This window comes from Salvia hispanica, chromosome 5 (assembly GCF_023119035.1).
Source record: "Salvia hispanica cultivar TCC Black 2014 chromosome 5, UniMelb_Shisp_WGS_1.0, whole genome shotgun sequence".
Lineage (NCBI taxonomy): Eukaryota > Viridiplantae > Streptophyta > Magnoliopsida > Lamiales > Lamiaceae > Salvia > Salvia hispanica.
The window spans coordinates 1526708-1598393 of NC_062969.1; the positions used below are offsets into that span (position 1 = coordinate 1526708).

Sequence of the window (71686 nt, forward strand, 5' to 3'; positions counted from 1 at the left end):
ACTAATAATTTCTTTGTCCCACTAAAAATGAAACGTTCTCCTTTTTGGGTTGTCCCATTAAAAATGAAACGTTTCTTAAAATATAAATAACTTTATCTCTATTTTTCTCTTTCTCTTATGTTACTCTCTCTTCTTTAACTCACAAAACAACACTACATAAAATCCTATGCTGAAAAGCAAACGTTTTCATATTTATTGGGACGGAGGGAGTATATACAAGTGGGACGGACCCCTATTGCACTAACTTTCTTCTATCCACTTTTCTTAACATTTCTTAAAATCCGTGCCGAACAGAAATGAGACTATTATTCGTGGACGGGGGGAGTATAAGTCTATCACACACATCTATTTTCTGGATACATAGATGTTTTGATTTAAAGGTTTGAATTAATACTACTAATATAATTTTTTGTATCTAATTTTTGTACTTTTTTATTTCAGTTAATATAATTCCTTGAATTTAAAGTTGATCAGTTTTATCATTCATTTTAGTTTTTAGACATTTTTAGTTGTGATTGAAAATGTGATTCGTGGATTTAAGATGTTGTGACCGAAATGAAAATTTTTAATATAACAGTTGAAAAATAGATTTTGTAGCTGAAATTAGAAATATTGACATCATAATTGAACACAGTCGTGATCTAGTTGAAGAATTCTTTACACTTCAATTGTCTCCCAAATCAAAGTGTGCCCCTCAACTTTTAAACTTACTAACTTGCCATAAATCTACATTCAATAGAGATCAATTTAGCCGACACCATCGTGATCTAGTTGAAGAATTCTTAACACTTCAATTGTCTCTTTTGCCTTCTTGAAAGCAATAACTCCGTCTAAAGATCGACGAAACCCGTTGGGGGCTTCTAGCCAGTGTACGGACCGGTGGGAGTACTTTCTTTTCAATATGATGGGTCCGGTCCATTGTTTACTCTCCGCTCTATTCCCAAGGGTGGTCGAGAAGCAAGCAGAAGGCTTTCGGCCGCGAGAGGGGAAAGGGAGGCGGGCCCCCTCACAGCTAATCGATCTATCACTCGATCATAGGCCATCCTGTCATTGTCTGATTTTTTGGAACACCGAGCAAATATGAAGCGCATGAATACAAGTTATGCCTTCGAACGAAAGACAATTCCAAATCTGTTTTGTCTAGGAACAATGAAGCTATAAGAGACAATTCCAAATCTGTTTTGTTTACGGGTTAGATATTTTTTAATCGAAATTATTTAGTTTAAGTGATTAAAAGATATCACTATTTTTTAAATTTAAACGTAATTAACATAATTGAATACATAGAGAAAAAATAACTTTGAATTGAAAATGATTATATAAAAAAAAATGCTCTATACAATACGCAAGTATAAACGTCTAGTTGATCGATAAGCACTAGTCAAGATTAAGGTGCCAAAAAATATAAAAACATGACCATTTTTATACACATCAATACTTTGGAATTTAATAGTTTCAAACTTCCAAGTTTTCCATCTCACTTTTTTTTCATTAGGTATTTCTGTTCAATATCTCACTATTCTTTTTTATTCAATAGTTTATTGCTATTACTTCTGAAACGGGGATTTTCGTGTTTGACCATTTGTCTGTTTGGAACAAGCTACATTTAACATTTTAAAACATAAATCATACAAATATTTCCTTGCTAGTTAACATTTACTGTTCATAAAATTATTTTATTCAAACAATAGCTAGTTTAATAACTAAACATGATTAACTTTTAATCAGTTTAATAGCATTTGAAATTCAAATATTAAATCACGAATTTCATTTTTCTCATTTATGCTGCTTGTGAGGAAATCAACCCATTATTTTGAACGTAAACAAAATAAATCAATTAGTGTAAAGATGAGAATTAAAATTGTAATTTAATATCCCAATTATACAATGTACATAAATCATTTTGAATGTAATTTAATAATTAAATTATGTGTAAAATAACCAATTAGTTGTTGTGCATTCACCACTAGTCAATTAAATTTGTAAACGTACGTAAATCCATTAACCAGATTTTAAAAGTCGAAAGGGGATCTTTTAAATTGAGGCAAAATTGACTGCAACTGATTGAAATATTCTACAATAGCAAGAAAATTACTATTAGTAGTAATTAATTCTACTAATACTAATATAGTATATAAATTAAAATACGGTAAATCCGTGGAAGTGTAAAAATAGCAAAATCGATGAATCAGAAACAATATCTTTTCTCATACGCAGCATTGTCAGTCTGCGTCAGAAGGTGTCCTAAGATTATTCATGTCTCATCATCTTCTCATCAAATTATCACATAAATTCAAAATTAAAATCAATGAAAAATTAAACAAAAAAAAAAGAAGAAGAATAAATGAAAGGACGAATCAGAAAGAACGTAGCGAAGTGAGAAACATTAAATTGATCAAGTGGAATTCACCATCACAAATCAATTCTACTCATCATCTTCATCCAAATCAAAATACACATAAAAAAAATGAGATAGACAGAGAAATTGATTGAGAGAGATAGAGGTGGAGAGGTGAGAATCTGAGATGAGTGAAGAAGAATGAAGCACATGTATTTATATAGGATTATTGAAGCCCTAATTTGAAGCCCAGTGGGCCGTCTGGGCCAGGTCACTTAGGTCACTTGTTTGGGCCTTTCGTTTAAAAGCCCAACACGAACTCCACAACCTTATTTGCTCATTTTGATTGGTAATTTTATTGAATTATTGTTTAGCCTTATTGCGTTTGTGTATTTATTATATGGATGTAATTTTGTGCCAAATTTGATAATATGACCATATTTGTAATATTTTATCATTTACTTTAATTTTATTCTTTCAGTATTATTTACTCCATCCGTCCACGATTAAGAGTCTCATTTCTAAATGGCGCGGGTTTTAAGAAATGTTAAGAAAAGTGGGTGGAAGAAAGTTAGTGGAATAGAGGTCTCACTTGTATATATTAGTTTTAAATGATATGTGAGTGGAATGAGTTAGTGGAGTGTGGGGTCTCTTTACCATTTATGGTAATTATGAACCGATTCGTGGACAGACAAAAATGGAAAAACGAGACTCTTATTCGTGGATGGAGGGAGTATTTCATTTCTTAGGGTATCAACAGCGCATCAGAAAATATCGGCTCGTCCTGTGGTGATGGGACTCTCTGGTGACGAGGTGCGGTTGTTGGCGAGGAGCTCACAAAACGAGCATCTTGTTGTGAAGGGAAAAGTGACAAGATGCTTGTTTATGTGTATTTATTTTGTTTTTTTTATTTTTTCAATTTATTTTAATATAAATTAATGAGTTGAAATACTGCAAAAATTAGCAACTTAATGGTTAGAGATTCATTTGTAGGAATAGACACAATAATAAGATGTAACGAGAGGGAATAAGGTGAATAAGAAATGTGAAAAAAATGTCTATGTGTATATTTATTTTTTATTTTTTATTTTTTTTATAATAATGTCAAAGTTATCTAAATTTTATGTAAATTATTATGTTAAAACTTCTATCAATAATTTAAAGTAACTAAATATATACTTTTTTAATAGAATTTTGAACACTGTCTTAACTAATCTTTTTTTCTATATCTCCCCTGCTAAAAGATGTAACCATTATTGATGCCTTACTCACAGTGGCATCTTAGTAGCAATTGTGCCGTGTTTATCATGTCATTTTATTATTTAATTTCATTATCGTTGACTAATTCATCTATATATGCTAGCATCTAGAACTTTTCTAGTGAAATTTTCTCGTACTATTCGGGAACATTATAATCGCTATCCTATTTTATACTATATTAATTACTCTTTTAAATAAATATTTGTCATTTAAAGCTATGTTATATAGAATCATTCGTGAGCATTATGCTTGTTTAAAGCAGCGTTGTTTATTTTTTGCTTTAAATGTTTAGCTTGAATCTAGTATATTAAAAATTATTATTCATATTTTTAGTTTTACAAAATTAATAATAATCAAAGCTTAGATTTGTTCCATTTTTCTATGACAACAAATCAATGAATAAAACGACAAATAGAGCTTTGATTTTTATCAAAATTGTAAAATAAAATATGTGAATAACAATTTTTAATGTATTAGAATCAAACTGATTGTATAAAACAACACAAATAACGCTAAAAATATGTTCAACGAGCGTAGTGCTCATGGATAACATTCACATGAGATATGTAGCATATCATTTCCCTATATGTCGATAAATACTCCATTATAATAGAGAATTTAATAGAAATAATGTCAAAAAAATCTGGTTGCCATTCTGTTGACATGTTTTTGACGTTATTTGTCATTTGTTGACATCAAATCTTAAAATTTAATGGTCCAGATTTTAATTTGTACTCCCTCCATCCCATTCAAGATGACCACTTTTCCTTTTTTATTTGTCTCAATTAAGATGACCACTTTCTAATTTTGAAAATAACTTTTTCTCTCTCCCTTAAAATATTCAACTACTTTTTTTCTCTCTACTTTATTCCATCTAATAACACATCCTAAAAAATCTCATGCCACTCGAGAATGTGGTCATCTTGAATGGGGCGGAGGGAGTAATTTGTAAAATAGATGTAGTGTACTGTGTACATATCAGTATATTGTTATGTTAAGTTTGAAATATAAAATTATCCTAAGTCGTAGATATTATAATGTATAGATGTCGATTAATTCAATATTTATAGGGGTTATTTAATGCAATGTTGGGGGTTTGGCCAAGCTATTATACTTTATACTCTTTCTTATTTTGGCTTAAGTTATAAATATGCACTCTATATTTTATGTTAAATCGATGTATTATTGTAGGGGCTGGACTTCAATATATTTCTATGATGAAGTGTAAATCCATTCTAAATAATAAACATGTAAATATATGTGGGTGAATTAGTTCAATGACTATTTTAATCTGTCAAATAAAAAAATTATGGCAGCTAGGTGCATTGAGCTAATCAACGCTATTTAAAATACACCCTATCCTTTGTCCTTTAAAAATAAGAATTTTAAAAATGAATATTTTAATATAAAAGAATAAGTAAAAAGTAGTTGAAGTAGTGTTTATAGATAGTGAAATTCACTTTATTAGTAATGTAATTTATGATGAAAAAATTCAAAGACTAGTAGAAAATAGGCTAATTTATAGGATGTACTATTAAAGTAAATACAATATGAGAAGTCAAATGGAATTATACAAGTTGAATATAGGGTTAGTATCCAAAATATCTTGTCACATTATAAATATGGAATCAATCACATGTACGAGGCCATAAATTGGATGCGCCAACCTAAAAAGTTTATGCATTCATGGATCTAAGCTTTTTCATTGGTGCAGGAGCATTAATCACAGTCTTGCCTCTGTTTCTTTATTTCTTCTACACAAACTCCACCAATCATAACGCGAGTGGAATCCACGCGCCACCAAAAGCCGGCGGAGCGTGGCCCTTCACGGGCCACCTCCATGTCATGAGCAGTGGCAATCTTCCGCACATTGCCTTAGGGGCCATGGCGGATAAGTATGGTCCGGTCTTCCAAATCGGGCTCGGGGTCCGCCAAGCCCTAGTGGTGAGTGACGGAAAACTGGCTAAGGAATTGTTCACCACGTGCGATTTGGCGGTCTCGTCCCGTCCTAAAATGGCCTCTTCTAGAAATTTGGGTTACGAAATGGCCATGTTCGGGTTCGCCCCGTACGGGCAATATTGGCGGGAAGTGCGGAAAGTGGTCTCTACGGAGCTGCTTTCGGCACGTAGACTTGAGTTACAAAAACATGTGTTGGTGTCAGAGACTGATTTGTCTGTAAACGAACTTTTTGGTGTTTGGAGTCAAAAGGCTGACGTGTCGGGACGCGTATTGGTGGAGATGAAACAGTGGTTTGGGGATTTGAATCTGAATGCGGTGTTGAGGATGGTGGTCGGGAAGAGATGCTTTGGATCCGGCAATGGGGACATTGACGAGGCGAGGCGGTGCCAACGTGTGATGAGGGATTTCTTCGACTTGGCCGGGGTGTTTGTGGCGGGAGACGCCATGCCCTATCTTAGGTGGTTGGATGTAGGTGGATATGAGAAGAAAATGAGGGAAACTTCAAAGGAGTTGGATTCGTTAGTTGGACAATGGTTGGAGGAACATAGAGAAAGTGGAATTTCAGACAAGGGTGAAGATTTTATGGACGTGATGCTTTGTGTTGTACGAGGTACCAAGCTTCAAAATCAACATGACTCGGACATCATAATCAAATCCACTTGTTCGGTATGTCTTTTACTCCCTCCGTCCCACATAATTTTACACAGTTTGACTTGGCACGGGTTTTAAGAAATGTAATAGAAAGTGAGTTGAAAAAGTTGGTGGGATGTGGGTCCTACTTTTAAAGTACTCCCTCCGTCCCAAGGAAGATGACCCATTTCTTGGGCGGCACGGGATTTTATGCAACTTTATTTTGTGTGTTAAATGGAGAGAGTAAAGTAAGAGAGATGAGATAAAGGGGTTTCCATTTTAAGTAATGGGTCATCTTGGTTGAGACAAACCAAAAAGGAAAGTGGGTCATCTTTAATGGGACGGAGGGAGTATTAGTTTTATAATAAAATGTGAGTAGGAATGAGTTAGTGGAATATGGGGTCCACTATCAAAAATGGTAAAAATGAAATGGATAAAATTATGTGGGACGACCCAAAATGGAATACTGGGTAAAATTATGTGGGACGGAGGGAGTATGTTTTAAATTTTTTGTGGGATCAAATACTCATGTAAATGCTAAAAATATGAGACTGAAATGCGATATTGTTTCGCAGAATTTGATATCAGGTGCTAGTGACACAACTTCAATCATGTTAGTGTGGGCACTAGCCTTGCTACTCAACAACAACTATGCCTTAAGAAAAGTCCAGCAAGAACTTGATGACCAAGTAGGGAGAGACAAAAGAGTGAACGATTCAGATATTGACAAACTATTATACCTTCAAGCCGTTGTTAAAGAGACTCTAAGGTTGTACCCGGCAGCACCCTTGAGTGGTCCCCGAGAATTCACGCAGGACTGTGTTTTAGGGACTTATAACGTCCCTAAAGGCACAATTTTATTCGTCAACATATGGAAGTTGCATCGAGACCCCAAAGTATGGTCTGAGGACCCCTTGGAGTTCAGACCGGAGAGATTTCTAACGACTCATAGACAAGTTGATGTTAAAAGTCCGAATTTCGATTACATCCCGTTTGGAGGCGGCCGGAGAATATGCCCCGGGATAAATTATGGTATGCGGATGTTGCACTTGGTGCTAGCTAGTTTACTACAAGCATTTGACATTTCAACTCCGAATGGTGAAGTGGTAGACATGAGTGAGAGTGGTGGGTTGACAAATGGCAAAGCCACCCCACTAGATGTTCTTGTTTCCCCAAGGCTATGCCCTAGTCTTTATTAGTTAAAGTTTACGACCACGTGCTAAAATAATGAACTATGACTTATCTCATACTCCCCCGTTCCATAGTAATAGAGTCATTTTGCTATTTTGGTACATTCCATAGTAATAGAGTCATTTTCTTTTTTAGTAAAAGTCAACATATTTTTTCACACCTACTTTACTCTCTCTTACTTTTTTCTCTCTTCATCTCTCTACCTTTTTCATTTTTCACTTTATTCTCCTTTTACTAAACTCACCTAATACAATTTTTCTTAATCTCCGTGCCGAAAAGAAATGCCTTCATTACTCTGGAACGGAGGGAGTATCAAATTAAAAGTTGTCATGGTGGTGGGTTGACAAATGGCAATGCCACTCTACTAGATGTTCTTGTTGCCTCAAGGCTATGCCATAGTCTTTAATAGAAGTAGTTAAAGGTTATCATCGCCGTACTGAAATAATAAACTATGACTAAATTTTGATATCTCATGTCAAATAAAAAGTGGTCAAAAACTCATGAGCTTTCACCTTGCCACTATAGTTTTAGTTTTGTTGTCTGATTTTTTATTTTCCTACTTAGATTTTGAATTCTCACGCCAGTTTCAATTTTTAGAAAATCCTTATGAAATTGACAATAGGGAGTAAAGGTTAATTAATTTTTGACAATTTTTAAGTTTGTGGAAATACCATAAATCGGTGATAGTTCTTAATTTTCAATTTGTAGAAAATCCTCAAATGTATGAAATTGACAAAAGGTTAAAGGTTAATTAATTTTTAAAAAATTTTAAGTTCGTGGAAATACCATAAATCGGCCATAGTTCGTAATTCGGTGATCAATCGGCCCAATGGTAGTGTTTCAAAACATATACATTAATTACTAAGGCCCATAATTGATAATATAACATATGTATGTATATATTTGCACACACGCTAGTCTATTTGGGCCATCACATTTCAGGCAAATATAAATATCGAACCATTTCAGGCAAAAAAAAAGAGAGGCCAATAAATCCCCACCCTAAATCTTTTTTTATTTCTTTATTCTTTTCTTCCATATTTAAATCTCACATAAAAATTACTACAAAAAAAAAATACTAGGACCAATAGTTGGTAACATGGGGTAAAATCAAAGGAGAAAAATAACACAAAATCATATATTTCCCTTACCATTACCCAATTTTCCAATATACTATAAAATATAAACTATAATACATTACATATATGTATATATGTGTGTCTATGTATGTATAGATCAGTGTGTGTAGCACACACAGTAGTCTAAACTTCAAGAGCAGCTTTGTAGATGACCTCAAAGGCGTATTCAATACATGACTTCATTTTATTTTGGTCAATAAATCCTTTCTCTGCTGTCACTGCAATCCTCAATTTTCCCACATAACTTATCATTGTTACAGATAGGCTCTACAATCAAATAAATCAATAAACATATCAATAACTTGTACTCTTTTTGTCCATCGCCAATAGACTTGGTAGTGGACGACAAACATTTTAATACAAATTCGATAAAGTAGAAGAGAGATGGAAAGAAATAAAATGATTGTAGTATTTTTTACTAATGAATGCAATCCAACTCAATAATTCAAAATAAAGACTTACCAAAAATAGAAAGAGTCTAATATTTGTGGAGAGGAAAAAATGAAATTACCTGAGGTGGGCCCGCAACTGCAAAGTAGAGTCCTTTACAGGGTTGATTGGCCAAAGCCATTTGTTCAACAGGTCCAATCAAATTCGAAATTGCCATGCTAGTGTTTTTCAATGTTGCGTGGATGTGTCGAGCTGTTGCCTGTTACATAACATTGGACATATTTTACTATGAAAACATATAATATTCCGAATGGTTATGTTAGTAATCGCAAGTTACTTGTATGCGTTAGCACCCGGTGCACGAACATGGGCTTGGGGAATTTACTCTACCATGAAAAGATAGAGACACTTGAACAAATAATCATCTTTCAGCCTACCATTTTATTGTTTGGACCTTGATTATCTATGAGAAACTTAACGCTACATACATTATGTGAGATCATCCATAAATATCATTCACGCTAACATTATTTATTTTGATCATGATACCTACAAAATATTTATAGATATCACTATTCACTATTTCAAATTCAAGAATAAAACCCAATAATCACGAAGTTGTAAACAAAGCAAATCACATCAAATGAAGATGTATATATTCGATGTGTTTAAATCATACCTCGTGACCTCTGACTATTGTGATAAAACTAAGAAGCTGGCCAGTTAGGTAAACTGCGCCAGAATTCTTATATCTCTTGATCATCCGATGAGCTTTCTTAACAAAATCGAGCGGATTTAGAAGCTCCGATTGAGTCAATTTAGGCAAAGGAACATGCAAGAACGCGAACCGGTTGCCCCATGGCACGTCGGAATTAGGTTTGATCATCTCATCGACTGATTTGTACCCTCCAATAGCCCTAGTGTTGAGCAAAACTAGGGCGGTTGTCTTTGATTTGCATGACTCTTCATCTGCTTTTTGCATGTATATTCGAGTTCCCAATGTTATTATACCGGTTATGACGTCATTAATAGTCTGCCCATGTTCACAAAAATTAAGATATGTACATTAGGTTCATGACTAAATTAATGAAAGTATGTATGTGAGTATTGATTTCTAAAGTTAAGTTGAAATATGGTTGAAGTTGAGATGTGCTTGATTATTTAATTAGAAAACAATTGACATGTGAGAGTGTTTTAAAGATAGGTGGGGAAGTAGATATTTAGTGTATAGGAAGGAATTTAGAGACATGGTGGTTGGACGATGAAGCATTGATAAGACATTTCTCTTTTAAATAAATTGAGGTCATGAGTCACTATGGCCACATAATAACTATGGAGCCATTACTATTTATCTTATTCTAATTTTAAATAGAGGCATGACATGGGTTTTAATAAAAAATAGTTAGTGTATTGTGAACGAATAAAATCATATTTTAAAAATAGTGTAAGTAATAATGGAAACTATATTTGGAGGACACAAAATGGTAGAAATGATAAATATGATTAACTTTTGTATAATAAATAAATATGATTAACTTTTTATGTAATTAACCTATCAAATGACAAAATAAATCCTCAAGGAAAAAAAAGGCTATTTAATAGCATTCACGTATACTTGCATATAGACACACACGTAATTCATTTATGTAGCATCATAGCATGGGAAGAGTATATATATAGAATTTTTTTTTTTTTCAAATGGAAACATACTAATTAGCTAGTTATTTCCCAAAATAATGTTGGGGGTCTTGCTTCTCTTTTTTTTTTTTTTTTTTTTTAAGAATAGTGGAGTATTTGAAAATGTCGAGCTAGGTATTTAGTATTAACGTAATGAATTGGACAAGACATAAATTGACACAATTAAATGATAAGTTGGGACACTAATTAAGTCAATAAATCCAAAATAAAGAAAGGGATGTTTATATATGGTTATAAAGATTATTACCACATTGAGCTTGGTCTTGATTTGCCCGAGCTGATCAAGAGAAAACGTCGTTGTCGTCGTCGCGATCGGCCGAAATTCCACACCTTCGATGCCCGATCTAATTGGCGAAATATCGTCCTTCATCAAGGTGCTCTTGAAGAGGCTCCACCCGAAGTCATAAGTCGTGTGAGCAAGGCCGGTGAAAAACCTAGGAATCCGTCGCAACCAGACCTTGCGACGAATTCCAGGACCCGTCCTGGGCTGCCGGGACGGAAACGTCAGTGGGACTGATGGGTTGTCGACGCGTTGAAGGCACGAGAGGAGGGCTCCCATCAAGGAGTAGCCATCACCTAATGAGTGGTGAAGCTTGAAGATGACATTGCCAGCTGCATTCTTGGTAGGGTATCTTAGTATGTGAATTTCCCACAACGGTCGATGTTGTGGTAGTTGTTCCATTGATATTTGGGACAAGTAGTCGTTGAAACATTCATCGTAGTAGTCCACCGACATGTCACTAGGGAAAGTGGGGCCAATGACATGGTCTTCGAGGTTCACCTCTACCTTTTTCCATTTCCTCACCCCTTTCTTGTCGGTAACCTAATCAAGCCATGAAAATGACAAGTAAATTAAAACAATTGGAAAATAAAAAAAATTAATGTACACATAGAGTAGCAATATAGATACAACCTTTCTTGTTAGTACCTAATTGTGCCACGAAAACGACAAGCAAAGTAGCAGTACAGAAACAGTTCAGAACAGAATCATCAGACAACAACAAAACTAGCGTACAGAAACAGCCTTCCTAATCGATTATCATAGTTTTGTGTTAACTAATGAAGTCGATGTGGTATAAATGCTTGAGCCATCGAAATAGCGAGTAGAGTAGCCATACCGAAACAACAACAAAATTAACGTACATGCAAAAAACAAATATATTGTCGAAAATCACTAGAGAAGAAAAGAAGCAAACGAACAATAGAAATTTACAAAAAGGAAATTAGCGTTATCCACCAACCTCAACCATATGTAGAGTGTTAAGATAACATACCATGATCGAGGAGAAACGATGATTTATAGGCAAGAAAAGATCTTTGAGAAGAGACATAGCCATGGAATCATCTATATTTATATGATCTTCAGTTTCCAAAACTCCAAAGATTGTGAGTGATAAGGCTGAGCTTCTCAAGTATTGTGCACTTGGACTCATAGGCTCCAAAACTTCTTCTTCACCCTCCATATTCTTCTACTCTATTTCACACACACACACTAAAGATTATTAATGTATGTTATATAATCTAAGTATGGTTTGATACATGTAGCACTTGAATTGAATGTCTGAGATGATGATATATATAGAGAGAATACTAGTCATTGATAAATATGGGCAAAAATCTATGCTACATTAATGAATTAGTTGCTAATTTTAAGCGGTTGTACAACACGTTGCATCAAATGATGTCATTTGTGTGCATGTGGCTTCGTTTACGCCTTATGAATCATAAGTTATGGTCTATGTATTCTTCATCTTGACGTTGTAGATATATATTGGTGATGATGATATAATGATGTTAGAGTAGATTTAGGTCACTTCAGTGGTATATTAGTCATGATATTTTTTTGTTAACTATTTCAGTTAAAGAAAATTGAAAATAAAGACTAAAATGAGTATTAGTTTTTCAAAATAATATTGATTCTCATATATATTGTCCAAATTCTATTTTGGTTAACCTAAGTTAAAATGGTGCACATTAGGTTAACCCCCTTTCAAATTCAAACCAATTTTTTTGTTTCTTGTGCGAAAATGGTGGAGTTTAAAGTTTGCCTAGATATGCTAAATATCTTCAAACATTATTTATCCATATACTAGGTTTTTCCTTGTATTTAATTCAAAAATAGATAAATTGATATACCAATCGAAGGACTAATCGAGATATTTTATGTAGGGTTGGTGCTATGATATTTGACTTTTCATGCCGTCCCCATATCTTGAATTATTGCAAGATGAAGTATAGAGGAAACTTTAAATTTATAGTACTATATGAGTTAGCGTGAAAAATGTTATATAGTCTCAACAGTAGAGTAGTTGATAAAAAAGGAATATACTTTCAACGTCTCTACAATATATGACTATAAAATGTTAAATTATAAATTTAATATCAATTATCTCATATGGATACAAAACAACATTATTTAATTAAGATAAAAAAGGAAAAGAAAGTAATAAAAGTAGAAATATATTTATTTAATTGAAGCAATGCTTTTTTGAGCAATAACCAACAAAAGACATTATATTATACACGAAGCAATTGAGAAAATTAAAACTCTGTGATTTAATGTCAACTAATAAGAAAAATTTAAAAGAAGGAGAAGAAAATGAAATTGCTTTGTGTTTCTGAAATATTCACTATTTTAAAAATATTTTTTTCATTTCGCCATTAATAGTTGGAATTGGTGATAGGTGCAACTAATTTTGTTGAATTTTCACACATACCGATGAATCGCACGAAGTCTATATCATTATCTACAGGGTGATAGTCAATTCGGATATAAATATGTATGCAAAAAGGCTAGCTATTATACTTGGAATTGGACACTTATATACAAATGAAAAGCGAATATATGCGGCCATTAATTGGCTTGCAAAACACCCAATCAATTGGAATGAGGGATTCACGAGTCACATTATTTAATTTATCGAGTTAGAGAAACAATTATTAATCAATCAATTGGAATTGTTGAAATGTGAAACAATTATGTACATACATTTAGCGATGATAATTTAGACAAGATACGTCATGAACATTACGATTTTATAAATCAGGGTCAATTTTTATTGGATTTGTGTTTTATTGAGTTGGCCCATCAAGATTTTGAGTTGGGATTGAATAACCTATTAAAAAGTAAGATTATTATTTAAATTATTTTTATTCTTCTATTTTAGTTTCATTCTCTAAATGTCTGTAAATTAATTTTAATTTGTGTGAAATAGGTTATCAAGTCGGTAATGAATACGTGTCATTGTGTCATGTACGAGTTTAAATGTAGTAGATTGGGCTCGTGTTCAGGTTAAAAATATCTTAACATATCAAATTTATATTAAATTTTACTCTCTCCTTCTCAGTAAGATATGACTCTTTTCTTCTTTGAATGTGTTTTGGGAAAATGATAATAAATAAATAAAGTAAAGAGAAAGTAAAGTAAGAGAAAGAATAATATAGAGGAAAGTCTCTTCTATATTATTCTCTATTTTACTTTAATTTCTCTCTACTTTAGCTATTTATTACTCCCCCGTCTACGAAAAATAGGGCACTTTGTGAATAACACGAGTTTTAATGTAGAATTGATAAGTAAGAGAGAAGAGAAAAAAAGTAAAAGAGAAGTAGTGTTAGTGAAATGTGGGGTCCATATTATTAGTAATAGAGAGAAGAAAAAAAAAGTAAGAGAGAAATTGTTGAAAATTTCCTTTTTTTGAATGTGTCCTATTTTTCATGGACAATAAAAAAATGACAAATGTACCCTATTTTTGTGGACGAATAGAGTATTATTTTTATCAAGCGAAAAAAAAAAATTATCTTAACAGATAGAAGGAGTATTAGATACAATATCATTATCAGACTGATCCAATAAAGACTCAAACTGCACAATTTGTCACCCCTTTAATTTATTAACGAATCAATATTGGTAAATGGCGACAAATTGCCGAATATTAGCGTGAAATCTAAGCGCCAAAATCGTTGTCAACGTTATCGAAGGAATCTTGAGCCATAATTAAACGCCTAGTTAATGGCGATGTTGAAGACATAAATTTGCATTGCAAAACTATTGTTAGTAGTCATAATAAACTTATTATATAAATAACGGCGTTTCAAAACATTCATTCGAATGCTGGTCACTTTGTCCCTGAATACTACCAACATTTGGTTCAGCACGAGTTTTAATTTATGACTGGAATAGTAAGAGAGAGATAGAAATAAAAATTTAAAATATTATTAGTGGAGAATGAGTTCTACCTCGTTAGAGATAAATTAGAAAGTTCATATATACTTTTCAGACACGGATGAAGTAACTAATTTTTTTCTTTTATAAGTGTAGATTTTCATGAATCTGTATGTAGATATTATTATCATATAGTATATACATAGTTGGAGAGGAATGATATGCTACATTACTTATGTAGCCTCCTTATGTGAGCACCACTCTTGTTTGACACAAATTTAGCATTGTTCGTTTTGATTAATCTATTTAGTTTGATTCTATACATTAAAAAATGGTATTACAATTTTTAATTTCACAAAATTCATAAAAATCAAAGCTTGATTTAATATTTTATTCATTTATTTGAAATCATAGAGTAAACGAGCAAATCGATCTTTGATTTTTATGAATTTTGTGAAATTAAAGATTGTAATAACATTTTTTAATGTATTAGAGTCAAACTAAATAGATGAATCAAAACTAACAACGTTATATGTGTGTTAAACGAGAGTGATGCTCACGTAAGGAGCCTACATAAGGTATGTACTTCGTAGCATATAATTCCTCCATAGTTTGATTAATGTATATATGAATATAGTACTCCCTTTGTCCGCGAAAAAATATCTCATGTTGGCCATTCGAGGTGTCCGCAATTTAAAATATTATTTACCTTTTTTCATTCTTAGTAAGTGGACTCATCTAAAATCATCGCACTCATTTCACCGTGTAAAAGTTGAGTTTATATTCCACTAACTCATTTCCCTTTTTTTTTCAACAAAATCAAACAATTTTTAAAATTTTGTGTCGAGTTAAAATAAGACTATAAATGGCGGACGGAGTACCTATTGAAACTTTAAACGTGCATATACATTTATATAAATCATTAGATTAATATATACTACTATATGAATATTGAATAGTGACAAAAACTATAACTAAATTCTAATTATAATTAAAGACTAAAACTCAATTATTAAATCAAAAATGAAAGCATGAGATTAGAAATAAGATCATTTTTGGCTATCAATTAAGTTATTTTAAAACCGTTCATACAAAGTGTACATGAACCAAATTAGTATAAATATTATTACCAATTTTTTCAAAAAAAACCTCATATTCAAACATTCATAATTGGGCCCTTACACCTTTATGATATTTAAAAATATGGGACCATTTCAGGCTAAGAAAACAGAGCCAATAAATTAGCATCTTTTATTTATTTCTTTATTCATTACGCCCATACATCTCACCAAATTACAAACAAATACTAGGACCAATAATTGGATAAAAAAAGGTAACATAAAACCTTAAATATCCCTTTCTTTTACCCAACTTTCCCATGCACTCCCATATTAACTACACACACAAATAGTACTCCCATATAAACTATACACACACACACAAATAGTACTCCCATATAAACTATACACACAAATAACACTAGTATATATCTAAACTTCAAGAGCAGCATTGTAGATGACCTCAAAGGCATGTTCAATACATGACTTCATTTTATTTTGGTCAATAAATCCCTTCTCCGTAGTCACTATAATCCTCAATTTCCCCACATAACTTATCACTGTTATAGTTACGCTCTGCAATCAATTAAATAAACACATTATTATAATCGTAAATTACAAATACTTCTACATATTTACTACTTCTATACCTTGTAAATGAGACAATTCTTTTCGGTAATTTTTAATTAATTAAATAAAGAAAAAAATGAAGTAGAGTATGAGAAATAATAAAACAAGAGAGACTAAAAGTACTATTTTTACAAAAAGAAATTACTCATTTATCTTGGTATGTTCCGAAAAAAATCACTAAACAAGGAACAGAAGATGAATAGTGAGGTGATCACCTGAGGTGAGCCCGTGAATATGAAGTAGAGTCCTTTGCAAGGCTGATTGGCAAAAGAAATCTGTTCGACAGGTCCAATCATATTTGAGATTGCCAAGCTTGTGTTTTTTAATGTTGCATGGATGTGTCGACCGGCTGCCTGTTGCGCGAATACGAAATGGTTATTTTAGCATTAATTAATTAGTTACTACTCCACCCAAAAAGGATAGGAGCATTTTACATGTTCACTCGAGAAATAAAGTGAACCACTCTTAATTATCAATTAGCAACTGAATTATAAATAGCTACTCCCTCAGTCCACGATTAGTAGTCTCGTTTATGAGCGGCACGAATTTTAAGAAATATTAATAAAAGTGAGTGGAAAAAAGTTAGGGGAATAGTAGTCCCACTTGTATATATTACTCCCTCCGTCCCACTTTAGGAGTCCCGGTTGAGTTCGACACGGGTTTGAAGAAATGTAAAGCAAAGTTGGTGAAAAAAGATAATGGAAAGTGGGTCCTACTTTTTATATTAGTTTTATAATAACATATGAGTAGAAAAAAGTTAGTGGAATGTGGGGCCTAATACCATTTACGGAATATTCTAACCGGGACTCCTAAAGTGGGACAGAGGGAGTAGTTTTAAAGGAAATGTGATTGGAATGAGTTAGTGGAAGGTGAGACCCTATTACCATTTATAGTAAAAGTGAACCGTGACTTCTATTTGCGGACGGACCAAAATGAAAAAATGGGACTCTTATTCGTAGACGGAGGGAGTATTAACTAATTAGTTATTGCCTAATAATCTTAGTAACATCATAATTACCACAGAATTTGTCTTGACCTAAGCATGATACCAATCAAACTGTTACCTCCTCAACTCAAACCGATCAATTACAACTTCGAAGTTGTAAACAAAGCACATCACATCAAATGAAGATATATATTCAAATGTGATTAGTTCATACCTCGTGACCCCTGACCATTTGGATAAAACTAAGAAGCTGCCCAGTTAGGTAAACCGCGGCGGAGTTCCTCTGTCTCTTGATCACCCGATGAGCTTTCTTAACGAAATCGAGCGGATTTAGAAGCTCTGATTGAGTCAATTTAGGCAAAGGAACGTGCAAGAACGTGAACTGGTTGCCCCATGGCATGTCCGAATTAGGTTTGATCATCTCATCGACTGATTTATACCCTCTAGTAGCCCTAGTGTTGAGCAAAACTAGGGCTGTTGTCTTTGATTTGCACGATTCTTCATCTCCTTTTTGCATGTACATTCGACTTCCCAATGCTATTATACCGGTTATGACGTCATTAATGGTCTGTCAATGTTTACAAAAATCAAGATATGGACATTAGGTTAATGTATGAATAAATTAAAGACAGATAAAGATATTTTAATAAAGGGTGTTTATGTCAGTACTGATTTTGAAATATGGTTGAAGTTGGGATGTGCTTGATTATTTAATTAGAAAAACAAAGACTTGTGAGAGAATTTTGATTAAAGATGGGTTGGAAAGTAGATATGTAGTGTATAGGAAGGAATTAAGAGATTTGGTAGTTGGGCTATGAAGAAGTTGGTAAGATAGGTCTCTTTTAAATAGGTAGGTGTGTATAACAAATAAATATGATTACCTTCTTATGTCTCTATGGGAAAATATTGTTTAGAGAAAAGGCTAATTAATGGCATTTATGTAAATAGCTACGTAGACACACAATACTTAATTTATGTAGCCTCATATCATATAGTATGATGTAATCGAATACAAACTCTAAATATTATACAAACTCCACATTATGATTTATACCGTTAAAAAATGTCAACAGACTACAAAATAGCAGCAACAGAAAATATCAGCACAGTGTCAACAGTTGGCACTGGGTTGACATTGTGTTTATATTGTGTTGACATTGTATTGACATCAAAATCTTGAAATTTTACATGTATTGACGTTGTGTTAACGTTGTGTTGAAAATTATGGAGTTTGTACAATATATAAGTTTGCATTTTATCACTACCCGAGAAGAGTATATATATAGAAATCTTCTTTGAAAATTGAAACATACTACTGCCTCCGTCCCACTAAAGATGACCAATTTTCCTTTTTGGTTTGTCCCATCCAAGATGACTCATTTCTATAAATGGAAACATCTTTATCTCTACTTTATTCCCTCTCTCTTATTTTACCCTCTCCACTTAGCACACAACATAAAACTGCATAAAACTCTGTGCTGCCCAAGGAATGGTTCATCTTCCTTAGAATAGAGAGAGTATTAATTAGCTAGTTATTTCCCAAAATAATGTTGGAGTTCTTGCTTCTTCTTTTTTAGAATATATATATAGTGGCAAATGACGATTAAACAAGAAATAAATTGACACATTTATATGAGTTGGGACACCAATTCAAATTGTAACATAAGCCAATAAATCCAAATTAAAGATAGGGATATATGTAGGGTTCTTGAGATTATTACCACATTGAGCTTGGTCTTGATTTGCCCGAGCTGAGCAATCGAAAACGTCGTTGTCGTCATCACGATCGGCCGAAATTCCACACCATCCATGCCCGATCTAATCGGTGATTTATCGTCCTTCATCAAGGTGCTCTTGAAGAGGCTCCACCCGAAGTCGTAAGCCGTGTGACCAAGTCCGGTGAAAAACCTAGGAATCCGTCGCAACCAGACCTTGCGGGTTCCAGGACCCGTTCTCGACTGCCTAGACGGGAACGTAAGCGGCACCGAAGGGTCATCAACGCGTTGGAGGCACGAGAGGAGGGCTCCCATCAAGGAGTAGCCATCGCCCAACGAGTGATGGAGCTTGAAAATGTAATTGCCAGCTGCATTCTTTGTAGGATATCTGAGTATGTGAATTTCCCACAACGGTCGATGATTTGGTAGTTGCTCCATTGCTATTTTGGACATGTAGTCGTTGAAACATTCATCGTAGTAGTCCACCGACATTTCACTAGGGAAAGTGGGCACAATGAGGTGGTCTTCAACGTTCACCTCTACCCTTTTCCATTTCCTCACCCCTTTTTTGTTGGTAACCTAATCAAACCATGAAAATGACGAGCAATGCAACAATATAAAAAAAAGTTCAGAATATAAACAACGACATGAGAGTAATGAAATTAATGTATACACATAGAGGAAAAACTACGGACATGCACTAGAAAAAAAAAGTAAACGAGAATACTCTTCCTAGCGTTATCCGTCAACCTCTACCATCAGAGAGGAATATTTTACGGTCTATACAATCTACTCGAGAAATTAATGTAAGGATATGCATACCATAATCGAGGAGAAACGTGGGTTTATAGGCAAGAAAAGATCGGTGACAAGAGACATGTTATCATCAACATTTATAGGATCTTCAGTTTCCAAAACACCCAAAATTGTGAGTGATAACGCAGAGCTACTCAAGTATTGTGCACTTGGACTCATAGGCTCCAAAACTTCTTCTTCACCCTCCATAATCTTCAACTCTCTCTCCCTCACACACACACTAAAGATTGATAATGTATGTTAAGCAATCTAATTAAGTATGGTATGATAAGTGTAGCATATTAACTTGAATGGTTGAGATGATGATATATATATAGAGAACACTAATTAATTTATATGGTAAAAAAATTCTATGCCCTATTATAGTACTCCATCCGTCCCATCGAAGATTATCCATTTTTTTTTAGTCTGTCCCATTCAAGATGATCATTATTAAAAAAGGAATTTTTTTTTATCTCTACTTTATTTCATCTCTCCTACTTACTCTTTCCTTTCCACCTAATATACAAAATTAAACTACATAAAAATCTCGTGCCACCCAAGGAAGAGGCATCTTCCTTGGGTCGGAGGGAGTACTACGTTGGTAATTTTGAGTGGTTGTGCAAACGTTGCATCAAATGATGTCATTTGTGAGCATGTTGCTACATTTATTTACACCTTATGAATTACTACTACAAGTTAGATCTATAGGTTTGTGTTAAAATGACAACCCCTCTTAAAATAACACCGTGACATCGCTTATACAACAATATTACAAACACTACACAGCAATCTATAGATTGCTGTATATTGTGTCGGATATTGCTGGACAAGAAATATTGCTGGATAAAGACCAGCAAATTGCTGACCGTCTTTTTTTCAGATTTTTTTTTTGCCACGTGACAGCTTATTATTCGTCCACGTGTACAAATGATTGGCTAGGAATGATGGTATGGTGTTATTTTAAGGGGTGGTGGCACCCTAACATGTCCCTAGATCTATATATTCTTCACCATGACGTTATAAATTAATATATATAGCTGATAATTAATATTATAATAATGTTATACTCCATATATATATATGGTTGCATTATACACATATACTGCATTATTAATTCAGTTCAGGAAACTCGAAAATAAGGATTAAAATAAGGAAATTTGTGCTGATTTGTTTTTCAAAAATAATTTAAATTCACACATAGTTCATAATGTAGGAGACTGAGCATTACATTACATAAATATAATATCCTATGTAATTTCATTGCAATGAATTAATACGTTTAGTATAATAAAAATATTCATGTGAGGAAATTTTGTGAGAACTTATACGTTCATACTTCATACAACGCGAAGTTAGTTTATTGCTCAATAGTACTACTATCATTTACTCCAATATCCACAATGGTCGGACCACTAGTCCGCCCACCACATCAGCAATTCTTAGTCCAGCCCTTTCTTCTGCAGTGGTCCGACCAAAAGTTCGAGCGAGGCACTCGTCCAACTGATCGTCCGTCGACCTGGATGAGCGCTCGGACGAGGCCAAATTCAATTTCGTTAACCCCTTAATAATTTAAACTAAACAATTTGTTTCTTGTACAAAAATGGTGGAGTTTTAAATTTGCCTAGATATTCTAAATATCTTCAAACAATTATTTATTCATAGGTTTTCTTATACTACCTCTATTCCATTATAGGTGAGGTGTATTTCCTTTTAGGCCGTCCCAATATAAGTGAGATATTTTCTTTCTTTTTTTAAAAAAATAAGCAATACCGTATATATATCTCTTCTGCTATATCATCTCTCATGCTTTTTATCTCTACTTTTCTTTTACTCCTAAAAACCTATGCCAAAAAAAATGCCTCACATGAAATGAGGCGACGGAGTATTTAATAGAGATAATTTTAGTTGGGTTGTGTACGATAATGACTTTTCATGCCGTCTCCATCTTGTAATATTGCAAGATAAAGTATAATGGAAACTTACGTGTTATATGTAGGGGTGTGCATTCGGGTTTCGGTTTGATTTTTCGCCCAAACTGAACCGAACCCGAAAAATCGAATTTAGGCTAAAATTGAAACCGAAAAACCGAAAACCGAACTTAAAAAACCGAACCAAACCGAAAAAACCAAAATTTCAAAACAAAACCGAAAAACCGAATAAAATAGTATATTTTAATATATCTAATTTATTTTATTTTATATATACTAATAGAATATAAATATATATAATATAAAATTAATATAATATATATAATATTTATTATGTAAAAATATATTAGAAGAATATATATTATATATATGATATAATATACTAAATTAATAGGATAAAAATATATAATAATATATTTAAAATATAATTCGGTTTTTCGGTTTTTTTTTTTTTTCGCCCAAACCGAACCGAACCGAAAAACCGAAAAAACCGAACCGAATTTCAAAATTTCGGTTTGGTTCGGTTCGGATATTCGGTTTTCGGTTATTTTGCTCACCCCTAGTTATATGTGTTAAGGGTGAAAAATATTTACATCTAAACAGTTTAGTAGTCATTAAAGTAGGGGCATATTGGGGTGCCACCACCCGTTAAAATAACACCATACCACCATTCCTAGCCAATCATTTGTACACGTGGACGAATAATAAGCTGCCACGTGGCAAAAAAAAAAAACTGAAAAAGACGGTCAGCAATTTGCTGGTCTTTATACAACAATATTTCTTGTCCAGCAATATCCGACACACTATACAGCAATCTATAGATTGTTGTGTAGTGTTTGTAATATTGCTGTATAGCGTTTATAATATTGCTGTATAAATGGTGTCACAGTGTCATTTTAAGAGGGGGTGTCATTTAAACACAAACCCATTAAAGTAGGTACATAGAAACATGTTTGCTACATCTCTACAATATAATTATATCCTAGAATAAATTATTTATCATCTCTGTTAATGATACAATATGTACATGTACGAATATTAATGTATGCTAGTATATATTCAGATTGAAATTAGGTTGTATCTTGGAAAAATGAAATTAAATGAGATTTCATTTAAATCACGATATACATTTGATCAAATTTTGGTAATTTTAATTTCATATGTTTTGAAAACGACTTAACTGCAGTATTTCATCTCAATTAATTCATTTAAGTACAAACAACATTATTTAATTAAAACAATAAAAGTGTAGAAAATATATTTATTTAATTGAAACATTGTCGTTTGTTTACAATAACCAGAAGACGTTATTATATATACAATGGAAAATTGAGAAAATTAAAGCGTTGTGATTTAATAGACGTTTTCAAAATTTATGATAATATCATAATTGACCAAGCTTATTGATTTATAGATTGAAAAAATAAGAAAAACATAAAAGAAGGAGACGAAAAAGAAATGGTTTTGCGTTAATCCCATATTCAGCCATTTTATAAACATTTATTTCATTTCGGTTTGTGAATTTTCTTCCGCTGCAGATTTGCTAAAAACTCGATTAATCATTATCAATAAGGACTTTAGTCAGTTAATAATACAGATAATTATTATGGGAATGGGACTCTTATGAGTTATGCACAAATGAGAAGCAAACACGTGTGCATCACATTTAAGTATATGGTCAATTAACTGTCTCACAAAACACCCAATCACATGGAAGGAGGTACCATCTGGTCCTGGATTATTCACGAATTAGTTTGGTCGATATAGAAATTTAATTCATATTATCTCCGTCCCTGAAAATTTGATACAGTTTACTATTTTAGTCTGTCCCTGAAAATTTGATACACTTCACTTTTATCATTTTTGGTAGTGGACCCCATATTCCACTAACTCATTCCTACTCACATTTTATTATAAAACTAATACTTTAAAAGTAGGACTCACATCCCACCAACTTTTTCAACTCATTTTTCAGTACATTTCTTAAAATCTGTGTCGGATCAAAGTGTAGCAAATTTTGGAGGACGGAGGTAGTATAATTTTAGACACGACGCAAATATGGAGTAGTACAAGACTAATAAATTTAGGCTATTTTCATTGTATTTGTGTTTTAATTGGGTGGGTTGATTCATTAAAATTTTGGATTGACATCGCATAACCTAATAAATAATGGAGTATTTTTATACTTTAGTTTTATCCTCTGGGTTCGTGTATATCTACTAAGATTTTGGACTGAGATCGAATAACCTATTACGAAGCAGATTATTATTTAAATTACTTTTATTCTTCGTAAAAAGTACTATGCTTTAATTTTATTCTATAGGCTCGTGTAAATTAGCTTTAGATTATGTAGATCGTATCATGCATGTTTGATCATGTAATTAGGTTTTAGTCGTGTAAATTAGGTTCCAATCGTTAACGCGTATTGCGATCATGTCGATAACGGATACATGTATGTATCACATTTAAGTATATGGTAAATTACTTGGCTCACAAAACACCCAATCAAATGGAAGGAGGTATGATCTGGTCCTGGATTATTCACGAGTTAGTTTGCTTGATATAGACATTCAATTCATATAATTTTAGACACGACACAAATATAGTATAAAACTAATAAATTTAGGCTATTTTTTTTATTAAATTTGTGTTTTTATTGGGTTGATCCATAAAATTTAGGCTCATTTCACTTTTACCATAAATGATAAGTAGACCCATCATTCCACCAACTTATTTAACTCACATTGTCGAAAGGTGTTCCGAATCCGCCTTCGGCGGAACCGATCAATCCTGTTCGACTGGACTTGCGAATTAAGGCTAAAAGTCTCCCAACGGGTGGTGGGATTTTAACTCGTGACCTCAAGGTCACCACAACTCTGCGCTTTCAACCGCCCTACAGTCCGTTGGTAGGTAAAACTAATTATGTACATACATTTAGCGATGATAATTTAGACAAGATACGTCATGAACATATACGATCTTATAAATTAGGGTAACTTTCTATTGGATTTGTGTTTTCATTGAGTTGGCCCATTAAGATTTTGAGTTGGGAATTGGGATTGAAAAACATATAACTCCAAAAAAAAAGTAAAATTATTATTTAAATTATTTTTATTCTTCTATTTTAGTTTCATTCTCTAGGTTACTGTACATCAATTTTAGTTCGTGTAAATTAGGTTTGAAAAGTAGGTTTTTTTGTGTAAATTAAGTACTGCTCATTATCATGTTAATACGTCGTGTTAGCTTATACTCCCTTCGTCCCGCTTTAGCAGTCATGTTGACTTTTCTACACTCCTTTTGTAAAAATGATAATAAATAGTTAAAGTGGAAAAATAATAAAGTAAAAAAGAGAATAATATAGAGAAGAGTTTTATCTACATTATTCTCTTTTTTACTTTATTATTTCTCCACTCTAACTATTTATTATCATTTTTATAAAACGAGTGCAGAAAAGTCAATGGGACTACTAAAGCGGGACAAAGGGAGTATATTATATTGTGTCAGTAATGAATAGGTCATGCACGAGTTTAAATGTACTCCCTCCGTCCCAAGGAAGATGACCTCTTCTTTGGACGACACAAGATTTTATGCAGTTTTATTTAGTATGTTTATGCACGAGTTTTATGCACAAGTTTTATTTAGTATGTCAGTAAATTAGGAAGATGAATAGGTCATGCACAAGGAGAGAGTATAGTAAGAGATAGGAATAAAGTAGAGATAAATGTGCTTCCATTTTAGGTAATGGATAATCTTGGTTAAGACAAACCAAAAAAAAAAGTGAATCATCTTCGATGGAGGAAGTAGTAGACTAGCTAGGTTCGTGTTCAGGTTGAAAAATATCTTAGCATGTGAGAGTTAGATTAAATCTTTCTCCCTTCATCCTAGTTAAGATGACCTCTTTTTTTTGCACGTATTTTGATAAAATGATAGTAAATAGATTAAATCTTACTCCCTTCATCCAATACACTAGACATTAATTTTTTCTCGGCTAGCAATACCCTCTATACATTGTTGTGTAGTGTTTATAATATTGCTGGATACGTGGTGGTATGGTGTTATTTTAAGAGGTGTTGTTATTTTAACACAAATATATAGGCATATAATCATTTGATTAACATAAATCAATTTACTACTCCCTCCGTCCCGTTTAAGATGACATGTTTTCCTTTTTAGTTTGTCCCAACTAAGATGACACATTTCCTTTTTGGTAACTTTCTCTCTCCAATTAATACATTCAACCACTTTTTCTCACTCCTATTAAAATATTCATCTTTCTTTATTTCTCTACTTTAAAACTTACACCCACCTTCTCTCTCTCCAATTAAACACTTTAACCAATAACTCCTAAAATCCCGTGCCGGCTCAGTAATGTGTCATCTTAGCCGGGACGGAGGGAGTATATGATTATAGTCACATAGTAGTACTATATGAGATTAGAAATAAGATCATTTTTAGCTATCAATTAAGTTATTTTAAACCGTTCATACAAAGTGTGTACGAACCAAATTAGTATAAATATTACTATTACCAAAATTTTTTTTAAAAAAACTCACATTCAAACATTCATAATTGGGCCCTTACACCTTTATGAGTCAGGCAAAGAAATGAGAGCCAATAAATTAGCAGCCCACGTCTTTTTTATTTCTTTATTCTTTACGTACATACATCTCACAAAATTACAAACAAATACTAGGACCAATAATTGGATAAAAAAAGGTAACATAAAACATATATCTCCCTTTGTTTTACCCAGTTTTCCCATGTACTCCAATATAAACGATACACACAAACACAAATATATATGTATGTGTAAATCAGTGTGTGTAACACACACAGTAGTCTAAACTTCAAGAGCAGCATTGTAGATGACCTCAAAGGCATGTTCAATACATGACTTCATTTTATTTTGGTCAATAAATCCTTTCTCTGCTGTCACTGCAATCCTCAATTTTCCCACATAACTTATCATTGTTACAGTTAGGCTCTGCAATCAAATAAATTAATAAACATATCAATAACTTGTACTCTTTTCGTCCATCGCCAATAGACTTGGTAGTGGACGACAAACATTTTAATACAAATTCGATAAAGTAGAAGAGAGATAGAGAGAAATAAAATGATTGTAGTATTTTTTTACTAATGAATGCAATCCAACTCAATAATTCAAAATAAAGACTTACCAAAAATAGAAAGAGTCTAATATTTGTGGAGAGGAAAAAATGAAAAAAGATAAGACTATTAGTTATAAACGAAAGAGTATAATGATTAAATTACATTTATATATAGAGAGAGGTGTGATTACCTGAGGTGGGCCCACAACTGCGAAGTAGAGTCCTTTACAGGGTTGATTGGCCAAAGCCATTTGTTCAACAGGTCCAATCAAATTCGAAATTGCCATGCTAGTGTTTTTCAATGTGGCGTGGATATGTCGAGCTGTTGCCTGTTACATAACATTAGACATATTTTACTATGAAAACATATAATATTCCAAATGGTTATGTTAGTAATCGCAAGTTGCTTGTACGCGTTAGCACCCGGTGCACGAACATGGGCTTTGGGAATTTACTCTACCATGAAAAGATAGAGACACTTGAACTAATAATCATCTTTCAGCCGACCATTTTATAGTTTGGACCTTGATAATATATGATAAACTTAATGCTACGTACCTTATGTGAGATCATCCGTAAATATCATTCACACTAACATTATATATTCTGATCATGATACCTAGAAAACATAGTGATATCACTATTCATTATTTGTAGAATTAATGATGTTAATAACAATTGTTTACATCCCAACTCAGACCGGTCAAGTACAAATTTAGGCATGACCTATTTCAAATTCGAGAATAAAACCCAATAATCACGAAGTCGTAAACAAAGCAAATCACAACAAATGAAGATGTATGTATTCGATGTGTTTAAATCATACCTCGTGACCTCTGACCATTGTGATAAAACTAAGAAGCTGGCCAGTTAGGTAAACTGCGCCAGAATTCTTATATCTCTTGATCATCCGATGAGCTTTCTTAACAAAATCGAGCGGATTTAGAAGCTCCGATTGAGTCAATTTAGGCAAAGGAACATGCAAGAACGCGAACCGGTTGCCCCATGGCACGTCGGAATTAGGTTTGATCATCTCATCGACTGATTTGTACCCTCCAATAGCCCTAGCGTTGAGCAAAACTAGGGCGGTTGTCTTTGATTTGCATGACTCTTCATCTGCTTTTTGCATGTATATTCGAGTTCCCAATGTTATTAAACCGGTTATGACGTCATTAATGGTCTGCCCATGTTCACAAAAATTAAGATATGTACATTAGGTTCATGAATATATTAATGAAAGTATGTGTGTCACTATTGATTTCTAAAGTTAAAGTTGAAATTGGTTGAAGTTGAGATGTGCTTGATTATTTAATTAGAAAACAATTGACATGTGAGAGTGTTTTAAAGATAGGTGGGGAAGTAGATATTTAGTGTATAGGAAGGAATTTAGAGACATGGTGGTTGGACGATGAAGCATTGACAAAGACATTTTCTTTTTTAAATAAATTGAGGTCATGAGTCACTATGGCCACATAATAACTATGGAACCATTACTATTTATCTTATTCTAATTTTAAATAGAGGCATGACATGGGTTTTAATAAAAAATAGTTAGTGTATTGTGAACGAATAAAATCATATTTTAAAAATAGTGTAAGTAATAATGGAAACTATATTGGGAGGACACAAAATGGTAGACATGATAAATATGATTAACTTTTGTATAATAAATAAATATGATTAACTTTTTATGTAATTAACCTATCAAATGACAAAAAATAAATCCTCAAGGAAAAAAAAGGCAATTTATTGGCATTCACGTATACTTGCATATAGACACACACGTAATTCATTTATGTAGCATCATAGCATGGGAAGAGTATATATATAGAAATCTCTTTTTTTTCAAATGGAAACATACTAATTAGCTAGTTATTTCCCAAAATAATGTTGGGGGTCTTGCTTCTCTTTTTTTTTTAGAATAGTGGAGTATTTGAAAATGTCGAGCTAGGTATTTAGTATTAACTTAATTAATTGTACAAGACATAAATTGACACAATTAAATGATAAGTTGGGACACTAATTAAGTCAATAAATCCAAAATAAAGAAAGGGATGTTTATATATGGTTCTAGAGATTATTACCACATTGAGCTTGCTCTTGATTTGCCCGAGCTGATCAATAGACAACGTCGTTGTCGTCATCACGATCGGCCGAAATTCCACACCATCCGCGCCCGATCTAATCGGTGATTTATCGTCCTTCATCAAGGTGCTCTTGAAGAGGCTCCACCCGAAGTCGTAAGCCGTGTGACCAAGTCCGGTGAAAAACCTAGGAATCTGCTGCAGCCAGACCTTGCGGTGGGTTCCAGGATCCGTTCTCGAGTGCCGGGATGGGAACGTAAGCGGCACTGATGGGTCATCAGCGCGTTGGAGGCACGAGAGGAGGGCTCCCATCAAGGAGTAGCCATCGCCCAACGAGTGATGGAGCTTGAAAATGTAATTGCCAGCTGCATTCTTTGTAGGATATCTGAGTATGTGAATTTCCCACAACGGTCGATGATTTGGTAGTTGTTCCATTGCTATTTTGGACATGTAGTCGTTGAAACATTCATCGTAGTAGTCCACCGACATTTCACTAGGGAAAGTGGGGACAATGAGGTGGTCTTCAAGGTTCACCTCTACCCTTTTCCATTTCCTCACCCCCTTTTTGTCGGTAACCTAATCGAGCCATGAAATTGACGAGCAAAGCAACAGTGTAAAAATAGTTATGTTAGAAATTTGGGCTTCCACATGACTAATTTAACGGGTATGGCTATCTTGTGGTTGCCCAATTGAAGTGATCTATTGAAGATTAAAGTTTGGGCTAAAGTGTATTTATTTGTTATGGAAATAAGTGTAGATACCATTTTGTGATTTTCTATTTGATGAGGGACCGAATAGAAAATAAAGGGGTTTATATTTTATATAAATAAAAACTAGGGTTATGGTCCCAGACGTCAGAAGAACATTCGATATCGATGTATTCTCTCGGCAGACTATTGCGATTGTTTGGAAGATCCATAGCTGCTACAAAGCAATTTCGCCGTTCAATTCGTTATAGATCAAGATAAGCTTCTGCTTTATAGTTTATGCTTCTTCTCCGTCATTCTCGGTTAATCATCATAGAGAGCTTTATATAATTGTTCACTCAATTATTCCAACAAGTTTATCATATAAACAACGACAAGAGAGTACTGAAATTAATGTACAAACAAAGTAGTAGTAAGAAAACACCATTTTTTTTGTTATTAGCCTAATCAAGCCATAGAAATTACGAGCAAAATAACAATATGGTAACCGTTCACAACAACAACGACGATAAAGAGTAACAAAATTGTTAGGGAGATTCAATATACTGAACAAAAACAGAACGGATAATCTGAAAGTCGTGATGAAATCACTTTCAGATCAAATCAATTTCGGTGATTCTACCAAAATATTTGATCGGATACAATTCAGAGAAAAATCAGAACTTTCTTATGTTGATATCTGAGAAAAAGAATATACGAACCAAACAAGAATCGATCAGTATTTAACAAGATGAACAGACACATCTGTTAATTTCATAACCGAAATTAACTGTTTTTTTTAAGTTTCCGAAATTGCAAACTAGACCTTTGACTTTCAGAAATTACATTTTCGGATGAATTTCTTACACAGCAACTTCGTTGGAAATAAAAAATTTCCAAGCTGACCTCAGCCAGGGGCTCTGCCCCTTGGACCCCACTACCCGGGGGCGCTACCCCCGGACCCCCGTCCATCTGTCAGGGGCTTCGTCCCTAACTACATAATGAATTCAAATAAGCGTGCATTCCGCACCTCCAGACTTATATGATGTCTCATTATGATAATACTGATCAATCAAGTTAATCCAATTACACTAAAATATCCAACAAAAATCAACGTACGAACAAAGTATCAACATGGAAACACCTTTTTTTTGTTAATAAACTTGTTGGTTATCATAGTTGTGTATTAACTAATGAACTTGATGCGGTATAAATGCCCGAGCCATCAAAATGGTAAGTAGAGAGTCATACCGAAACTTGGTAAGTAGAGAGTCATACTGAAACAACAACTAAATTACTCCCTCCGTCCCGGATAATTTGGGTCACACTTTGACCGGGCACGGGTTTTAAGAATTGTAATAAAAAGTGGGTTGAAAAAGTTAGTGGAATGTGGGTCCTACCTTTATATATTAGTTTTATAATAAAATGTGAGTAGAAATGAGTTAGTGGATTATGGGGTCCACTACCAAAAATGGTAAAAGTGAAGTGGGACAAATTATGTGGGACGGACCAAAATGGAAAACTGGGACGAATTATCCGGGACGGAGGGAGTAACATACATGCAAAAATACATGTGCTATAGTTGCTATAGACGAAAAATAACAGACATGCACCAAAAAACAAAAGTAAAAGGACAATAGCGTTATTCGTCAACCTCAACCATCAGAGACAGAATGATTTCACAATCTACATGAGGGTAAGGATATTCATACCATAATCGAGGAGAAACGTGGGTTTATAGGCAAGAAAAGATCTTTGATAAGAGACAGAGCCATATTATCATCAACATTAATGTGATCTTCAGTTTCCAAAACTGCTAATATTGTGGTTGATATCGCAGAGCTTCTCAAGTATTGTGCACTTGGACTCATAGGCTCCAAAACTTCTTCTTCACCCTCCATAATCTTCAACTCTCTCTCCCTCTCTCACACACACACTAAAGATTGATAATGTATGTTAAGTAATCTAATTAAGTATGGTATGATACATGTAGCATATTAACTTGAATGGTTGAGATGATGATATATATATAGAGAACACTAATTAATTTGCATGGGGAAAATCTATGCTATATTATAGTACTCCCCTCGTCCCAAATGACACACTTATTTATTTCCGATAATACATTTTTATTTTTGATAAATTTCTTTCTCCAATTTATATACTCAACCACTTTTAATTCTCACTCCATTTAATACTTGCACTCACTCTTTCTGTCTCAAATTAAACATATTATCTAACAATTCCTAAAATCAAAAAATATGTCTATCTCCTACGTTGTTAATTTTGAGTGGTTGATACATTGCATCAAATGATGTCCTTTGTGAGTTGATATATTAGAATTGACTAAACTTATTGATTTATAGATTAAAAAATAAGATAATTATAAAAGAAGGAGAAGAAAATGAAATGGTTGTGCGTTGCTCCCATATTCAGCCATTTTAAAAACATTTATTAAAAACTCATTTGTGAATTTTCTTCCGTTGCAGATTTGCTAAAAAACTCGATTATTCATTTATATATAAAAAAAAGGACTTTAATCAATTAATATAGAATAAATATGTATGCAAAAAGGCTAGCATACAAATATTATGGGAAAGGGGCTGTTATGAGTTATGTACAAATGAAAAGCAAACACGTGTGCATCACATTTAAATGGTCAATTAATTGTCTCACAAAACACCCAATCAAATGGAAGGAGGTATGGTAGGATCTGGTCCTGGGTGACTGGTTCACATTATTCTCGAGTTAGATAGCTCGATATAGTCATTCAATTCATATAAAACTAATAAATTTAGGCTTTTTGAATTAAATTTTGTTTTAATTGGGTGGGTTGATCCATTAAAATTTAGGATTGATATTGTATAACCTATTAAAATTTTATTTTTATACTTTAGTTTTATCCACTGGGTTCGTGTATATCTAGTAGTAAGATTTTGGACTGAGATTAGATAACCTATTATGAAGTAGGACTATTATTTAAATTATTTTTACTCTTTGAAAAAAAATATACTTTAATTTGATTCTATAGGCTCGTGTAAATTAGCTTTAGATTATGTAGATCATGTTTAAAAAGCATGCATGTTTGATCGTGTAACTAGGTTTTAGTAGTGTAAATTAGGTTCCAATTGTTATCGTGTTGTGATCGTGTCGATAACAGATACATGTTGTATATGAGTTTGAATATGACATGTTGTGTTCTTTTTCAATTTGAGAATTTTCTTAGCATATAAATTTGGATTAAGTCATTATTCGATGATAATCTAAGCACAAAAATCATTCTCAGCGTTATGAAAAGTATTTTACAGCCATAACGCCTAATTAATGGGGATGCATATGCTCCACCCGCCCGTTGAAGGCATAAATTTGCTAATTACTCCCTCCGTTTGTGAATAGGAGTCTCGTTTTTCCATTTTAGTCCGTTCGTGAATAGGAGTCCCGATTCATAATTACCATAAATTGTACTAAGACCCCACATTCCACTAACTCATTCCACTCACATATCATTTAGAACCAATATATACAAGTGTGACTCATATTCCACTAACTTTTTTCCACTCACATTTCTTAACATTTCTTAAACCTCATGCCGGAAGGAAATGAGACTCCTATTCGCGGACGGAAGGAGTACAAAACTACCGTTATTAATCATAATGACTGCATAAATTTTCATGTATTAATTTCTTAACTTTTATTAAAATAAAGTTATTACTAAACATAGTTGTGTGTGAGTTGGCCAAGTGATAAAATGGGTCAAGTTCAAGTCTACCGTAGCGTGACCTTTAAAATTATAGTACTCATTTATGTTGTTGAATTTTAGAGAAATTAGCAAGCAACAGTGAAAAATAAGATCTCTCGCATATGTTTGGATTGACAAAAGAAGTTGATATACATTTACTTTTATAACATAAATGAAATGCAACTCGGTTCATAAGACTTTTTCTATTTGAACTAATGAGTTCATGACTTAATAATCTAAAAGACTAGTTACAACTTTTTTCTTCAAAGTAAGGGATTCAAGGGATTCGAGATTTCAAATAATCTAAAGGGCCCTTTAGCTAATGTGTATCTCATTATCAACAAAATAAAGTGGAAGAGTCACTATGTGAAATTTATTAGATCTATTTATGGAAAACAACCTAAGTGGAGTGTGGATAGTAAATGATCACCTACATAGCTAAATCCAATATAGATTGATATCTCGTGGATGCCATAAAATATTGGTGGCATTTATAATTCATTTATACAACTTTTGTTTGAGGCGGATGAATGAGCATAATTAAATTGGAAACTTTTAAAACGGCCAAGGTTACGGATTAAAAAAAGTAAATAAATATTAGGATCATCTAAATCGAGAAAATAAAAAAAGTATGCAACATACATATAAATTTCATTTCAAGAAACTATATATAGTTACTCGTGATTGAATTAATTAATCAAAAAATCAGTGTCCCTGTATATATCTCATTAAATTTAATTCCACATCCCGCTATTAAAACAGAAACTTTTAAGCTAAACAAAAAAAAAAGTCGTAACTCGTAATTACCATTAAACTATTAAGCATCATGACCAAACTTTCTACATATTGAATTTAAAAATAATTTTGGAAAATTTCCGATCTAAAAATGTATTGCTGAAGTAGAAAAAAATTGATAGGCATATATATTTTCAAAATGTTACTCGAAAATAAATTAATAAAATGTGGAAATTGATAAATTTTGATAAAGTAAGAGAGACAATAATATAGAGAAGAATCTTATCTACATTATTGTCTTTTTTACTTTACCATTTCTCGACTTTAACTATTTTTTATCATTTTTACAAAAAGAGAGCAGAAAAGTCAATGGGACTGTTAAAGCGGGACGGAAGGAGTATATACTAATAGAATATATATATATATGTATATAATATAAAATTAATAGAATATATATAATACATATTATACAAAATATATATATTTAAAGAATATATATAATATTATATTTAAAATATAATTCGGTTTTTCGGTTATTTTTTTTGCCCGAACCGAACTGAATTTCAAAATTTCGGTTTGGTTCAGTTCGAATATTTGGTTTTCGGTTTTTTTCCTCACCCCTACACTATAGATGTCACCTTTTCATTTATGGAAAAAGTTTTTTCTCATATTAATATAAATATTATATATTCTATCTCCACTTAACATATAAAACAATACTTCCTAAAATTCTGTGTCATCCCACAAGTGTAATATCTTTTGTGAGACATAAGGAGTACTTATTTATTGTTGAATTTTAGAGAAATTAGCCAGCAACGGTGGAAAAATAAATCTCTAACATATGTTTGGAATTACAAAAGAAGTTTGATATACATTTACTTTTAAATTTTGTCGACGCCAACAAAGAGTACTACGTAAGAAACTGAATATAAATTTAATTAGATGTAGACAATATAATTATTTCCATAGCTGTTGATATGTGAATTATACATTTAATTTCATGTGTCACACATGTAAAAAGACATTGGCACATTGTTATAGCCATTAATAGTTCGTGTAAATTAGTAAAAAAAATTTATTAAATCAAACAGTAGAGGAGATGGCTGATTTGAGAATTGTATCAAAGGCATTTTGAAGACAAGACTTGAATTTGGGAGAATCAATGAGCCCATTTTCTGTTCCCAAAGCTATCCTCAGCTTTCCCATGTAGCTCACCATTGTTATAGTAAGATTCTGCAATATATTCATAAATATAATTAAAAACAATACCATACATCTATATTTCGTAGACAGAGAAAAATTGATATTAATTTATACTATACAGGTTAATTGCCTATAAAATAATCGAGAAATTTTCAAACTTCGTGATTTGTCATTTAAATTACGAAAAGTGTGTGATAAATCATACTTATAGGCAATTAATCATAATTCACTGAATATTGAGTTCATTGCAGCTAATTTATGGATTATATTAGTGCAATTTCGTTATACATTAAGTGCAAGTTCATAATTTTATATTTATTTTTTAAATAAATAAATATAAAACTAGAGAGAGAGAGAGAGAGAGACCTGAGGGACACCAACAACCATGAAATACAAGCCTTTAACTGGATGATTAGACAAAGCCATTCTTTCAACAGGGCCCATAATGTTTGATACTGTCATGCTTGTGTTCTTTAAAGTGCTATGAATATATTTTGCTGTTACCTGCCAAAAAAAACAAATTTTGATAACTTTTTAATAACAATTACAAATTAACAATATAAAAAATAAAATAAAAACCTTAATTATGAAATATTTTTATCAAACCTAAGTAGCACTAGCAAACTAATTAACTAACAATAAAAAAACAGACTTATTACCACATTTAATTTTAAAAAAAATAATCATACCTCAGGGCCTCTCAATTTCCTCAATGCATCGAGTAATTTCCCGGTCAAAACTAAAGCTGCGGAATTCTTTTTCCTCCTAATCAACTTGTTGGCTTTGAGCACGAAATTGAGCGGGTCGGCCGACATTTTCGGGAGAGGGACGTGGAGGAAGGCAAATCGGTTGCCCCATGTTGATTCGTCATCGTCGGGTTCGACCATCTCGGATATGGTTTTGTAGGTGCGGATGTTCCTCGTGTTGAGTAGAACCAACGCAGTTGATTTTGCATCGGTGAGGTCTTGCTTCATTGCCTGCATGTAGAGTCTAATCCCCAAAAAAACCACTCCGCACACCACATCGTTTATACTCTGCATAACAACACGTGTCATGTATTTCAATCTCGTATTTTATTTCATCATTCTGACTTAATGTTGTCATGATCTTGTACCAATTAGTCAAAATATGGCACTAGGTGTATTCATTGATCACTACCCTTTCACTATATAGAAATTAAAGATTATAATTATTATTTTTTAAATTGATCTCATATATAATACAGTATAGTTGAAAATTTAATGTTTGGGAGTGACTACTCACGGTATTAATTATTGACTGTTTAAATGAATAGTAGTATTAAATACTACTCCTTCCGTCCACCATTAGGAGTCCCAGTCAATTTTGAGCACTCATTTTATAAAAATAATAATAAATAGTTAAAGTGGAGAAATGGTAAAGTAAGAGAGAGAATAATGTTAAGAAAACTCTTCTCAACATTATTCTCTCTCTTACTTCACAATTTCTCCACTTCAACTATTTTTTATCATTTTTACAAAAAGAGTGCGCAAAATTGACCGGAACTCCTAATGGCGGACAGAGGGAGTACAATATACTCCATGGCGCGAAATTAATTACCGTCACACAAAATTTAACTAAAAAATATCGAATAAATTCTGCATTGAAAGCTAGCTGTATGCTCAAATTGAAATAATAAATGGGAAAAATTAGGTAATAACGCGTTCGTTGTAAATCCATAACTAATAATGCAAGTTATTTTAATTCTAATACCTTAAAAATTATTTATAGTAATATTAATATTTAATTTACTTAAAAATTTCATGCTTAATTTGTTCATATTCTCTAAGTATCACTTCAAATAAAAAATATAATAAAAAATTTAATTTTGATTTTTATATAATTTTAAAATTAATACTAACCATAACAAAGTAATATACAAAGTTCGATTTATCCATGAGACCATGATATATATATATAGAGAGAGCATTCAAAACTAAGTGAAATTAAGTACTCCCTCTGTCCCACGTTACTTGAGTCATTTCTTTTTTGTATTCGTTTTGAAAAAATAATAATAAATAGTTAAAGTGGAGAGAAAGAAAAGTAAGAGAAATAATAATGTAGAGAAGAGTCTAACTATAGTATTCTCTTTTTTACTTTATTTTTTCGGAAGTACTAGTATAGGCTTGTTTTTAAGTTTCGGAAATGCATATCTAACCTTGAAGGTTGAATTGATAAAAAAATGCATTGAAGTAAGTAAATTGCAACATAAATAGTGACAATCTAAGTAGCAAAAAATATCAACAAAGTACAAAAGAATAGCACGAAAACTCACCACATGAAGACTGGCCTTGATTTGCCTGATTTGATCAAGGGAGAAGGTCAAGGTGGTAATCGTGATCGGCCGAAACTCGACCCCTTCCTCACCGGACCTCACCGGAGATTTGTGATCCTCGAGCACGCTACTCTTCAACAAACTCCACCCAAAATCCACAACAGTATTGACAATTCCAGAGAAATTCTTAGAAATTCTCTGGCAAAAGCTATGATCATCGCCATTTATTCGACCGGTCGGGATCATGCTAGGGAGCGTTAGTGGGATTCGAGGATCGTCGGCTCGTTCCATGCAGGAGAGAAGAGCCCCCATTAGAGAGAAGCCATCACCAAGGGAATGGTGAAGTTTGAAGATCACATTTCCCATTGCATTTTTGGTGGGGTATTGGAAGACATGGACTTCCCATAATGGCCTACTAAGGGGGAACTCTTCTAGTGATATTCTAGACAAGTAATCTTTCAGGCAATCATCGTAGAATTCCGGTGTTTTTCCTTCGGGAAATTTTGGGAAAAGTAAGTGGTCTTCGAGCTTCACATCGACCTTTTTCCAGTGCTTCTTTCCGTTTCTGTCTTTGACCTATTTTGACCCAGTCAATTTGTTAGTGTTCAAGATATAATAATATCACAAAAAATTTGTGTGGGATCTAAGTGTCTTAGGTGTTATGCACTATTTAATTTAAGATCGTTATATATTGGACAAAGGTCTTTATAATATTATACTCCCTTTGTCTATGATCAAAAGTCTTAATATTTTGCTATTTTTGAGTAAATTACTATAAAAATGTGACTCGGGTTAGATTCAATTATTTCATTTGCTACATAATCAATTAATTTATTAAAACTCGTGTAAAAGTCAAATAAGACTTTTAACCATCGACATATGGGTTATATATTGATCTGATAGATACTATATGTTATTAAGAAATATGTTATACAGAGTACAATTATAAGATCAGTATTCATGTGAGATTTATATGTTCGCAATATCTATGAATATATTATTATATTGATATTATAGAATAATAAGTTGAAGAAGGTCGATGAGATGCAGCTCAATTCATAAGACTTTTTTCTTTGAACTAATGAATTCAAGGTTTAATGATCTAAAGGGCTAGCTTACGACTTTTTTTTTCAGATAATGGATTCATGATTTCAAATAATCTATGTGTATCTCATAATAATACTAATAAGTTGAATAACGTCGATGAGACGCAACTCAATTCATAAGACTTTCTTTAGAACTAATGAAGTCAAGGTTTAATAATCTAAAGGGCTAGCTTACGACTTTTTTCTTCGAAGTAATGGATTCAAGATTTCAAATAATCTAAATGGCTAGCTAGTGTGTATCTCGTATAATAAGTGTAAGAACGTCGATGAGACACAACTCAATTCATAAGACTTTTCTTTGAACTAATGAATTCAAGATTTAATAATCTAAAGGGCCAGCTTACGGCTTTTTCTTCGAAGTAATGGTTTCAAGATTTCAAATAATCGGAAGGGCTAGCTTGTGTATAATATTAAGTTGGAAAACGTAAATAAAAGCTCAATTCATAAGACTTTTTTCTTTGAACTAATGAATTCATGATTTAATAATCTAGAAGACTAGTCACGACTTTTTTCTTCAAAGTAAGGAATTCAAGATTTCAAATAAAGTTGAATAGTCACTATGTGAAATTTATTAGCTGCATTTATGGAAAACTAGTTATGTGGAGTGCCATGGTAAATGTTCACCTACCTAGCTAAATCCAATATATTTTGATATCTCGTGGATGCCATTAAATATAGGTTGCATTAATAATTCATTTACCCTTTTTTTGTTAGGCGGATGAATGAGCACAATTAAATTGGAAACTTTTAGAAAGGCCAAAGGTTACGGATTAAAAAAAATTAAAGGATCATCTAAATCGAGAAAAAAAAGTAAGCAACATACACATTAATATTATTTCAAGAACAATATATAGTTACTCGTGATTGAATTAATTAATCAAAAAATACTATTAAAACAGAAACTTTTAAGCTAAACACTAAAAAAGTCTTAATCACCATTAAACTAGTAAGCATAATGACCAGACTTTCCACGTATCGAATCTAAAAATAATTTTGGAAAATCTCCGATCTAAAAAATGTATCACTGCATACATACAGGGCGGACGTAGAAAAAAATTGATAGAGATGTATATTTTCAAACTGATACTCGAAAATAAATTAATAAAATGATTCACATTGATAAATGTTTTTCCAAAATATTATAAATAAATTTTAATTAAATTTAATGATTTTATAAAAGAAAAAAAATATATATAAAAATATACAAATTCTATAGCTACCAACTATTATCACAATCCAAAAAGAATAAAAACCAACACAACAATAGAAGCACACTAAAGAGCAACACAAACCAAACAAACGGTACAACGACACACAACGAGGCCAGGCCCGCTTTCGTACTTGATCACCAGAAGTGCCAAATAGAGAAAGAGAGAGAAATATATTTAATTATTTTGGAAAATCTCCTGTCTAATTCTATACATTCATATGATTTTTCTCGTAAACGCAAAAATGCTCAAAACCAGAAACTGCCTAAAACGATCACAACAAAACCAATACAACAACAATACACACATAAAAATAAGCCGCGAACAAACATGACAACAACACACAACAATGTCAATCCCGCCATCGTAAAAAGAGAGGTAGAGAGAAAGTACCATGAGAGAAGAGAATCTAGGGTTGATGGGAAGAAACACATCTTTGAGCAAAGACAAAGAGTTGGAATTATCAATTGGGATCTCTGATTCAAGAACACCAATCACACTCACTGAAATCACTGAGCTTGTGAAGTATTGCCCAGTTGGGCTCACTGGTTCAGAATATTCCTCCATAAAAAAAAAAATTATTTTCTATAAAAAAAAATCAACTTTTTTTTTCTTGTTTGTTGCCCAATGAAAACTCAACTAGAGTATAATTTCAGATATTTGTTTATAAGGTTGATATAAATAGGCTGAATTCATCTCAATTATTTATATACCAATGGGGAGAAAGAGTGGGTGCCTTTTTATTTATTGCAGACGGTTCGGAAAATTTATTTAAATCATTAGTGCATATGACAATGAGACCAGTGAATATTAATTGCCTTCTTGTTCTTGTGTATTAATTTAGAAACCAACAATATACATATATGTATGTATCATGTATGTGCATTAATTTGGAAAGTTAATTGCCTCTTGTGTTTGGAAGTTGAGATCGTATATAAAGGTGTAAAGGTATGAAATAAAATCATACATTTTTTTAAAAAAAATTAAGCGTTATAAGTAGATTAATTTATAGCACAAATATGAACATTAAAATTTTTAAATTATTATGGTCGAATACTAATTGCATCTGTTAAATTAATATGAATCGAATGATCATATGTAATAATTATTCAGCATTGTGTTGCTATAATAAGTTGAAAGTCGATGAGACGCAACTCAATTCAGTGTGAACGTCGATGAATCGAATGATCATATGTAATAATTATTCAACATTGTGTTGTATCACTTTTATCTCGTCCTCGGCCTTGGGTGCAATGTGGAGCTTGTGGTTGTCTTCTTCCTCGTTGTCACTTATCGCTATGCTCGACTCCTGTTTTGGCTTGTTCCTTGTTGGTGAGTTGTTATTCTTTGTTTATTTATTGTTGATGTTGGTTTAACGACTATTGTATATGAATATTTGGAGTAGTATTTTTATTCTTTATCAAAAAAATACATTGATAGTACCTTATTTTTCATTTAAACGTACCTAACTAGGATCATAACTTTCTAGTTCATTAACAATAATCAATGGTATAAATACAAAACGCTTTCACTTTGATATGTATTCTATATGTTTTCGTATGTAAAAGGGGCTTTAATTTTATATTTTTGTATGGTAGTTGAGAAAAATTTATAATAGTGAAGCCAACTCACCTAATATTGGGTACCATTGATATGTAACTGTGAGCTGTGATTTGCGGTGAAAGGAACCAAATATTTATGAAGTGTGGTTCCCACTTTTTATAACTATTAATTACTTGCATCGGTCAAACGCGACGACTTACTGTATAAATTAATCTCACATTGTTTTTATAATTAAAAAAAAAGTAGTAAATTTTATGAACAAGAGTACTATTTAATTTAATCACCCAAATTTCTATCCGAATATTTGAAGAAAATGATGAAAACAAAATGAAATAGAAGCGGGGAATTTAAATTATTCAATTATATACAAAGGACGTCAAAGTCAAATTATTTTAAATCAGATTGACCCTTTATTATGAAATGCACGAGAATATTTATGCAATATTTATTGTATATGTAGATAATGGTAACGAGTTCTAAAATTTGAAATATATGTAGTAATAATTTTACAAAATACGTACATAGAGATAAATGTATTGCTTGAAACAACTATATTTTCATGCTAGAATATTATCTTTATAAAATTTAATCATAATTTTCATGTGACATTTGGTGACATTCAATAGTCGGAAAATGATATGGGACACATTTTTTTGTTGAATTTGGATTGGTGTCTACTTTAATTGACACTAGTATATACACTTCGAGATATATATCTAATGGAAAACTATAAATTTAGTTACACAACTCTAGTTGTAAATAATACCAATACTAGTTAAACATAATTAAATAAATCAATTACCATTATAAAATATATGTAAACAACAACAAAATAAACAATATATAGCCAACATTTCTTGCTAAAGAATTTGAAGATTTGAACCAATACGACGTGCATTATTGCTAGAACATCAATACACATGTATTTTTGGCATAAGCTTTTTTACTTTTGTTCATTTATTAGTCATTTTTTTGGCAGAATCCAAATAATAGAAAGTCGAATAATGCCATATAGTTAGCTAGATGCAATAATAGTAATAGCATGCTCTTTCCTTTAATGCCTAACCATAGCCGTCACAGGTACAAATCACAATGCAGAAGGTACAACAGGCAGAAGCTTAGTTCGTTTACATATGAATAAAATATATTTAATTTATAAATTGCAATACTTGTAAGAAAAAAAAATTAATGTTAAAGATGTCTAGTTTGGTCAGCTGCCGACATAACTAAAAAGGTTAATATAAACATGGTACTTAAAAAAATACTGATTTAACTATATATTGGAGTGGAAATTAGCCCAAGAAAGACTCAAAATAATTTCTCCTTTATTTTTTTTATCTAGGACATTTTTTTTATAAGAGAATAATCAAATAGCTAGTTCAAGAATAAAAAGCTAGGACTAGTGCATTTTAATTCATGTAGGAGCTTTCACTTTTATAATGAATTAAATGCTTCAATGATTAGTTAGTTTTGGAATTTTGATCTAATTAATTGGCATAATTATGTTCCAACATATATTTGTGTCCTAATCTGATCATTATCTCTTTAAACAAATTTGGACAATGTTAACCATAAAAAACCCATGTGTGTGTTTTTTATTAAATGACTACTAAAAGAAAATGTGAAATGGAATATAATTGATGTATCAACCTCTTGTTGCTTACATTTAATAGTTTTATTTTCTTTTATTTTTTCTTTCTGTGTATAGTGCTACATTTATGTTATTACACTGACCACATAATTTAATTTTTCACTTTCACCGACAAATATAAATAAATCAAAAGCAGTTGGGTTCCATAAATACATTATACATTCCGGTACAATACTTTGTTTTATACACAAATTAGGTCACACTTGTCTGCAGAGAATTATTAAGAGAGTAAAGAACCTCCCATTACATTTTATCACCCATTTATGCATCAATAGGTGTCAATATTAGTATTTATAATCTTAAATATACATTAATATATATTTTCAATAACATCATAAACATATACTCCCTCCATCAGCAAATAAGAGTCATGTTTTTCCATTTTAGTCCATCCGCGAATAAAAGTTCCGGTTCACTTTTACCATAAATGATAATAGTATCTCACATTCCGCTCACATTTCATTTAAAACTAATATATATACATGGGACTCATATTCCACTAACTTTTTTCCATCCATATTTTTTTACATTTCTTAAAATTCGTGCCGCCAAGAAATAAGACTCCTAATGGCGGACGGATAGAGTATTTGACATTTACCAATACCAGTGAAATACTATACTACTACTAAATATATATTCAAACACAAGAGTTTGTGTGTGGTAATAAAAATGGTTGTTGTTAGGAGTAAAAAATAATGTGTTTCGGGTAAAAAATGATATTTATTGATTGTTGCAAGTGATAATTATTCTTATTAAAAGTTATTTTAATAAATAAAATGTAAGTTGAATAAGTCAGTAGAATGTGAGATCTAATACCAAAAATACTAAAAGTAATGAGAAAGTTATATGTGTACGGATAGAAAAAGTAAATATGAGAGAGTAGTCCATTATTTTTATGACAGTAATTAAAGTTAAATGTTTAAATTACGTAATAACAAGAAAAGAGTATGTTACATCAACGACAAAATAAAACCCAAATTGGAGGAGAAAGTTGTGCAACATCCACGAAGATCGCACCAATGAACAAGATCGACACGAAAACACACCAAACCAACAACGCTCGAGCACGAGAAACAACAAGACCACAATATTCATCTTCCTTTCCAAACTTGACATTATAAATTACAAATTAAGTTAATAATTACTACCAATAAATAACCTTTTTTCGGTTTATTCATCTTCCTTTCCAAACTTGACATTATAAACTACAAATTACGTTAATAATTACTACCAATTATTAACCTTATCGTACTATATTGTTTTTGCTTTGGATAGATGGTAGAGCATTATTACTACCCATACCAACCGTGGCATTAGTATGTTTTTGTCTAATCATAAATGTATACATATATGGCTTTTATTCACTATAACTATCATGAGACTGATTTTTTCAATTATTTAACTGTGATAGTTGGGGGCTTTAATGTTTATAGGTAAATAAATATACTCCCTCGGTTCCATTAGAAATGAAACGTTTTCATTTCTAGTTTGTCCCATTAAAGTTTTCTAAAATGGAAACATTTCTATCTCTACTTTTTCATCTCTCTTACTTTACTCTCTTCATTAACTCACAAAACAACTCTATATAAAAACTTGTGTCGATTTCCAAATGTTGCATATTTAATGGGACGGAGGGAGTATAATATTAGGTGAATTCATTAAGTGCGTGATATTATTGTCTCTGTTAATATATTTTCAGTAATTAGGTTATAAATATTTATGACTAATATATAGCACGCGTTATTGCAGGCTTTTCTATTTAAGTTAGTTGACTCACGTCAATATAGTTGACTTACTTTATTCAACCTTAAAAATCACTAAATCATAGGAGTACGAAAAAATTAACTATAATCATACAATTAAATGTAATCAAATTGTAAAAATCCTCATTAAATTGATAAATTCTATATTCATAATTGTACTTATAAATTAAATAAATCATCACATCCACAATTCCATTCAGACTTCCATTACCTAAACCATAATACTAACCAATGGTTTAAAAATCGGATCGGCCGGTGAACCGGTGAGGCTACTGGTTCACGGTTCAACCGATCCGACCGGTTCAATCACTGGTCGAACCGTTTTACCTTGCAAATATAAAATTATATATGCTCTTACAAAATATATTAAATTTAGTGAGTAATATATTACATTTAATATTAACATATACAAAAACATATATTAAACATTTTAAGTAAATTAAATATTAAGAGTATTTAAAGTAAGTGAATGGTAAAATTTAAATATTTATTAAATATATAAATTTTTAATTAATGTAGCCAAAAAAGTACATATTTTACATATAATAAATAGATAAAATTCATATTATCTCAAAACATTTATATGGTGAAATAATATTATAGACAATATATAAAACTAAATATCAATTTTTAGTTAATTTGGATAAATATATACTATAATAGTATTATTAGTTATTACATAAAATTAAACTTGAATTATTAGTAAATATGGAGTAATAAACTATATTAATAATATATACTCCATATTACATCAATAAAAATAAAATTTAGTGGCTTATAATTAAAATTAAATAAACTAAAAATTATTTTAAAGTATAAAACTAAACACAAATTATTAATTTGTGTGGACAAAAAATTATGGAGTTAATATATAACAATAATTAATGTTCATAATATTTCATTCAAGATCATGTGGTAGAGTGGTAGAAGTGCTAGTTTCTTACCTAGAGGTCTAGGGTTCAATTCCCTTTAGTCTCATATTTTAAACAAGCTTTTAAATATAAAACCAGTTCCCGGTTTCCGGTCGAACCGGCCAATCTGGTCCGATCTGGTTTTTAAAACACTGGTACTAACGAACAATAAAATCCATAGCCAAATTTCAACCATTCATATTCTCAGCATTTACTTTTGTATTTTATCATATTTTATTTTCCTCCGATTTCATATATTTATTTTAATTGTTATAATATAAATATATTAGATAAATTATTCCTAAAATCAAGAAAAACTACATAATAAAATAATAATAATTCATACATTATGTTTAATAATTTATACATTATGTTTATGTTGAATATCACATTTTATTCTATATACATTCAATTTTGAAAAAGTAGTACATTCATGCCATCAAATTACTTTGAAATAATAAAATTTAAAACACTTTAACCTATATTTCTATCAATTAAATAGAGGGGTAATAGAAAATATAGAATTAAAAGTAAGGGAAAAAGAAAAGTGAAAAAGAAACGAATAGTTATGCGCGCAACAATACATGTTGCGCACGTCCGACTGGGTGTACGTCTTATCAGTTATCAACATATCCGCACTTGTAGGTTCCGGTCCGGCAATGCAGTCGCGCCCTCTCAACCATCGATCTGGCTAAAATTCGCGACTGCATTGCGCACGCCCTTAGGATGAAATTAAAGGGGCAAAATAAACTAACAGTCAACTACTCACCTGACACAATGTGGGCTGCCATATTATCTAACTTAATAAATAATAAATATGAATAACTGTCTCCAAAAAAAATTGAATAACTGAGCAACCATATGCACATCTACAACAATTAATCATCAAAATCTAAAAATTTAATTTGCACACATGTGATCAAACAGAGACAGCTCTAAGTTAAAACCAAGCCATTTCACAAGTTTTTACATCCAACATTCTCATAATTCTGCAAATAATACTCTGACATAATTTGAAAAAATCATTTTCATCAAACAGCAAAGGCACATGGACAAGTGCACAACTTTGGCCCCATTAGCAATGTATATTAATTTCATCAATCATCATCTCAACTTTGGCACTAGACAATGTTTTAATGTCACAGTTGAGGATTTATTAGTTTGCAACGTGCGTCGGGCCAAGTAGGGCAAGCCTCGACAACGAGAAAACAAGACCCCAACACAACTGACTCTGACACGAACCTACTTCATGCCTCCGTAGTGCGAATAACAGATGGATATCGCGGTACAATCTTCTCTCGAATCCAAACTTAATTGAAGAAATATGTGTGTAAGTAATGTATGTATATGTACATTCAGAATTTAGTGAGAAAATTGTATCAGTATAGTTTAAAACAGACTGTTCTTAACCTACCTAAAAATGGGAACTCTAATTGCTGTCTTTCTATTACATACAGTATACACGGCACCGTTGCCATTGGAGGTTGTCGTTTCGCTTGCTTCTGCTCGGAAAATCTACCAGTTATGCCTTAGGTTCATTCCTCAACTGGAAGCAAAAATGCATATAAAGAATGGTTATTGCTCTGAAAATTTGATCCATCACCGGAAAAAGGAGTGGAACGAGTCGGAGAGGCACATTCTGGTGCATCTGCGCTAATTGAACCCTAACTTTGATTGGTAAAACCGAATTGGGGATTGATGAACCCTAATTGGGGTGTACACAAGTTTTTGTCTAGGTCAAATATGAACACTAAATCAATGTTGGGACGATTTTGAAAACAGTCGTAAAGGTTGTGTTAGAATACGGTTTTCGCCCTATTAGGAGACGAAAATGAAGCAAGAACATCGATGATTAGGGTGTTTCGAACATCTTACCACTGTTAACTAGCAGAGCAGCTCGATTTCGTGTAGTAACAAAATGTACATTTCTAAGCAGGTGGGAGGGGACGGCGGCACGTCGGGCATTCCATTTTTATGTCCATCCATCTCTGCAAGCAGCTTCCGTGAAAGAAATGATCGCACGGCGTCACCTGAAAGAACAACAGAGTCGAAGATTACGGTTAAGAGGACGTGATCCCAGAGCATTGAGAAGAAGATCTGACGGATTACCATGCAATCATTCAAGCGCTGGCTGAGGTCAATGGCGGTCATGCAAATGACACAATCCGTAGCGTGGTGGCTCGAACCTTGAAGGAATCGCCTATAGTAGCTATATTTCTCCGGTAAAATCTGCAGATAATGTTGAAGCATCAGAGAGAGCTCGGATTACACATGAATGCACAGACACGAACACATCATACCTGACGGGGAATGAACCAACGGGATCCGAGATAATGCTGGAGAAGAAGAATGAAGACTTGCAGTCCCATAAAAAAGGCCAAAGAGATACACCACCTCTGATCGGGCTCTATTCGCATGAAATTATGTGGGCAACCGAATACGTATAAGGGAATAGCAATTCGAGTTATAGTCATCCCTAGGATATAATGAGGATGCAATGGCTTCCTCGAGTCACGAACTACGTTAATCACTATTTGTGGAATCCAGAAAGAGTGGAGGAGGAGAAGGATGATTCGAAGAAAATTGTGGAACTCGTACATGACAAGAATGCCACCTAAAAGGATCCCGTCTGCAAAAAGGACGCGAGAAACATCAGATTAAGTGTTTAGCAACACGATAACAAAATCATTTGTAGCTGAAAAAAGTATATTACTTACAAAAACGACTGTAAAGAACCGAGAGCTCGCGCCTCATCGTCTCCCAATTCTCTCCGTTAGTTGATGGCCTATTCGCCTTCCATATAGCAAGTAGGTACCGCATTTCAAAGATTGAGAAAACCACAAACTTGAAAAATGCCGCCGTTGCAAAAGCATTAAATAGAGATTCTGCAAAACGGACAAGCATCACGTTTTAGTTCGAACGACTATTAACAGCTATAACTTGAAAAGTACTCAAAAACTTGTGCGCATCCAGATACACGGTGCATCTGCCCTAATCAAATCCAATTTGGGTTTCATGAATCCTCAACTAGAGATTATTAATCACAGTAAGGATCAAGTTAGGACAGATGCTTCGTGAATCCGGATGCACCGGAGTGTGCCTCGTTTAAGTAACTATTTTCAAGATAAGCGTACCAACTAAAATTCCGGCAGTGAGATGTAGAAGGCAGATATAAGCATCCATTATAGCTTGATGCCCGATCATCAGAAGCGAAACTTTGGCAGCCCCCTGTAAAGTTTTATTGAGTTAGCTACTTTAACTCATTGCGACTTTTAAGTTTGGAAGTCGTTCATCAAGTATCGAGCAACTTACTGATTGGGTGTTACTATGTTCCATTTGCCGGATTAACAATAGAACTTCGAGGAAAGATATCTAGCACATGAAAAGGTTAAAGAATCCAACAAAGGAGTCATAACTATGAGACCGTTTCACCTTCTCCTGGATGAAAAACAATATTTGAGAAACTCGAGATCAACCAACATGGGAAAGGATACAAAGGTAACCATCAAAGTGTAGTTAACTGCTTTGTTATAGTAGACTTCGACGTTGACAGAAGTCGCATTCAAGAGCATGGGCGAGAAGCAATCTACATCGTCATCCACTGAAGGGCTCTCCATAACTCCTTCTAGATAGTACTTGTCTTGATCTCCACCTACATACAAGAAACGAATAGATCGAGTTAGAGATTGTATTTTTCTAAGCAAAATAGGCAGGCTAAAATAGAACGAAAGGGAAGAGCACATCTTGTAGAGTCAGATAAACTTATTACCATTTCTCCTGGAAGACGCTCGAGAAATTTTAGCAGCGATCTCAATGTTGCAGTGTTTCTCCATTTCGTAAAGTGGGGCTACACAGAGTACCGAGCAATTTTAGGGAGCAAGTTTATCAACTGATAATGAAATAAAATAATAGCAAAGGAGCATACATTGTTTCCTCTTCCAGATTTTTTCTCGTGGAGACTCCTGAAACACCTGGGACGAGAAAACTCCGAGCTGAACTAAGAAGAAAAATGCCAAAGAAGTTAAAAGTTGACTTGTAAAACATTAGCAATCAATATGAGAAGAAATACAACCATCATGCTATACCAGTGGAAGGGTAAAAAGTAACTTCACGAGGAAGTAAGAGTGTGATTACCAAGTGATACGGGTTAGACAATAAATAATCATCTTCCTGCCCAAACTCACTCTCTTTTCCACTGCAGAAATATTCAGAGGGAGAATTAAAAGATAAAACATATAGGAACACAAGCATTCCAGAGCATGAAGTAGATTATGTGTATAAAGGCGTCCAACTCTAATTCAGAGTAAATGGATTTTCGACAGTCTAACGACCACAATTTGACCGACAAGTCCTCATCATCAATTCTTGAATAGTTCTTTCGTTTTCATTCATAAATATTGACAAATTTTGTCCATATGTTGGGGTGTTTTTGTGATGAACTCAAATGCATGTGGAATAAAATGGGAGTATTTTTCCTGATAGCAGATTCATGTCAATATATGAGTATGCAATGGGAAAGGGTAAAAGCATCTCGGAAAATTTATCTCTATGATATATTCCGTAGAAGACCAATGGTTAATTTTTATTCAGAGTCTGCATACTTCCCCACATGATTTGATGAGATTAGTGGCTAATTAAAACAAGAATTGGGTAGTTAAGTTGCAAAGCACACGTAAACTGACTCATAGAAATAAAGGAATCAGGGTAGTAGAGGAAGCTACCTGTTAGCCACCATTCTTAGTTGTCTGAAAGGCCAAATATACACACCTTCTACCCTGATTCGAGCTCCGTGTACATCATTCTCATTGTCAAACACGTCATGGAAAATTATAACTCCCTAGCATATCACATTGAAGACGACAGTTACAATTGGAACATGTGAACTGAAATCAGAACCCGCAGTTAGAGACGCTATTAACAAGCTCACGATACCAAAAAATTTAACTAAGTTCACAAAATGCTCGCACAAAAAAAATCAATCAGAAGACAATAAATAAAGAGTCGAATTAATTACTGAATACATATAAGAACATAGACACATATTGTCGAGACAAGAACTAAAAAGTCAAAGTTTTATCGATGTTGCTGGGCAGCTGATAATAAGAGACAACATAGCTAAAGTGGTGCTATATCTTAAACCAGAATCTGCAGAAGTAACAATTTCTCGATAATTTACTGAGCAAAAGGTCGATATCAGGTATCAAAATTTTAAATAAGCAATTAATCTCCAAAAGGAGCACACTCGTCCAAGCAGAAGGTCTGTTCCATGTAATGTCTCCAACTAGTTAAGAAATAAGTATAACCAAGTTACCTGCACATAGTGTACACCGGTTATTTTTGTTGGTGTACTGATTAGTTCTAGTATCGAATTTCCACTGGACTTCCTAAAATCAGCAAACTTGGAAGAGCTATTTGCAGAATCTGGAAACTTCCAACTCCCTGCACCACATAAATTTTTCACAAAATTAAGTGACGAGAATGTAACAGGGAACAGCATAGTACTTGATATTGCATGAAAACGTTCTGGATTTGGGTAGGTCATTAAAGGCCAACCAAATTAAACAACAAAACTGAGTATAGCGCGATAATTATCAATAAAATGTAACATATAAATCTGTTATCCCAAGGAATTAAAACAATAAGATCAAAATTTGTCGATAGCAAGGTTAAAATATTGCCAAACGAGAACGCCTAAACCCTCACTCACCATTCTATTTTCTCCATAAACTGCGATTTCTATGATACAAGGAGAATTCAGCGCACACTACAATTAATAGTGTATTCATCTTACTAATATGAGAACAGATGAAAATGATCTATCATTTTGTGATTTATATATTTATGTAGATATAGGCTTTTACTAAGATAAGTAAAAAGTAGAAATGGGTAGATGAAATGGAAATAACTGAAACTCCCTCGTCCCACCACAAGCAAAGCGCTTCTTTTTTGCACTCGTTTTGGGAAAATGATGATAAATAATTTAAAGTGGAGAGAGAGTAAAGTAAGAGCGAGAATAACAATTTATTATCTTCCCAAAACGAGTGCAAAAAAGAAGTGCCTCGCGTATTTAGTTGCAACATATCACATATGACAGAAGAAATGTAAATCAATCCAACATACATGATTCATGCAAATGAACGATCATTAAGTGATGTGATGGGTAAATAAATTACAAACCTCTATAGGTCCCTGTTACGTTCCAAGAAGAAAATGGTCCCAATTCTTGATCATCCTTGCCAATAGGAAGCCACTGCAAGAAGTAAAAGGGCCCAAAAGATTAGAAGTAAACACAGAAGATTTAACAATATGGATTAAAGGTGATTCCCAAACATAAGAACAGTAAGAAACATAAGTTGTTATTTTCCATCAATCTCACACTAAGCAAGCACACACTATGGCTTCCCAACCGCAAATACAAATTAGCCAAATGAACTTAGACATTGACATAATTCATACTCAATTCTGCTAGACTATCTCTCCATCATCTCTGCAGCTTTTAGACACTGAAAAACCATTGACTTTCAAATTATAGCAATGCAAAAGCTTGCATTGCTATGTGCAAAGGGTCAATTCAGTTTAGGAATCAAATTATAGTAAGCAATTGCATTGTCTACACTTGTCAAACCAAGGGATATGTGACCATAGTTTATGCAAGTTCTTTGTGGCTAGGGAGTTCACTTCCAGTGAAGTAAAATTTCCCACATGGATAAGTTGATGAAAATAGAAAAGACATAAGAGGCATTACTAACTTCAAAAGCATTGTTGGTAACGACTTAGTGCTAGACACCAAAAAGGGAAAGTTAGACAGTTCGAGAATTTCTATTCGAGTATATCTGCCGGACTAAATAGACATAACATCTTATAAGCTATAGCCATTCAAGGATTTCCCTTATTTAAAGTCAGAAAATTAGTAAGTCCCACTGAAGATCCATTCAGCAGAGTTTTTGAATAAAATTTGATGACATGATAATAATTGACACAACTTTTTATTGCATCTTCGTACAGTAAAGTCTTGAACAATCATATAATACAGAATATATCAACTTCTTCCAAATCCATTCTAATCATACAACTAACAAAACCTTCATAATGTGGAGAAGGACTTTAGGCAAGTAATTACAACAAAAATCACATTCTGCACTCCATAAGCATCTCAACAACTACCTCTACCGTACGATAGCACTTCACCTAAATCAGCGATAAGCGTCTCAGCATTACTTATTTCAAATATGCATTATTTATACTAAATTACTAATATTCCACTTGCTCTACAGCCCTGCGGACCTAATATCAACTCAACTACTTTTCTTTATCTCGGTGGGACATTTCTTGAAGCCTCATTGGCAACCCAAAAGGCAGCATACACACATTATGCGCCGACATCATGCAACTACAAATCTCATAATAATCTCGCATATACCAGTCAAATCATTCATTCAACTGTCCCCCAAGAACTACAACACAGATTAACTGCATTCTACACTCCACAGCATCCATATAATGTTACTCCTATCAAACACACAAATAGGAAAAAGAAACACATATTTGTCCATCATCAGTCATTTAGTAAGCAAGAAACCATAAACCAAAACAAAACATGGAATTGCAACAATTCTTTCAAAAATCGAGAAATTGCTGTTTTTCGCATAAACCACCACCATTATGATTTCAACCTTTCACACATTTAACAGCTACACAGAAAGCAAGAATTTGACTTTGGAAGCTCACTAAGCCTCCAATCAATTAACAAAAATCACAGATTAGACTCCCAATCCACATAATAAAACCACACATCACATAAAAATTCACAACTAATAACATTGCACTGCTACAACATAAAATACAAATTCAACCTACAACACACACACACACACCACTAACCTCTTCACCCCAAGACCGTCTCTGCCTCAAAGGCCTAAACCCATTCACAGGCCACATCACCACTAAAATGGACCATACCCCAAAAAGATTCCTCAACAGAAACCGCAAAAGACTCCAACTTTCCATCGAGGAGCTGAGCTAAAATCCTAGCCGTCAACTAATTTCTCGAGTTTCCCAAAGCCCATCACAGGAAAGGCCTAAAAATCATGTCTTTCTTCAATCGGTGGCTTATTTGGTTAAAGAAGAGTCCAACAAACAACGTATTGCTAACAAACTCAACAAGAAAAGGGATGAAATGCACCGATCGGTATACAGAGAAAGGGAGAGTTTAACAACCTAATGAATCATTAGTTTGACACCCAAACAAAAAGGAAAAAAGGGAAAGGAAATTATCAATTTGTAGTATTTGGGTTGGAAACGAAATCATGCTTGACCTCCACCAGTCAATTATCGAACCAAAAACGAACATAGAATCTAATCATTAATTAATTCAAACTGAACCCCTTTTTTACTGAATTTGTGAAATTCTATCAAGGCGTTTTGTACTCCACTTGTTAGGTAACACCCTAGTCAAGAAGATAAATGGAAGAAATTAGATAAATAAGGAAGTACTATTGATTTAAATTTTCAAAATATTAAGGTTTAATTGAGAATTTAGTGATAAATCTTTTACCTATTTAGCTATTGTAACGTCTTTTTTTTTTGGGATATTAACATCTAATATCACGAAACTTTCAAAAAGTTAGATTTTCCCACGAATGAAAAAATTCATGTTATTTTAATAGATTGAAGAACAATTTTGGAGGGTGTGCTTTAAAAAAAATTATCTTCAAAGATTGAAAAACTTGAAACTTTCAAAATTGTTGTCGAGAAATTACGAAAAAAAATCGATATCATAATATTATTAGTGGGAGTTTTCTCATTCGTGGGAAAAAACAAACACGGGATAAAGTTCTTGATATTATTTGTCAATTTTAAAGTTCGTGGGAAAAATTCAACTTTTTGAAAATTTCGTGATATTAGATGCCAATATTTTTTTTTTAAATCGTAATAATGTTGTTAGTACTATCATTTTTTTAAATTTAATATAAAAAGCAAACCCATTACAACTTTTGAGGGATATTCAACGCAAATAATTTAATAATTTTTTTCATTATAATGGAGCACACGATCTCATACCTGATTAGTACATGATATACACATTATTATAAAGCGTGGGAGATTAAAAAGAAAGAGGAAAAAGTAGTTTTTGTAAATTATTGATAATTACAATAAAATATAGTAATAACTATTTGAAAACATCACGTTCTTTGATCTGAGACGAAGTTATAGTCTAGTTTACTGTAATTATTAGTAGTTCAAGATATTTTTTTTAAATCACCAATGGAATAGGATATAATTAGATGGTTCTCATTTATCATGGATTTATTTCGAATATAACATATGTTAGTGAAATTGAATGCAATTTAGTTAGGGATATTACATCAGAAAAATAATTCTTTGAAATGTTTCGTCTTTGAATAATAGATTGGATTTTTTAAAGTAATATTAATACCCATTACTCATTAGGCATATATATTAATGACAACTTTATTGTATGATAAATGTACACTTTTTAAAAATTGATATTAAACATGTTACACTTAATAAACATTCATTTGAATTATTATCTCTGAGTATATACACGCTTATATAATATTTTCGGTGATAGTTAGATGCTTTGAAATGGTACTCTACTAAAATGAGTAAATAGTACTTCTACTAAAATGAGTAAATAGTACTACTACTAAAATAAAACATGGGACAGATTCAGACCTATAAAATTAAATAATTACAACTTATGAAACGGGTATATTCGAATCCAATCAAAACAAATACCTACACAAAAAATAGTCTCATATTTTTATTTCAGGTTCTCCCTAAGAAATAGTCTAAGGCAAAAATTATAAGTTTCTCTAAAATTATTAAATACTATTTTTATTTATATTTTATTTTTTTCTTTCGTACTTTATTCACTTTTTCACATTCTCACCAATACTTCATCCACATTTTCTCATCTCCCTCTTATTTTACAAAATTCTCACTAAAACTCATAACATCTTTTGGTAGATGGAGGGAATATTAATAAACTCACTGTCGGCAATATATAGTGCTCCCTCCGCCCCAAGGTATCCGTCACAATTTTCAATTTGTCTCATAAAAAACATACTAATACTACTACTTTTCATTTTTTGAAAAACATTCTCTCACATTTATATATAATAAGTACTAATATATTTTTACTTCAACTTAACACACAAAATAACATCTTCTAAATTTTGAAGTGTTACATTTACCTAGCGACGGAAGAACAATTAAAAGTTTTTTAATGGGCCTCATGCCAATAATTTGTTTAATAGATTGGCCCAAGAGTACAGATAGAAAAGAGGTTTGTTAGATGGAAGTCCAAATAGTATTCCCTTCGTCCCACGTAATTTTATCCAGTATTTCATTTTAGTCTGTCCCACATAATTTTACTCATTTCACTTTTACTATTTTTGGTAATGGACCTCATATTCAACTAATTCATTCCTACTCACATTTTATTATAAACCAATACTTTAAAAGTAGGATCAACATCCCACTAACTTTTTCAACTCACTTTCTATTACATTTCTTAAAACTCGTGTCAAGTCAAACTGTGTAAAATTATATGGGGCGGAGGGAGTAATATTTAATTTGACGCCTAAACCATCAATTAATTGTTTTAGGCAATCAATTACGGTATTTCGCTTTATATATGGATTATAGACTTTATTTTCTACAAGTATAGCAAAAGATGCTATATAAATTCTTTTTCACAGATTTGTAATTTTTGCAATTCCTCATTTATAAAGTTTTATATGGATATTGTCAAAATTAGATTTGCTAGTTTTTGCAATCCCTTGATTTTTCACTTAAAAGTTGCAAATTTGTCTAATTCGCCAGCTTGGTTAGAGGCATATTACTTAAAATACTCTATTACATGTATTTTTATAGACGACAATATTAAAAATATCATTGAAATAGCTAGTAAATCAGATCTAAAGTAGGATCAACATCCCACTAACTTTTTCAACTCACTTTCTATTACATTTCTTAAAACTCGTGTCAAGTCAAACTGTGTAAAATTATATGGGGCGGAGGGAGTAATATTTAATTTGACGCCTAAACCATCAATTAATTGTTTTAGGCAATCAATTACGGTATTTCGCTTTATATATGGATTATAGACTTTATTTTCTACAAGTATAGCAAAAGATGCTATATAAATTCTTTTTCACAGATTTGTAATTTTTGCAATTCCTCATTTATAAAGTTTTATATGGATATTGTCAAAATTAGATTTGCTAGTTTTTGCAATCCCTTGATTTTTCACTTAAAAGTTGCAAATTTGTCTAATTCGCCAGCTTGGTTAGAGGCATATTACTTAAAATACTCTATTACATGTATTTTTATAGACGACAATATTAAAAATATCATTGAAATAGCTAGTAAATCAGATCTGAAGTTTGGAATTTTTATTTTTGGGATACAGTGGTATTATTAATATAAGAAAATGACAATATTTTTATAGCTAGGTAAATTTGGTATTCATGAAAATTTTCATTTTAATTGATAATGTCCCATTAAACGTAACTTTTCTAATTAACATAAAATCTTATATAGTCCAAAAAATTTTCCTAAACATGAATGATTATATCGATTAAACTAATATACTGAAAACTAAATTATCTTTATATATGAACAATAAAATTACCAAATCTCTATTACCGATAATATTATCTTGTATTTTCATTATATAATGCCATGAATCCATGTATTAACATTTAAGAGTTCTTAGTAAATCAAATTTAATCAAAAAATCAAACAAAAATTTCGTTTTCTACCAAGGTGTGAAGGTATAAGTAACATAAATAAATAGCCTTCGTCAACTTCCTATTTCCTCACAACAAATTCTTCCCAATTTACATTTCAAAACAATATCTCAAATCCAAAACCAATCCTTTGAAACGCAATTAGTTTTGCAACACAAAATGGGGGTTTGTGAATCCACATTGAGCTTATTGCTTGTGTACTTGATCGGATTTGTACTGAATTCGTCTCTTGCTCGTGGTAACGTGTTTCACGTGGGTGAACGCGATGGTTGGACGCTTTCACCCTCCGAAAGCTATAGCTATTGGGCTCAAAGAAATCGATTCCAAATCAACGATGAGCTAGGTAAATCTATATTTCTTTTTATTCTTTCACTCCATCACTAAGCCGAAGCTGACGGAAATCAAATTAATTGCCGGACAATGAGAATGGAAGGGCTGAAATTGTAGAGGAAAAAAAGAGAAAAATTAAATCGATTCAAAGAGGAAGAAAAAAAATATTTACATAAAGATTAAACAATAAAGAAAAGAAAATGTCAATATGTGTCTTACTTTTGTTGGTCATGCTAATGATTTAAACTAGTTTTACCATATAAAATATTTTGTATACTAGTATTGTTTTAATATTTATATTAATAGTAAGAAAATAGGCTCAATGGAGTCTTTACCAACATTTTGTTTAGCTTATTCCTCTATATATGGTGATCTCTCATCTTTGTAAATAAAAGAGAAATATCATTCAACTACTATAATATCATGTTGATCAATAAATGTTTTTTTAATGTGTATGTGTGGTTTTTTTTTGCAGTTTTTAAGTACCCTAAGGGAAATGATTCTGTTCTAATTGTGGGGGAAGATGACTACAACAAATGCAACAAAAGAAACCCTATCCAAACCCTAAATGATGGCAACTCAATATTCAAGTTCGATCGATCCGGTCTCTTCTTCTTCATCAGTGGCCACAATCAAAGATGTGAAAAGGGTCAGAAAATAATCATTCGTGTTATCGCCAATCGTCGCCACCACCACCATCCGCCACCCTCCAGTCCTCCCCCATCCCATGCAAAGAAAACCTCTTACGCGCCACCATCTCTCTCCCCATCACCCGCCACTAATAAACCCGCGCTACCACTCCCCCACTCGCCCTCACCTACCCCAGTAGCCAAAACCCTAATCCACGCGCCTTCACCTCACTCCCCATCTCCCACTCATACGTCGTTGTCTCCTCACTCTCCCTTGCCTTCTACCTCATCCCCAATCCCAACACACGCGCCACTGTCTCACTCTCCTTCACCATTTGCCCCAACCCCAACCCACCCACCTTCGTCTCACTCTCCTTCACCTTCTCCTTCATCCCAAACCCCAACCCACGCACCCTCATCTCACTCTCCTTCACCATCTCCTTCATCTCCACTCCCAACACACACGCCATTGTCTCACTCTCCTTCACCTTCTCCTTCATCCCAAACCCCAACCCACGCACCCTCATCTCACTCTCCTTCACCATCTCCTTCATCCACAACCCACGCGCCTTCATCTCACTCCCCATCTCCCACCCACACGCCATTGTCTCACTCCCCTTCACCATCTCCCCCAAAACCAACCCACACGCCTTCGTCTCACTCCCCAACCCCCGCAAATAATAAACCCACACCACCGCCATCGCCTTCCCAGCCACCATCACCGCCTCAACCTGCCCCCATTTCTCCCCAATCACCACCACCAGAAGCTGAATCACCAGAGGATCATATCGTGTCAGTGTTCCTGCCGCCCCACCTCGCACCGGCGCCGGCTTCTGGTGCTTCATTTGATTTGGGAGTGGGATTGAGTGTTGTGGCTGTCATAATTTCTGCATGGATCGTTGTTTGATCACATAGTATTAATTATTTCCTTTAAAATTCATTAATTCTTAAGAAAACAAATTTTTCTAGTTAAATTATTTATAATATTTTGTCTTGATAATTATAGTTTATGAAAATTTCTAGTACTCCATGTAATATCTATGTTTTAGTCTATGGCCTTTCATTTTGGGGTTTCCATATTTGAGACAATAAAACAAGTTTCCATATTATGTAACTAATTGTCTGAAAATTATCACATGCATATTAGAATTAAATGATATTCAAGTTTAATAAAAATAAAACAATTCATTTTTTAGTCTTTAGTATAGACTCACTATAGTGGTTTCTACTTTCTAGTTAGCCATTCGTTTATTTATTTAGTCAAAGTCGATAGTGGTATGCGGCATAACGCTATTAGCCTATTAGGTAAGATTAAAACTGATTACCAACAACCCTCTACTATTTGATTAAAATAATTTTAATAAGGGACGAATAATTTTTAATGTTAAAAGATTAATTTGTTAACTGGCACATGTTTAAATTGTGGGATGTTACGACATCAAATCTGTTACTCTTTTTCACTCTCCCAAATCAAGAGCATTTGCGCGCCCTGTACTGTCGGCATATTACTATGATTAACTAATTCGACTAGTTATACTAATATTGTCAATATCTTCATATCAATAATTCAAAATTCAATCCAATCTGTAATTTTTTTAATACAATAGGAGAGCCAACGCTTTAGGAATACAAATATTTAGGGAGCAACATATATCGTAAAATGGTCTTACCTATCTTATCTAGCTGAAATAGATGGGCAACACCTCCTGGAGGATCTTTAGCAGTCGAAAGATCTCGTGCATCTTCAGATCCCCTATAAAATCTGCCACCCGATTTGCTTCACGATCGACATGCTTAACCTCTAAAAAGTGAAATGTTTGTAGTTTTGATTTTGATTATATATATACGGAGGGAGAAATGTTTGTTTAGTGCATGTATTTTATTCCATGCATTTATTTTTACATTCCAAGACATCAAAATGTAGTTTATAACATCATTAACTTAAAAGAAGTAGTACTATTTATAAACTCTACTTGGATTAACGAATCCTAATTAACATATATAAATTTAAAGTAAATCACAAAAAAATGAAAAATGATTTAATATGAAACACATCAAAGTTGAGAGACAGATTCAAATGCTAAACCAACAACCACCCACTTGATATCTTCACTCCATCTTATTACGTCTCATGATTTCTTTCAGTTTTCCTATTGTTTGTATCTAACGCAGGCAGATCCTGAAAACAAAACTAAACTACCGAATATAAGAAACGTCTATTCTATCATACAACAGCCAACTACGGAGCTCCATAGGGACTGTTTCTAACACATGCATTCCTCTATGAGACCTATAAGCATAATGTGACATAAAGTCAGGGGGTAAAATTCCATTCTCTGTGCACATGTTGTACCACCACTGAATCAAAATCCTTCAATAACTCATGTACCTTGTGTACAATTGCCCGACAACAGATGGATATCTCGAGTAGTCTCATAATCATAGAAACTCCGGCAAAATTATCACTCTCTATCTCCAATTTCCGAAAGCCTAAAACTATTGAATCCAACTACGGCAAACCACCATCACACTACTCATACAATCAATAATTTTATTCATTTATCAAACACAAGCATAGTAAACACTACTCACACAACATTATAAAAAAAAGTAAACACTACACAAAAAGATCCACAATTACTCACACGACATTATAAAAAGAACTACTTCCAATTTCCACACACACTACACTAAACTATATACACAGAGGAACTTTCCAGATGCTTCCAAGCCACCCCGTTATTATCACACCACCGCCGCCAAACCTAACGCGGCGGCGGTGAACTTGCAGAAACACCAGCCTTCACCCCACACTCCCCCTCCACACACTCCACCGGCTCCACCGCGTCACACTCCTTCTTGCTCCGCTGCCTCGGCTTCTCCGGCAAGCAATTCCTCCGGTCATCGTAAGCAACCCCCCTCGCCGTCAAATTCCCACAAATCCCCTCCTCCTCACACAAAAAGTTGTAAGAGAACGTGAAATTCGACAAATTCGGCAGCGCGCATATCCCCTCCGGCACTGCCCCCGTCAGCCGGTTGTGCCCCACGTTGAGCTGCTCCAGCCGCGCCAGCCCCGCGAGACTGTACGGAATCTCCCCCACGATGTCGTTTTGGCTCACGTCGAGGACGCGCAGCTTGTAGAGAAACCCTAGCTCCACGGGAAGGCACCCGGAGATGCTGCTGTTTATCAAGAGAAGCTCTTCTAACGTGTCCGCGAATTTCACGATTGATCGGGGGAGACAGCCGGAGAAGTTGTTGTTGGCGAAGACGACGACGGAGGCGGAGGAGGAGCCGAGGGAGGATGGGATTACGGAGGTGAGCCGGTTGTTGTTGATGAATATGGCGTCGAGGTTGTTGCTGTTGAAGAGTTGCGAGGGCACGGGGCCCTCGAATTCGTTGTAGCGGAGGTCTAGGTAGCGGAGGGAGGGGAGGGCGAGGACGACGGCGGGGAAGGGGCCGACGAAGCGGTTGTTGCTGAGGTCGAGCTCGAAGAGGAGGGAGAGGTTGGCGAGGGAGGAGGGGAGGACGCCGCAGAAGCGGTTGGAGTTGAGGTGGAGGAGGGCGAGGTCGGGGAGGAGGCCGAGGGACTCCGGGAGGAATCCGGCGAGGTCGCCGTGGTTGAGGTCGATGCCGGCGACGGTGGCGGTGATGGAGGTGTCGTTGGGGTGGGGGGCGCAGAAGACGCCCGTGTAGGCGCAGACGTCGGGCCCGCGCCAGCTGGAGGTCAGCTGGCGCGGGTCCGAGTAGATGACGCGCTTCCAGGACTGGAGCGCGTCGTAGGCCTGGCGGAGCCGGGCGGCCGTCGCGTTTTTCGGGGCGCGACGGCCGCCGGCGGCCGGGGAGTGGGGGTGGTGGTGGTTCTTGGCTAGTGTGGGGTTGAGGGTTAGGAGGAGGAGGAGGAGGAGGAGGAATAGTGTGGGATGGGATGGGGATTTTGAGGCCATTTTGGTTAGTTTGGGTAATTAGATGATTATTCTTTATTGGAATGTCTTAGGTTTGGTATAAGAATATATATAGATTTGAGGTGGATATGGTTTCTCAATGTTCATTGTTACAACTACCAATTACAACGACCTTTTACCATCACTAAATGGCAGCCAACATGATTGTGTTTTTACCATTTTCATGTCTTGATAAGATGAACTTGGATCTTCGTTTTCAAATACTAGTATTTTGTCTTTTATTATTATATTGATGATATTATGATAGTACTTTATTTTTGGTTTTGAACTAAGAATCTTGGGGCAGATGGTAGCATTGGTGGATGAGTATATTGATGTGCTCAGGTGGGGTCAGGGTCGACCAACTTAACTATCAGTCTATAAGAGTCAGAAAACTCTATTAAATGCTGGTTTTCGAGTTAGTCGTCGATCACACATTCTTCATTCATAGTGTCAAACTTTCTCATCATTAATATGTTTGCTTATGGCAATTGTGATCTCTCGAGAGAACTACATCTATGATGCAGCGGTAATACATCTTGGTGTAAAAGGATACCATCAAAACTTCTTTCGAGCAATGGGCTAAATCAAGCCATTTTTCAAGAACAATAGCTAAATGACCCGATACAACCACTTCGGGTGCTGCATCACCCATGTTTTCCAACACGGACACGACCTTTTTTCATCATATTCGAATCCAACAAGTTAGGTTTTTTGAATCCATAGTCACGTGAAGTCTTAAAAGTTAAATAGCACTAAAATTGATCAAGATAATCCTAGTACAATAGTTTTATTAAATACTTCAAGAATTAGTTAAATTATGATAGTACATTACATGTACTAGTGAAGTGAGGTGGGTGGTAAATGTTGAAATTGTGCATGAGGTGATTAATTGAGTATGTTGTGGATTTAAGAAGAGGATAATTTGAAAGAAAATGATATGCCTCCATTTGTGTAGTTTTCTGATGGTGGAAATTAAGAAGACAGGTGGGACCCAATAAGAATTTCAGCATTTCTTAAATTTTAAGGTATTAGAAAATAACCCCAGGGAATTTTATAGTGGAAGGGTAAAAACAATTTAGTCTTTGTTATTTGATTGGATTGACTTGGACATAACATAATATCATAGGATATAAACTTGTGGTTTAGCGTTTATATATTGATTTCATTGTTTTTATGTTAATTTTTTATATAAATTTGGTAAATTAATTTGACTTGCTATATAATAAATTCAAAATGTGTAATTTGATTTCTCTATTTTTTCTTTTGATTTCCACACTTAAGCAGTTACAAATGATTCCCTCTTAAATTTGTTCTTACACCATTTCAATTTACTTTCAAAACATGTTTGACATAAATGAAAATAAGTTGAACCAAAAACATAAAAAGGTTATGTAATGGCATAAAAAACATGCTTACCTAGTATAATTGAAACGAACAAACTCGAACTTCAAAGGGGCTTAAACATACTCAACTCGGACTTTAAAAGATACACACAACAACTAAAGACTTCTACTAGAAATACGAACCTAAACAAACTTAAAACAATAGCCTATAACCAAGGGATAAGTCTTTTGCACTCGATCGAAGTTCTCCGATCTCTATCTTCCCACGCTAGCAACCACACCCTAAACGACCGACGCCGCCACTTTTATAGGAGCCGGTGCCCTCACACTGAGCCCCAACTGCCAGAACACAAGGCAAGTTGCTCTAAAGTCTAAACAAACTGCACCACAGAAATAACCAACATACCTAACTACCAACATATTAGGTTGTTGGCACCATCATGTTTCACAAGAAAATCCAACACCCATCAAAGAAATTCTCCAATTGGTCCAAACACTCCAATCTTTCAAACACATTTCACTAATAATCTCATCAAGAATGCAAATATCCCACCAAGAGTAAGAAGGGATAAAAGAAGCATAGAGAACAACAAGACCAACTTCCAATGCCATTTCAATGAACACAACATTTCAGACAACAAATCCATATCATCAAATAAGTAAGAACAGAACACTCAAATCCACATATCCCCAAACCCAACCACATCATAAAAACACAGTCTTGAACCCAAACATGAATCTGTTTTATAAATTTTACAAAATACAAAGTCAAGTTTACATCATTTCTCTATCACTCTATGCTTCATCTTCATCATCATCATCAACAACAACATCATCAAATCCCCAAATTACACTAAACAGTTATACTAATCCATTCCAAACAACAAACACAAAATCCATAGATCTTTAAAAAGGTTAAAAAACAGTCACCAAATTCATTCTTGATCACCACCAAATCTACCTCGGCCTCCCGGCCCCGCCACCGCCATATCCCCCCATATTCCCCAATCCCCCTCCACCACCACCGACGCCGCCGCCATACATCCCCCCTCCGGGATGAAACCCCATCACATTCCCCCCATAAATCCCCCCACCATTAAACCCCCCACCAGAGCTCACAGCCCCTCCTCCACCACCACCGCCAGCGCCACCAGAGCCCTCCTTAACTCCGGCGACGGAGCTCTTCTCCCCCTCCATCTCCCTATACTTGGCCAAGTAGACCTTCAGCGGCTCCACATACTCCTCGAATCCGAGCGTGGTCATGGCCCAGAGCAGGTCGTCGCCGTTGATCGTCTTCCGCTTCTCCCTCTGGCACTTGTCGGAGGCCTCGCCGGTGACGAAGCTGATGAACTCCGAGACGCACTCCTGCACCGTCTCCTTCGCGTCCTTGGATATCTTCGCGTTCGCCGGCAGCGCCTTCTTCATGATCCTGCTCACGTTCGCGATCGGCAGGAACCGGTCCTGCTCCCGGCTGCTCGCGTTGCTGTTGCTGTGCCCGCCCGAGTCGTTGTCCGAATCCGCCATTTTTCCCGATCAATCGACGATTCCGCCTCCGAATTGAAGCTTTCCGAAGCCGGAATTTGACAACCAGCTTCGAATTGGGGATTTCCGAAGCGGGAATTTGAAGTTCAATTAGCGAAAAAGATCGGATTTTTAGGGCGGAATTTTTAGGGGTTTTTGGCGGAAAGGGGTGAATTTGAAAATTTGATTTTATGGGAAGGGATAATTGGGGGTTTTGGGGGGCTGTGCGGGCGGCGGCGGAGAGGTGATTGGAGGAGGTGGAGAAGAGGAGAAAGAGAGAGGAAGGGAAAGAGGGGTGTGATATTTTGCAATGGCGCGACACGTGGCGGTGTTTGTGGCCGCTTGTATCCAGATAAGTGGGCGGCACGTGCCGAGATGGGAGCCGTGGATGGGGAGGGGATCGGACGGCTGGGAGAGGGGAAACGTGATGGTTGGTCTGATTGGCCGATTTTGGTCGTGAAATTCTTCAATGCAGAGCGGTAGTAGAAACTCTTTTTCTTTTTAATTTTGATTAATGAAATGATTAAAAATTATTGATCTTATTTAGTAGTAACTCAGTTAGAATAAGTTGGTGATTAATCGCTGATTACAGTTTCAAAAACTCTAAACCGGACCAGAGAACCTACAGATGCTCAAGGTTTTTGGTTCGGGCGGTTAGCCGTGGAACCGTGGCGGTTCCTGATCCGAACCAGAACCGTGAGATTTAAATCGAACTGAAACCGTTACTTTTGGTACCGTGGTTCGGTTCAGGTTCCTAAATTTCGGAGCTAGCCGGTTTTAGACCGGAACCGCAAAAAACCGCTGAAAAACCGTGCCGAAACCGTCAAAAACCGCCGGTTTCCAGCATCTCCGAACCGTAACCGTAGCCGCCAGTTTTGGAACCAGAACCGTAACCGCGAAACACCCTCGTAGTTCAGTTCCGATTCAACAATTTCTAGTCCATAAAAAGTACACTAGCTTGCCCAATCTTGGATAAATTTCTTTTCTAATCATTTTATTATAGTTGAATCATGTCTCTTTATAGTAAAAAATAATATACTACTGCTATTTACTCTCTTTCAATTGCCTATTTTTATTATGTACAGTATTCTATTTTATTTCTTTTTATTTAATTACCTATATTATTATTATTATTCTCTAATTTAGTTTTTTATTCAACTAGTGTGTTAAAATCACTAGTGTCAAACCCACGTGCAATGCACGTCGGAATATTTTTTCCTCAGTTTTAAATTTTTAAGTGATTATAATTATAGCACCAGTGACAATATAAATATACCAAAGTGATAAATTGTGTAAAGATGAAGATAAATATTATGCATGTTTCGAGTTAAGGATGTTACAATTCTTTCATCTCTAAGAATTGTAAGAAGTATTAGGATAAAATTCTCGAACCATATACAGTACTCTAACTATTGTAATCAAAGAAAAAACTATAATAAATGAAATGGAAATTTTACAGTGAAAATTATAAAATAAATCGACCTGTAAGTCTAGTCGAGAAAATTCCTCTTTCCGCAAGACAAATTACATCACGATTAGTGCTTTCGAATTGACGTATTAACCCCAAAGATGAAACGACTCCCTCCTAACGTATATAACATCCCAACTCGCTAGGCACCGATTAGTTTGATGGAGTTCAAAATTTGAACAATACAATGTTCCTAAAATATACAATTAAATATTGAGAACTTGATAGAGAATGGATAATGCTTTCGTTGATGTGTAATTCATCCACAATTCTATGTCTTTTATAGGCACAACATTAGGATATGTGAAATTATAGAATTAAAATATTATAAATTACAAATTTAAGAGAATAGAAGTTACAAAATTTGTTAAATGCTCATTGTCATTTGTAACCGCGGTTCTACCTTTGGCCAATTTAAAAGGCTTTTAGCATTTATGTTTGTTAAAATTATAATCCTAATTTTTTTCACCACACGTTTTTAATCATGGCATTGCTCTTAATAAACAATTGCAGCTTGAATGTTCAAAATTCACGATTAAATATTTGTAACCATTGATTGATTGATTTCATGGTTGAATTATTCATGCTTATTAAACTAAATAGTGTAACCGATCAAAATTTTTAGCCCACTCCACAAAACTTGATAATTCAAGTAATTTTTACCATTAGTAATTAGATGTAACTGCTACAATAATGAATTGAATCAAAATGAAATGTAATTCTATAAGTTTTCAAAATTGCATTTGTATCCCTAGCATAAAATGATTGTTAAAATCTATCCAAAACTCGTCTTTTATATATATATAGATATAGATTCCTTAATCTATATATCTAAAAGTAATATAAATATTGTCTCATGGAACAAAGAAAGCATAATATTCATCATACTACTACTCCATTTTAAGGCTAATTAAATATTTATTCACAACGATTAACGAACGAATTAATTAATTTCTATTTTGAATCGAAATTATAACAAATTATATTATAGCCGATGAGTCATTTCTTTATATCATTGCTGGAGGTCGTTATTGAGATTCTTATTCCTCTGTAAAAATTGGAAAGTGTTAAATTTTATACCCCACTAAAAACGTGTCACGGCATAAAGGAAAGTGGAAAGTCGTTGGTGATTATGATTCGACTTCTTTTAGAGATTTTGTAGGTGATGCTAGTACATAATTCGAAGCTATGACTATTAACAAAATTTGATAGATCAATAATTTAAATTAACAGATTTAGTTTCACAGTTAACATAGGTCAAAGTTCGAATTCAAGTACAACCAAAATGGCAACATACCTTTGTACAATTGTACTTGACTTCTGAATTACTCCCTCCGTCCCACATAATTTTACCCAGTATTCCATTTTGGATCGTCCCACATAATTTTACTCATTTCACTTTTACCATTTTTAGTAGTGGACCTCGTATTCCACTAACTCATTCCTACTCACATTTTATTATAAAACTAATACTTTAAAAATAAGACTCACATCCCACCAACTATTTCAACTCACTTTCCATTACATTTTTTAAAACTCGTGCCGGGTCAAAGTGTGTAAAATTATGTGGGACGGAGGGAGGATAGATTAAGCATTTCTTATATTTGTTAGATGTAATCTCAGATTTTACCTATTTTTTAACCAAAAACTACTAACATTCCACCAAATTGTATAACAATTTTTTTATATCATGCCATCACATGTATTTGACCCGGGAAATGATCTGGCACAAATTGTAAACAATTTTAATAAAAAGTAAACAAGTAGTACTCATATTTAATAGGCTTAATATAAAGCTAAATTCTGAGTCTCATATACCTCTCAACAGTTTTGACTCTACATAAAAAATACTACTAGCATTATTTTATCACTAAGCATCTAAAACTAAATCCCCTTATTCGCATAACACACATTAAATGTATTTTTATATAAGGTGTATTTTAAACTTTTCACATGCTGTGTGTATTTTAAAATAACAGAAATAATAAGAGATCATCCAACAAAATATACACACACACGTACACATACACACAGAAGATACAACAAAGACATTGAGAAGATTATTAACATTAATTGTACCTTTGTTCTAAGCTGAACATAGAGGTGTTCTTTGTTTCACAAGTAATTGCTTCAACTTCTTAATTATCTTCTGATCCGAGCACATGTAGATTGCACTTTGCAGTAACGTCTCGTGATCTTCTTCTTTGGAGGATTGTTCTTCATTAAGTTATCATTCGCTCTCTACTTGTTCTCTGTCTTTACTCCATATCAATTGGTGTCGTAGTACCTTTGCTCCATATTAGTTGATTCATCGCACCAAGTGTTATGGAGTAAAGGCTAATGAATGCAGAAGAACAAGTAGAGAGGGAAAACAACGGACTAGAATTAACTCAAAAGAAAACAATCCTCTGAATAGGTCTAACACAATCCCCTGAATCTGCCTACAATTTATACCACCTACAAGTTTGATCCAATTGGATGCATCTCCTAACCTCCAGGATGTCCTTTTATAGGAGTTTACATGATAGTATAAGAGTGTCTTCGGTGGCGCCCCTCCTACTAGGACTTCCACTAGGACTTCCCACACAAAATCCATGCCACGTCATCACTAGGACTTCCCATTTTAACTAGGACTTCCCATTGCACTAGGACTTCCACTAGGACTTCCCACAATAAAATTAAATTCACAATTAAAATTAGAATTTACGGAATTAAAATTTCGACAAAAATACGAACAAGGAAAAGCGAATATTTCATTAAAAAAAAACATACATTCTTCGAAAAAAAATTACAGAGTCAATAAAAAAAAAATTAACCACTTCAACGTCCACCCCTCCGATTCCAAACCTCTTCGATGATATCCTCCTGAAGTCGAATATGGGCATCTCTTTGCCGCATGTTGGCAAATGCGCGCAACCGCTCAACCTCTCCATGAGGTACCCCCATGTTCACATTCGCGCTGGCCACGCCGTGGCTTGGACCGGCACCCGTATCATCTTCGTTGGTCCACTGAGTCACATCGTCCCCTTCACTTTCGACAATCATGTTGTGCAAAATGATACATGCGTACATGATGTCGCCAATGTTGGGAATATACCACTGTCGTGCCGGACCCTTCACCATCCCCCATCGACTCTGGAGCACACCAAATGCGCGCTCAACATGCTTGCGCGCTCCCTCCTGGCGGCTCGCAAAGTAGGACTTATTTGGTCCGATCGCATGCTTGATCGTCTTCACAAAGACGGGCCAGTTTGGGTATATCCCATCAGCCAAATAGTATCCCATATTGTGCTGGTTGCCGTTGGCGACGAAACCGATGGCGGGACCAACGCCATTGCACTGATCGTTGAACAGGGGCGACGACTTGGAGGACGTTGATATCGTTGTTCGACCTGGCAGCTCCAAAATAAGCATACCATATCCACAGCCGGTAGTCAGCTACGGCTTCAAGGATCATCGTGGGATGCTTGGCTTTGAAGCCGGAAGTGTGTATTCCCTTCCAGGGCGACGGGGCAGTTCCTCCACTCCCAATGCATACAATCTATGCTGCCCAACATCTAGGGAAGCCGTGCACCGACCCGTGCATATTTATCAGGCCGCTGGCAGTCTTCGGGGCTCGGACGCCGAAGATACCGATCTCCGAATATCGCTCTAACGCCCGCGCAAAAATTCAGCAGACACTCGACGGCTGAAGACTCGCCAATGTGGAGGTACTCGTCGAACATGTCGGTCGGGCCTCCGTACGCCAGTTGCCTGATTGCGGCAGTGCACTTCTGTATAGGCGTGTGTCCGGGTTTGCCAGCCGCATCCTCCCTGATCCCGAAAAACTCGTATCTTCTCTCTAAAGCACCCACGATATACATAAACAACGGACGATGCATCCTAAAACGTCGTCGGAATAAGACATCCCCAAAACGCGGTTGCGGGGCAAAGTAGTCCTCATACAACCGAATATGTGCAGCAATGTGGTCCCGGGGTACATGACGTCTGCGATGGATCGGCCTAGGCACCGCCGCCGCCGCCTGCTGCCGCCGCTGGAGCAATCGATCAATCGCCTCTTCCACAGCGAGATCCAATTCATTATCACTATCAATATCACTAGCGCCTCCGCCACTACCACCCGCACGACTACTCGTCATTCTAGATATACTTGAAAATAGAGTTTAGAGAGAGAAACTTGTCAACACAAGTGGTGTGAATGAAATTGAGTTCAACGAGTCCTATTTATAGAGTTTTTTAAAAAAAATTATAAAGTCGGACGTCCGAGTGTCGCCACAGCAGCGGACGTCTGGTCGCCCGTGGAGCGGAGGGGCGAGCCCATCCGACGGGCGTTGGGGACCGGCGTGGGCGCCCTTCCTTGCCACTACGGCGGACGTCCGATCGGACGTCTCCTACCGGGACGTCCGCAATTGAAGACACTCTAAATAAGTTAGGCCATCAAAACAAATCCTTATTACCTAAAGATATTGTTAAAGCTATTAGTGGAAAGAAATCAAAACAAATCCTTAACCTAATAGAAGATATTGTCAAAGCTATTAACAGAAAGTAGTAATAACAAACGGAAAGGATCTCAGCAATTATCATCATGCAATCAATCATATCTCGTCCTTATTTCTCAATCTTCACAACAAGGCAAGAACCATTTAAAAAGAAATTGCATCTAACATTTCTAGTACAAGCCCAAGTGACCAAGCATGCAAATTGCATAACTAGCAACAAGTCTGTGCAAATGCTGTTGGAAAGAGAACATGTGAGTTTCAAGTGTGTTGGAAAGAGGAT

General features: G+C 34.1%; 9 protein-coding genes and 2 non-coding genes across 11 annotated transcripts; 1 reads left to right on the top strand and 10 right to left on the bottom strand.

The window, feature by feature from the left end:
* Positions 1-2180: 2180 nt before the first annotated feature.
* LOC125191436 lies at positions 2181-2279 on the bottom strand. The gene has a single exon (XR_007171120.1). It is a non-coding gene; the product is annotated as a small nucleolar RNA snoR31/Z110/Z27 (small nucleolar RNA).
* Positions 2280-2350: 71 nt separating this feature from the next.
* On the bottom strand, positions 2351-2444 carry LOC125191437. Its single transcript, XR_007171121.1, has one exon. It is a non-coding gene; the product is annotated as a small nucleolar RNA R32/R81/Z41 (small nucleolar RNA).
* Positions 2445-5284: 2840 nt separating this feature from the next.
* On the top strand, positions 5285-7390 carry LOC125188212 (cytochrome P450 CYP82D47-like). The gene is made up of 2 exons (XM_048084976.1): positions 5285-6223; positions 6763-7390. Exons 1-2 carry the CDS (start codon positions 5285-5287, stop codon positions 7384-7386), a joined length of 1563 nt encoding a protein of 520 aa, XP_047940933.1. The 3' UTR covers positions 7387-7390.
* Positions 7391-8502: 1112 nt separating this feature from the next.
* On the bottom strand, positions 8503-12154 carry LOC125188541 (wax ester synthase/diacylglycerol acyltransferase 4-like). The gene is made up of 5 exons (XM_048085470.1): positions 11880-12154; positions 10853-11428; positions 9587-9940; positions 9029-9166; positions 8503-8784 (listed from the first exon to the last, which is right to left on the bottom strand). Exons 1-5 carry the CDS (start codon positions 12066-12068, stop codon positions 8641-8643), a joined length of 1401 nt encoding a protein of 466 aa, XP_047941427.1. The 5' UTR covers positions 12069-12154; the 3' UTR covers positions 8503-8640.
* Positions 12155-15979: 3825 nt separating this feature from the next.
* LOC125188542 (wax ester synthase/diacylglycerol acyltransferase 4-like) lies at positions 15980-20189 on the bottom strand. The gene is made up of 5 exons (XM_048085471.1): positions 19939-20189; positions 19123-19695; positions 17616-17969; positions 16671-16808; positions 15980-16401 (listed from the first exon to the last, which is right to left on the bottom strand). Exons 1-5 carry the CDS (start codon positions 20119-20121, stop codon positions 16258-16260), a joined length of 1392 nt encoding a protein of 463 aa, XP_047941428.1. The 5' UTR covers positions 20122-20189; the 3' UTR covers positions 15980-16257.
* A 6245-nt stretch (positions 20190-26434) lies between these two features.
* Positions 26435-31648, bottom strand: LOC125188543 (wax ester synthase/diacylglycerol acyltransferase 4-like). The gene is made up of 5 exons (XM_048085472.1): positions 31436-31648; positions 29038-29613; positions 27780-28133; positions 27145-27282; positions 26435-26826 (listed from the first exon to the last, which is right to left on the bottom strand). Exons 1-5 carry the CDS (start codon positions 31622-31624, stop codon positions 26683-26685), a joined length of 1401 nt encoding a protein of 466 aa, XP_047941429.1. The 5' UTR covers positions 31625-31648; the 3' UTR covers positions 26435-26682.
* Positions 31649-35142: 3494 nt separating this feature from the next.
* Positions 35143-40677, bottom strand: LOC125187115 (wax ester synthase/diacylglycerol acyltransferase 4-like). Its single transcript, XM_048083636.1, has 5 exons — positions 40401-40677; positions 37694-38269; positions 36090-36434; positions 35767-35904; positions 35143-35430 (listed from the first exon to the last, which is right to left on the bottom strand). Exons 1-5 carry the CDS (start codon positions 40572-40574, stop codon positions 35281-35283), a joined length of 1383 nt encoding a protein of 460 aa, XP_047939593.1. The 5' UTR covers positions 40575-40677; the 3' UTR covers positions 35143-35280.
* Positions 40678-47188: 6511 nt separating this feature from the next.
* LOC125186704 (transmembrane E3 ubiquitin-protein ligase FLY2-like) lies at positions 47189-54307 on the bottom strand. Its single transcript, XM_048083129.1, has 15 exons — positions 53777-54307; positions 52073-52145; positions 51207-51334; positions 50617-50732; positions 50030-50090; positions 49821-49887; positions 49665-49742; positions 49390-49547; positions 49208-49267; positions 49030-49123; positions 48613-48780; positions 48196-48524; positions 48005-48124; positions 47771-47925; positions 47189-47441 (listed from the first exon to the last, which is right to left on the bottom strand). The coding sequence occupies exons 1-14, from the start codon at positions 53900-53902 to the stop codon at positions 47824-47826; spliced, it is 1680 nt and encodes a 559-aa protein (XP_047939086.1). The 5' UTR covers positions 53903-54307; the 3' UTR covers positions 47189-47441; positions 47771-47823.
* Positions 54308-61162: 6855 nt separating this feature from the next.
* LOC125187896 (leucine-rich repeat extensin-like protein 4) lies at positions 61163-62593 on the bottom strand. Its single transcript, XM_048084545.1, has one exon. The coding sequence runs from the start codon at positions 62573-62575 to the stop codon at positions 61397-61399; it is 1179 nt and encodes a 392-aa protein (XP_047940502.1). The 5' UTR covers positions 62576-62593; the 3' UTR covers positions 61163-61396.
* Positions 62594-64639: 2046 nt separating this feature from the next.
* LOC125191368 (nuclear transcription factor Y subunit B-3-like) lies at positions 64640-65749 on the bottom strand. The gene has a single exon (XM_048088916.1). The coding sequence runs from the start codon at positions 65440-65442 to the stop codon at positions 64876-64878; it is 567 nt and encodes a 188-aa protein (XP_047944873.1). The 5' UTR covers positions 65443-65749; the 3' UTR covers positions 64640-64875.
* A 4715-nt stretch (positions 65750-70464) lies between these two features.
* On the bottom strand, positions 70465-71046 carry LOC125188214. Its single transcript, XM_048084978.1, has one exon. The coding sequence runs from the start codon at positions 71044-71046 to the stop codon at positions 70465-70467; it is 582 nt and encodes a 193-aa protein (XP_047940935.1).
* Between the last annotated feature and the right edge of the window lie 640 nt (positions 71047-71686).

Coding starts and splice junctions, on each gene's coding strand:
- LOC125188212 (XM_048084976.1), top strand. CDS start 5,285: ATGGATCTAAGCTTTTTCATTGGTGCAGGAGCATTAATCACAGTCTTG. Junction 6,224..6,762: donor TAATCAAATCCACTTGTTCG/GTATGTCTTTTA, acceptor ATTGTTTCGCAG/AATTTGATATCAGGTGCTAG.
- LOC125188541 (XM_048085470.1), bottom strand. CDS start 12,068: ATGGAGGGTGAAGAAGAAGTTTTGGAGCCTATGAGTCCAAGTGCACAA. Junction 11,429..11,879: donor ATCGTTTCTCCTCGATCATG/GTATGTTATCTT, acceptor TGGCTTGATTAG/GTTACCGACAAGAAAGGGGT. Junction 8,785..9,028: donor CAGTTGCGGGCCCACCTCAG/GTAATTTCATTT, acceptor ATTTGATTGTAG/AGCCTATCTGTAACAATGAT.
- LOC125188542 (XM_048085471.1), bottom strand. CDS start 20,121: ATGGAGGGTGAAGAAGAAGTTTTGGAGCCTATGAGTCCAAGTGCACAA. Junction 19,696..19,938: donor CACGTTTCTCCTCGATTATG/GTATGCATATCC, acceptor TGGTTTGATTAG/GTTACCAACAAAAAAGGGGT. Junction 17,970..19,122: donor TCAAGACCAAGCTCAATGTG/GTAATAATCTCA, acceptor AAACATTGACAG/ACCATTAATGACGTCATAAC.
- LOC125188543 (XM_048085472.1), bottom strand. CDS start 31,624: ATGGAGGGTGAAGAAGAAGTTTTGGAGCCTATGAGTCCAAGTGCACAA. Junction 29,614..31,435: donor CACGTTTCTCCTCGATTATG/GTATGAATATCC, acceptor TGGCTCGATTAG/GTTACCGACAAAAAGGGGGT. Junction 28,134..29,037: donor TCAAGAGCAAGCTCAATGTG/GTAATAATCTCT, acceptor GAACATGGGCAG/ACCATTAATGACGTCATAAC.
- LOC125187115 (XM_048083636.1), bottom strand. CDS start 40,574: ATGGAGGAATATTCTGAACCAGTGAGCCCAACTGGGCAATACTTCACA. Junction 35,905..36,089: donor GGAAATTGAGAGGCCCTGAG/GTATGATTATTT, acceptor TTTTTTTGGCAG/GTAACAGCAAAATATATTCA. Junction 35,431..35,766: donor TGGTTGTTGGTGTCCCTCAG/GTCTCTCTCTCT, acceptor AATATATTGCAG/AATCTTACTATAACAATGGT.
- LOC125186704 (XM_048083129.1), bottom strand. CDS start 53,902: ATGGAAAGTTGGAGTCTTTTGCGGTTTCTGTTGAGGAATCTTTTTGGG. Junction 48,781..49,029: donor CACTGCCGGAATTTTAGTTG/GTACGCTTATCT, acceptor TCCGTTTTGCAG/AATCTCTATTTAATGCTTTT. Junction 47,926..48,004: donor AGCGCTTGAATGATTGCATG/GTAATCCGTCAG, acceptor TTGTTCTTTCAG/GTGACGCCGTGCGATCATTT.
- LOC125187896 (XM_048084545.1), bottom strand. CDS start 62,575: ATGGCCTCAAAATCCCCATCCCATCCCACACTATTCCTCCTCCTCCTC.
- LOC125191368 (XM_048088916.1), bottom strand. CDS start 65,442: ATGGCGGATTCGGACAACGACTCGGGCGGGCACAGCAACAGCAACGCG.
- LOC125188214 (XM_048084978.1), bottom strand. CDS start 71,046: ATGACGAGTAGTCGTGCGGGTGGTAGTGGCGGAGGCGCTAGTGATATT.